Genomic DNA, 72089 nt, shown 5'->3' with positions numbered 1-72089 from the left:
CGTGGCCCCGGGGTCGACGGCGGGACGGGCGAGACCGAGGGACGGCGAGGAGGTGGGCGGCGGAGGAGCGGAGCGTGCGGGGTGGGCGGTGGAAAGAGAGAAGGGAGGAGAGGTAGGAAGGGGCAAGGTGACGGAGAGCCTCGAAGCCTAGAGTGAGGAGTTTTTGTTTTGTGCGGAGGTCGATAGGCAACCACTGGAGGTTTTTAAGAAGGGGAGTGACACGCCCAGAGCGCTTCTGCAGGAAGATGAGCCGGGCAGCGGAGTGAAGAATAGACTGGAGCGGGGAGAGAGAGGAGGAAGGGAGGTCGGAGAGCAGGCTGACACGGTAGTCTAGCCGGGATATTACGAGAGCCCGTAGCAGTAAGATAGCTGTTTGGGTGGAGAGGAAAGGGTGGATCTTGGCGATATTATAAAGGTGAGACTGGCAGGTTTTGGTAATGGATCGGATGTGTGGGGTGAACACATCCAATTATTATTATTATTGTTATTATTATGGGGGACAGGGGCGGTCCAACCTGATTAACTTGTATCTACCCCAGTTCTTAGAACAGTGATTGGCTCACTGTAAATGCTTAACAAGTACTATTATTATTATTATTATTATTTCCTCCGGGGTCATGCTGGCTGGCAGGCCCACAGAGAGAGAAATATCAGAGTATCCACTAGGCAGAACAAGGCAGGGATGATGGAAGACGCTTTCTGAGGAGAGTTGATTGGGATTGTCTCTCTTTATTGTTGAATCGTATCTTCCAAGCGCTTAGCACAGTGCTCGGCACACAGTAAGCGCTCAATAAATACGACTGAATGAATGAATGAATGAATGAAGTCTGCGGACGGAATGAGCCCAGTGGGCAGGCATCAAGTCTACCGACTCTACTGCCTTGTACTCTCCCACAGACTGAGTACAGTACTCCGCACCCAGTAAGTGCTCAATAAATACCTCTGATCTCTCGACTGATTGATTGAAGACCTCTGCGAAAGCAACTCCCATAAGGGGAGAGGGCTCTGGCTGGGCAGAGAGGGAAGAGAGCTGGAGGAAAGGTAGAGATCATGCTACGGTTGGCCGCAGCCCCCCTCCCTCTCGCCTCACATCTTGGGAGTGTGAGTGTGAGTGGCTGTTCCCAGCGGGGGTAAGGGAGGGGACAGCCCACAAAACCCCCAGACGGGAACCCAGGGACGTTTGCTCTATATTTCTTCCAGCCCTGTCCTCCCTTTCGACACAACCGGTGTCCCATTTCAGCAGATCCGTTCAAGATCGCTTGATTAGTTCTTAGTTTTCCCGCCCCTTTCCGCCGTCCTTTTTCTTGTACGGATAAATAATCAGCCGGCTACCTTGAATTGGCCTAGCGCAGTTCGTTTTCTGAAGCACACTGACCGACGTTGTTTTGTCCTCACGACATCCCGACGAGTGCTTGGCATTGGCTGTTCCAATCTCACGTTGTACGATATGCCCTTGGGAAGGAAATCTGGAGCCGTGCCCGTGTCAGGGGAACCACAGACAGGTGTGCATCTGGAGCGACAAGCTAGAGGCATTTTCTCGAGCGGTTAGGGGGAATCCCCGATCCTATCCGAATCGAATCAACCCCCTGACATCCGTTTCCCCGCATTACAGCTCAGACCCTTTTGAAAAAGACCGGTCCTTGGTGGATCCTCAGATGGGGTTACTCTCGCACCTGGAGTCTGAAATGTAGGCTCCTCGGCTTCATTCGAGGGGGTCCAAGCTCAGGAAAGAAGTCACGGCTGGACTGATTTCTAATCCTGGCTTGGCCACGTGTCTGCTGTGTGACCAAGTCACTTCACTTCTCTGGGCCTCAGTTACCTCATCGGTGAAACGGGATCAAGAATATGATCCCCATGTAGGAGGGGGACTGTGACTTGTATCTACCCCAGCGCTTAGAACAGTGCTTGGCACATAGTATGCGCTTAACGACTACCCTAATCATCGTTAATATTATTGCATGCATTCTTTTTCCGTAAACACTTGGCCTGGCCTTGACGGAGGCCTCCGATCCCGTTGGCTTCGGAGCTGGAGAGGTTTCTGACCTTCCTTTCCAGAGACAGGTGGTGAATACAGCAACCTTCAGTGTTAGACAGGAGAAAGGGAGCTTAGGTCTGCTCCCTTGTGAGAAATGAATGTCTTCTCTCTGTTGCTTTAGTTAAATCATTAGTACTTGTCGAGCGTCTTCTAGGTGCAGAACCCAGTATTAGCCACTTGAGAGATTACAGTAATCATTCATTCAGTAGTATTTACTGAGCGCTTACTATGTGCAGAGCACCGTACTAAGTGCTGGGAATGGACAATTCGGCAACAGATAGAGACCATCCCTACCCAGTGACGGGCTCACGGTCTATATGGGGGAGACGGGCAGCAAAACAAAACAGAACAAAACAGAACAAGACATCATCAAGATAAATAAAATCATGGAGATGTACACCTCATTAACAAAATAAATAGGGTAATAAATGATGTATACAAATGAGCACAGTGCTGAGGGGAGGGGAAGGGTGAGGAGTAGAGGGTGGAGGGGAGGGGGAGCAGAGGGAAAGGGGGGACTCAGTCTGGGAAGGCCTCCTGGAGGAGGTGAACTCTAAGTAGGGCTTTGAAGAAGGGAAGAGAATTAGTTTGGCGGAGGTGAGGAGGGAGGGGATTCCGGGACAGCGGTAGGACGTGGGCCAGGGGTCGATGGTGGGACAGTGAGGAGGTGAGCGGCAGAGGAGCAGAGCGTAAGGGGTGGGCAGTAGAAAGAGAGAAGGGAGGCGAGGTAGGAGGGGGTAAGGGGATGGAGAGCCTTGAAGCCCAGAGTGAGGAGTTTTCGTTTCGTGCGAAGGTTGATAGGCAACCACTGGAGGTTTTTGAGGCGGGGAGTGACATGCCCAGAGCATTTCTGTAGGAAGATGAGCCGGGCAGCGGAATGAAGAATAGACTGGAGTGGGGAGAGACAGGAGAGTTAAGAGTAGTAGTAATAGGACTTATTGAGCATTTATTGTTTGCAGAGCACTGTATTAAGCACTGACAGCGAATGCCCAGATGGGAATTAGACTTAGTAGGAAGACACAATCCCTGCCCTCCAGGACCATAACACTCTTGTCGTGGAGACAAAAATCAAAATAACTTATGAGCAAGGGGAAGCAACAGAGTTTAAAGAAAAGTACATAAGTGCTGCGAGGGGCCAGGGTATAGGACGAATAACGGTGATCTAGAGCATAGAACACAAGAATGGGAGTCAGAAGGACCTGGGTTCTATTCCCGGCTCCGACGCTTGTCTGCAGTGTGACCTTGGGCAAGTCATTTCACTTCTCTGTGCCTCAGTTACCTCATCTGTACAGTGGAATTAAGACTGTCAGCCTGATGTGGGTCAGGGACCGTGTTCAACCCGATTAGCTTGTGTCTACCCCTGCGCTTCGAACAGTGCTTGACACATGGTAAGCACTTTACAAATACCATCATTTGTCTTTATTTTTTTTAGGGCATGGGGTGCCTAAGGGATCACCAAGATCTGGAGGATTTTCTGATTTAGCAAAAGTATTTCAGCCTGCCTTAGGCAAGGACTAGTTGGATCCACCTTCCGTAGGGCAATAGGGCATAATGAGGGAATGCAATTCCCTTCAGCAGTGAGAATTTTGCTTGGCAGGCCTAGAGTAAAATGAGAATAGAATGACAGGGTTGAATGGACCGCGAAAGGTTCACCCGTATGTCGATACTAACCACAAATTTGAGTTCATTCTCCAAAGGCTTCTAATCTCAGCTTCTCCAGGATCTCTATGTTCTCATGGTGGCCTTGGTGATGGATCTTCGGTTGTCTTCTGGGTTCACGCATGCCCTTGTCCTTTCCGGCGAGGTGGTCCTTTGTGAAATGTGAGTCAACCCGCAGAACTGACCTAGTAAGCAGCAAAGGCCGGGTCTGACAGCCTGGGTTGGTTTGTGTTTCGGCAGGCAGGGTGTCTACTCTTCACTCTGCCCCAGCAGAGATGGAATTTTTTGAATTCTATTCTTTTCCTACATCTTCACACTTTGGAGAGTCGGCGGCAATCTTCTGCTTCTGAGGTAGCAATCCTCATTTTACCACAACCACCCAATGTTCCAGAGAGACGCATTCCACCGTTAACGGTTCCCCAAGAGCCGTGTCACGTGACCTCGATCTTTTTTCAAAACAATTTTCTGATGGATGGGCAGAAAATGTAGCGGATTTGTCACGAACGCACAAAGATATGTTCTCCGTCTATTCACAGCTAGGGCGGGCTCAGTTGAAATGTGAGCTCCTTCATTTGGCCTTAATGTAACCCTGATCTGGGAGGACAGTTTTTCCCTAGGGGCGGAAGATAATTTAATTTCCATGCATGTCAAGTCCTACAATTCTTCTGTGTGGAGGCTGCAGAGAAGTGTCAAATTCTGCAGAATCAGGTGTTCTGGTTTGGAGATGTGGAATACTTCCCTGAAGGGATGGAGTGGAGACCACCGAGCTGACTTCATTTTAAGGTCTTAAGGGACGGCTAAACTATAGTTTGCGAATTTAGGAAAACATTTTTCTGCCCTGTAAATGGTTCGTCTCCCATTTGCTTTTAACATTCGTGCTCGTGATAGCGTCGACCAGGGGAAATTCAGGTGGCCACAGTTAACGCGTCTAGATTTGTTATTCTATATTCTCTAGCTGATAGAAAGAGCTAAATAGATCGGTGTAGGAAATAGCAGCCTTCTTGTTCCCAGCGGAGTTCAGAGTCTGTTCTCTTTGAAAGAGCAGAAATTCGCTAGACGAGAGGCAATTTAGGAAGTAGGACTGTGTGCTCAAGATGGGGCTAAATTCCCAAGTTCACCTGCCTTTCCTTTCTCCTCTGCTTTTCTAAGTTAAATATTTACTCCAGTGGCCACAGAGTAATGTAAGAGCAAGGAGAGTCATTCATTCATTCATTCATTCATTCATTCATTCATTCATTCATTCATTCATTCATTCATTCCTTCCTTCCTTCCTTCCTTCCTTCATTCACTCAATAGTATTTATTGAGTGCTTACTATGTGCAGAGCACTGTACTAAGCGCTTGGAATGTACAAATCGGTAACAGAGACAGTCCCTGCCTTTTGACGGGCTTACAGTCTAATCGGGGGAGACGGACAGATAAGAACAATAGCGATAAATAGAATCAAGGGGATGAACATCTCATTAAAACAATAGCAAATAAATAGAATCAAGGCGATGTACATTTCATTAACAAAATAAATAGGGTAATGAAAATATAGACAGTTGAGTAATGTGATTTGACCCTTCCGGTTGTCTTGACCTTTCGGCCCAGCAGGCCAGAATAGGGTGATCTCAATGGCTTTTGGTATAGCAAGCCTCTCAGGGATTGCAAGGTCAGTAGCCAGACTGCTTGAAAAGTTTCCACCTGACTATGGAAATGCAGTGAAGGAATGGATGGTCAACGACACACGGATGTGAGAAATGCAAAGAGCAACTCCTGCTGAGAAAGGTTTTACAAGACTCCTACTGGCATGGCTTGAGGAGCGACTGCTTTTTGCTTTATGAGGTGAAGGAACTGAAATCCCAAGGCCCTGGTTCAGTACGGGCTATGGAAATGGTGTGGATGCAAACCCAGCAAATCCGGCCACTGAGCAAGGGATGTGACCATCAGGCAAGATGGCTGAGTGTCCCGTCGTCGAAGATGCTTTCACACTGGAGTGAGCACTGGCTCATTGGATCTCGTTTGAGAGCTCCTTTGGGAGGAAATGCTCCCTTTCAAACCCCCACAAAGCGACATCAAAAACCGGGTCTTCCAGAGGCATCTGGAGTAGCGTTAGGATGAAGTCGTTTGGTGTCCCAGTTTTAGTCAGGATAATGGCTTCCCAGATTGGAGTCAGATCCATTCAGTACACAGCGGGAGAAGAAACAGGAGAAAGATATTCCCAGATGTCTCAAACAAAGGAAGAGTTTCTCTTCGTCAAGTAAGTAGGGATTACTGACGACCCTCGATCTGTAAACAGGCACCAAAGCCACTCGAATCATGGAAAATTTCATATTGCATTCTGACCCTACAGTGAAATAATCACTCACTCAATCAATAGTATTTATTGGGTACCTGCTATGTACAGATTGTACTAGATGCTTAAAAGAAATAATAGAATTTGGCATCCTGATCTCTGTCCTCCAGGATAATAATAATGATAATGATGATGATATTTGTTAAGGGCTTACTATGTGCCAAGCATTGCTCTACACTCTGGGGAAGAAAAGCGGGTAGATACAAAGTAATCAGGTTAGACACAGTCCCTATCCCACCTGTGGCTCACAGTCTTAATCTCCATTTTACAGATGAGGAAATTTAGGCACAGAGAAGTTAATTGACTTCCCCAAGGTCACGCACCAGATAAGTGTGACTTGCCCAGGCTCTTTCCTCTAGGCCACACAGCTTGCAGTCTATCAAATCTCACCAAACACCATTTCCCCAAAGGTACAGTTTGAAGTTAGTGATAATAACAGTTACAGAATTGGTTAACTATTCCTGCATGTCAAGGTTTGTACTAAAAGGCAGGTAGAGTATTCAGTAGGGTAATCAGATCAAACACCGCTCCTAACTCACACAGGGCTGACAGGATAAGGGGTAAGTTAGCTATACTGGTACCTTTACAAATAGATAAACCTGCATGGGAGCTGCTTGATGATGGTTGTTGAAAAAATTCATTCTTACTTGGCGTATGGGTTTGTTTAAGTTGGGTGAAACGGGTCTGAGGCCACCGGTTTTCAGCGATTGCTGTTTGTGGGGCGGGGTGGGGAAAGATCCAATTTGGGATCTTTGCAACTCAGATATCTTGAGCTCAACCTAAGGGCCAATTTGAGGAAGAATACCACCTCTTAGCCCTGCCTCTCCCCCCCCCCCCCGGCTCTTTATTCCGACCCCTCATCGAAAGCAGCCCTGGCCAGGCCCAGAAATGGCGACCTGAGCCTGAATAATCCACCTGGGGCTATTGAACCTCAAGAGTTGGCTCTGACCTTCTGGTTCGAACACGGGCCCAGGGACCAGAGATTCTCCAGCACATGTCCCTGATGCTCCAACCCATTTGTCGAGCTTACAGTGCTTTCTGGAAACAGAATTAATCACTTGGTAATGACCGAGTCCTGAAATCAAGAGGATAATAATCTTGGGGCTACCGATCCTCCGGGGAGATTCCCTTTGAGCACGAGCTCTGGTCTTGTGGGAGTCACAGCCCTCCGTTCTGGTTTCTGTCATAAGCATGTGGCTTAGCGGACCACTGAACTGTTTTGGTGAAATGCAAGGCTACATGTCTGTCACATGGTTTCGAGTCACTAATCTGATTCTGCTGGTCAGGACTTGCAGTTATTCCCATATGTGGTGCTATTTAATCATGATTGTCCATTATGTAATAGAGGGTGTTTTAAAGCATGTGCAGAGGCCAAACGAGCAATTCTTAAACGAAAAAATTCCTGAATTGGTTACACTTTTGATGTGTAATTATTGTTTGACATCTTGGCCTAATTTCCATTTAAATGAGACTGTCAAATAAAAATATTTCAAATGTCAAGTTTCTTTTCTAGGCCATTTTTTTTTCTTGGTCATGGGCATGAAACAAATGAAAAGTCACTTTGTCTGGAGGGATGGTGGAAAGAGAGACTCTCCAACTGCACCTTGAAAGTAATTTTCAGAATTTCCATTTAATACTGTTGGTTTCACGTTATCGTTTCTTCAATTAATAAGGACTAAATTAATGAGACTATTCAAATTGAATATAGGATCTGTTTTGACAATAATAATATTTTTTAAATGCTTAGTAGGCAACAAGCATTTTACTTAGCCCTGGAGTAGAGACAAGATAATCGGGTCAGAAATAGTTCCAGTCCCACCTGGGGTTTATAGTCTAAGAGGGAAGGAGAATAGATATATAATCCCCTTTTTACAGATGTGGCCCAGAGAAGTTAAGTGACTTGCTCAAGGTCACTCGGCAGAAAACGGCAGAGTCAGGATTAGAAACCTGGTCCTCTGACTCCCAGGCCCGTGTTCTTTCCACTGGGCCACGCTGCTTCTCTGTCATCTAGAAAGCAAAATCGTGAATCCCCAAATTGACTTTTGGTTCATTTTTATTGACTATTTTCAATACCTTTTGTAAAGTATGTCTTATTTTTCTGATTTCAATAGTATGCCCCTACCAATTTCTTCGAAACTTTGAGCCCAGTAGATGGAAAGAATTCAGAAATATTGAGCAGTGCGGTACATGGATAAATCATTTTTTGGGGGGTTAGGGATTCACTTCCAATCCAAAGGTACACACAACCTGGAATAATTACATAGTTCAAAATTCAGATTTAGCTTGGCCATTTGGGTAACACTGGATTACGATTTGAATTTGGTTGGATCGATCATATTTAGTGAACACTTACTGCATGCAGAGCACTGTACCAAGCGGTTAAATCGCAGTGATTATCACATGAATAGAAAAAAAAATAGATGTGGGAAGATTACATTTAGGGCACTTGGGTAAACTTCAATAGCAACTACTTTGATTATTCAGGGTGCAAGCCACCTGTCTGAACAAACCCTTTTCTAGAGAAGCACAACTGGAGCTTTGATTAACTTGCCATAACTCTTTTGATTTCCCAAGCTATTGTCTTTGGGTCTGTTCTGGAATACTCTTCAGGCACAAGTAATGATCCAGTTCCACTTAACGGTCTTTGTTCACGAGACACTCGCCTAACCGCCGTGTGACTCACGTTTTCTTTTGTGAAAAGTGTTTGACATAAAACCTTGTGAAGTGTTCATCCAAAGACGTAGATTTTTACAATCACCATCTAGAGAGCCAGAGGCGATGCTAGCCATGTAGCAGGCCAGTTAGATGAAGTAACCGATCTGTTTCGCATCAAGTTTGGAGGTATCAGGATGTACAATCTTGTGTTTCTGCTGTAGTTTGATGAGGTTTAAACTCCCCACAGTCGTCATGCGTAAGTATTTTTATTATCTGTAGAGAATGATGGCAGATTTGCATGCCAATATTTCCAACCAACCATGCGCAAAGGAGATTCTTCCTGTTACCAAGAGCCTGAGAAGAGCATCTGTCTTTCTTCGAGCTTTATCCTGGGGAACCTACTCCCTTATCTTACTTTCCCACGTCCCTCTCCGTGGTCTCTATCAAATGATAGGTGTGGAAGTGGAGAGTTGCAGGATTTTTGAGGTAGGAAAAAAAAAGGACGGCACCAGTGATGTACAAGCCAAGGACAAGTGAATGTAGTGGTAAAGAACGAAGAAGGTGGAGGAGATAGTTGCCCATCCACCTTGGCAGCAAACAGAAACTCCTTTTCTTTGGCTTTCAAGCACTCGAGCAGGCCGCCCCCTCCTATCATAACCTCGCTGATTTCCTCCTCCATCCCAGCCCACACAGTTCACTCCTCTAACTCCAACCTATTCCCTGTACCTCAATTTCATCCATCTCACTGCCGTCCTCTCGCCCACATCTTGTCTCTGACCTGGAACGCCCTCCCCCTTCATATCTGACAGATCATCACTCTCCCTGCCCTTCTAAATCTTATTCAAAACACATTTCCTCCAAGAGGCCTTCCCTGTTGAAACACTCATTTCCTCCATCCCCTCTCCCTTTCACACCCTTGCTCTTGGATTTGCAGCTTTTATTCACCCCACCCTTAGTCCCATGCACTTATTCATTCATTCAATAGTATTTATTGAGCGGTTACTATGTGCAGAGCACTGTACTAAGCGCTTGGAATGGACAATTCGGCAACAGATAGAGACAATCCCTGCCCAATGACGGGCTCACAGTCTGAACGGGGGAGACAGCAAAGCAAAACAGAACAAAACAAAAACAAGACAACATCAACAAGATAAATAGAATCAAGGAGATATACACCTCAACAAAATAAATAGGGTAATAAATAATATATACAATAATAATGTTGGTATTTGTTAAGCACTTACTATGTGCCGAGCACTGTTCTAAGCACTGGGGCAGACACAGGGTAATCAGGTTGTCCCACGTGAGGCTCACAGTCTTAATCGCCATTTTACAAGTGAGCACAGTGTTGAGGGGAGGGGAAGGGGGAAGAGCAGATGCACATATGAGTGATCTATCTGTCAACTGGTCATATTTATTGAGTATTTACGGTGTGCAGAGCACTGTACTGAGCACTTGGGAGAGTACAGTTTAACAGAGTTGGTAATCACGTTCCCTGCTCAAAATGAGCTTATAGCTCAGCGTCTATTTCAGTGTATTTATTTTAATGCAGGGACTGTCTCTATCTGTTACCGATTTGTACATTCCAAGTGCTTATTACAGTGCTCTGCACATAGTAAGCGCTCAATAAATACTATTGAATGAATGAAAGTCCATTTCCTCTTCTAGACTGTAAGTTCCTGTATAGTACTCTGCACATGGAAAGCACTTAAAAAATACAGTTGACTGACTGAATGATGTATTTTATCCTAATTGTTCCCTATATTGATTCATGATGACGGTTGTGACAGAAACATTCGTTCATTGGACCAGGAGAAATGGGGAAAGACCCACTAAGTGGTTTAAATTGAAAGGGAAGAACAGCAGAATGGAAACTAGGGAACAGGAAGTTTCTAGATCCTCATCATTGTAGTGTTTTTTAAATGATTTTTTTAATAGCTTACTATGTGTCAAACTGTTCTAAGCTCTGGGGTTGGTACAAGTTAATTAAGTCACACACAGTCTCTGTTCCACATAGGCTTCATGGTCTAAGTAGGAGGGAGAAGAGGCATTTAATCACCATTTTAGAGTTGAGGAAACTGAGGCACAGAGAAGTTATCTGACTTACCCACCGCCATACTACAGGCAAGTGGCAGAGTCGGGATTAAAACCCAGATCTGCCGATTCCCATGTTCATTCCACTAGGCCATGCCAATTCCTTGTAGCCTTCAGTCGTAGAGTGAATTCCCCCTGGATTCACTCTACTTGCTGGGCAACGTTGTTTAAGAGAGGAAACGGACTGTTTCCTTGGTCTTCCCGGAATTCCTGCCTCCTGCCTTCAAACCGAAGGCCCACGGAGGATTCTGTTGAAGATGAGGTGTCTCTGACATTCTGTGCTCACTCCCTGGTCGTGGAATGGGATGTCTGATCTTCTCCCGAATCTCCTCCCTGAAGCCTCTTCCCGGCTTTGTCCCGCTCTGTCATCCGGAGACTCCCTGGCGGTTGATTGATGTTGAGGTTTTCCTTCTCATTTTGCCCAGTGACTTTTCCTTTAGATTGATAATCTTCCTCATCTGACATCTGTTTTGCCTCTCAGAGAAACCTATCCAAATGTAGCACTTTACAGTGTTTCTTTATTATCTTTATAGAACAACAGGGCATGGATGTGCAGTCATAATTCAAGAAGCTACTTCCAGAAGACGGAGAGACTTGCAGTGGGAAAACACTTAACTCTGGCGGAGGAGAAGAGTCTTCCATACATCATTTTAGTTTCCCAGGAAGTTAACAGTAAGGAGAAGAGTCTTTTGTATGAAAAGTTTCCTGGAGAGGCAGTGACACCCCATTCTAACCATAAATCCAGCAGAGATCAAAGGATTTCCAAGATGGTTTCCTCTGTCCCTCACTCCCAATCTCCAAGTTTCTTGAATTCTCATTGTCTCACTGGCATTTGGTGGTTGAAACCAGCAATATTTTTTTTTTTATGTGGCAGAGAGGAATTTTTCCCCCATTTTTATCTGAACGTGTAATTGAAAGGGCTAATTTAGATTCTTGTTGGGTATGGGTTCTATTGTACTCTCCCAAGCACTTAGTAAAGTGCTCTGAACACGGTAATTGCTGGATAAATACAACTGATTGATTGATTGGGTTGCAATCTGCACTCACCTCCCGGGGGCTTTGGAGTAAATTGCGAATAACTAGATCTCTGAAATACCGGCTGTTTCGAAACTTGGCATTGTGGAAACTGTCTATCTCTAATCCAGGGTGCTCACTCAAATGTGCAAAAGCTGAACTCCATCTGGGGAGAGAGCGAAGCAGGTGCCAGTCTGTAAAAGGATTGGGTGGGGTTGGATGAACTGTAGTTAAAGTGGTGGGAGGTTTGGCATTGTCTGGGGTTTGTTAAAGTGGATAAAATTACCCTTGAAGTATTGGCCTGACTGTATATATGCTTTGATATGTTTTGGCAGTCAACTTGTGGCTGCTATTTGCATGTTTCAGGAAACGCAAATGCTTTGGAGTTTTTCTTGACCGAGAGAGCCGAGGACAGAAAATTTTAGGATTTCAAATGGCCAGTGCCTCTTTTCTCCTGGTTTGCCTCTCAAACTGAAAAGCTCATCTCTTAGTTTTCTATAAAATTGCAAGATGATTGTATTATAAAATGTGGAAAAAAAAGTGCCCCCCAAAACACTGAAAATGTTCACATCACACACCTTCCTCACTGTTGCCACAACCAAATCTTACACAATAAGGTAAGAACGCCTTAAAAACTTGCAAGGGGGGAATTTCAGAGCTCCGGTGCCGAGATCTGGATCGCAATACAGTATTTCCAGAACACATTAGAAACCTCTTCCCTCTTCCCCAAAGAAGCAAATTTTTCTTCTCGCTTGCTTTCAAGGAGAAGTTCAATGGCCTGGAACATTCTTTTCCAACGAGGAAAATTCAGTGTTGGCTGTGAGTTCTCTTCAGGGGTCACGTAGTCTATCCCTTCGTCTTTGACCTTCATCCACCCTAGATTTCTTAAAAAGCCTTAGAGACGGTGGTGCTATAATTTCCCTAGACAGCACAGTCAAGGCTCTCTCTCTGTTCGCTCCTGCGGACGCCTGTAGAAGTATAGCTGTGTGCCAGCCTTCAGAAAATGTCTCGTATTTGCAGTGTGAAATTTCCGACTTGCTCCTACTTCTCTTTGTCCTCAGTCTGGGAGAGAAGGGGACAGTTCGCAGTGAGTAGGAAGAGGGTTTCTTCCAAGCGCCTCCTCTGTGATTAGATGAAAAAGAAAGGGATGACGCGAGGAGAGATGCAGGAGAGTGGCACAGTCAGCATAATTATAATGGTAATTGTTAAGCACTTACCATGTGACAAGCACCGCGGTAGAAAGAGCACGGACCTGAGCGTCAGGTGAACCGTGTTCTAACTCCAGCTCTGCCGCTTGCCTACGGTGTGATCTTGGATAAGTTACTTAACTTCTCTGGGCATACTAAACACTTTCCATGTGCCAGTCCATACTTTATTCTGCTGCCCAGATTTCTTTTAAAAAATACCATTCTCGAGTACTTCTTACAGGGGTGGTCCATCTGTCTCCCCAACGGGCATCAAATTATTATTATTAACCTGAGTACATTACCATTTTGTCTGGATCATGTTCCTGTGTTGCACAGCTGCAAGAACACGGGTTCGGTAGAGATGGGACCTGAGAATCACGATTTGGCTGCATCTTCTTCCATCTCCCAAGTATTATCGTGTTCTGCTGCTTCTGGAGCAGACGATGAGAGTCTTTTCAACTTCCACAATGGATGGTTGCTTAGCCACTCACGCTTTTATCCAGCCACAAACCTGGAAGAACCAGAGAACACTCAGTGGGAAGAGAGGGAAACTAATTCCTTTTATTTATATGGCAACAGGACAGTTTTCCCTCTCTCTCTCTCTCAGCTAGTGGTGAGAGGCCCAATTCTGTTCTAGTATATTTGTTGGCATCATTCCTCTCATTCCCTATGCCTCAGTCGTTGGCTTTCATTAAATCTCTGTTTGAGAGGCCCTGCAAAAAACTCCCATTATCTGTTTGGGAAGTTTGTTTGAGGGTCTGTTTCTCCTACTGGGCTCATGACCTAATTTCCCCTGTAGCTGGAATAGGCACATTTAAGGACAAATGTGCAAACACCTACACACTCCATCCTGTGTTCTCCTCTAAAGGTGGAAGCAAATCAGCTCTGAGCTCCAGCCCCGTATTTTCTCTCCTGAGAAGCTCCCAGGCTGAAGAAGAGAAAGACAAGGAGAAAAGAAATAACAACAGTACCACTGGGATTTGATAACATTTCTCTGTGCTCAGGGCTGAAATAATCCCAAGATCATTAGATCGGCTACAGTCTCTGCCCCATACAGGCTTCACAAGCCATCTCATCCCCATTTTGCATGTGAGGAAACTGAGGCCCAGAGATGTTTAAGTGACCTCTTAATAAACTCACGTGCTGCAGAAAAGTGATCTAGATTTCCCCACCAGCTGAGAACTGGAGTCCCTTTCTCTATTTCTCCTTTTCCCTATTTCCCTATTTTTTCTTCTCCACCCAATGCTGGGTACTTTCTGAAGTTAATGACTTTCACCGGGGGAACCTCAAACCGTTTCTTGCAGATGGCTGAACATATGGCTTATTTACTCCTAAAAAGGAATTACAAGAGAAAGCAGGGCGAATAAATGTCTCTCACGTTGTGCGAGGGTGTGCGTGTGATGTGTGGTTTCTGATTGTCCGTACTAGTGTTTGCCTCCACTTGTCTAGGGTGCAGAGATAAGTTGTGTATACATCCAACAATTAAGTGAATAATAAATACAAAGCACATATAGACTGTTGATTCCACATATAGAATGTTGATTCTCTGAAATCTTTTAAATGAGAATCTTCTGAGTCCTATAGGGTTGTTTTTTTTGACATTTAAATATTTTTCTCTTTTCTGTTATTTTCACGTTCATCAATCCAGATTGGGTAGCAGAAAATTCAGAAACAAAGGGATAGAGAGACAAAACCAGATCTGGAATGATGGAGAGACACTGAGAGCTACCTTTTGGAGTCACTGACTTCCTTGGAACACAGTTGAAGCATCAGGACCCAGTGGTTAAAGCCCAGACCTGGGAGTCACAGGACCTGAGTTCTAACCCCAGCTCTGCCACGTATCGGCTGCGTGACCTTGGGTAAGTCACTTAATTTCTCCGCTCCTCAGTTACCTTATCTGTAAAACGAGGATTAACATTGTGAATCCCACGGGAGACACGGACCGTGTCCAAACTGACTAGCTTGTATCTATCCACCCCTGTGTTTAGTATGTTGCCTGGCACAGATTAAGCACGTAATAAATACAAATACATAAATAAATAAATAACAGTTGGAAGGATATGAGCTTGAGGGCAGAAAGACCTGGACAACTTTCCTGTTTCTCCGTGGTTGGTGTTTGAAGGAAGAAGAGGAATCTCAGAGGGAAGAGAGAGAGAATCTCAGAGTTGCTTCTCCGAGAAGGTCTTTGCCCTTCTTCACCAACTCTCTTCTCGGGCCAGGAGTTTCCCTCTTTTCCCATCCCCGAATCTTGGGTAAGATAAGGCTTCTCTTGCCCTTCTCTTCTCTTGGGTGGGTCAAGAACTATTTCTTTCCTCCAGCAGCTCGGACGAGGCATCTCGTTTCTCTGAAAGTGGCAGATTTCCACATCTTCCCTACTCGGGACCCTATCGTCTTTGCCACGTTCCACTTTTGCAAGGCAAAGCCATGACTGGAACCCGTGAGCTGTGTCTGACCTCTGTGTGAACAGTGCTCCTCCAGGACTATGCTCTTGGCTAGGTTCACTCTGCTTCCATTCAGGCGGAGAAAATCCCCAGTCCAGATTGGGACAGGCTCCACGGAGGGCCCAGTTTGGATTCACACTGCATTTTCCAAACCTCCCTGAATTCACAAGGAGAGGGAGTAGGAGAAAGCTTGCTGACTTTTGGCCCTCTTTTCGTTGTTTAATGCTTAAGAGGGTGCATGAGATCTCTTATGACGTAAGTTATGATAAAGCCGAGGGCTGGAACGATTAATGGAGAACATTTCCTGCAAATCAAACGACTTGGTTCCCACCCCAGACTCCTTTCGCTGGCTTCTCGCTCTTCCCGCCCTATCCTTGCGACGGGCTTTCTCGGTTTTGCTTTTCACACCTCCCCTCCTCTCCGGAAGCAAAGCCTCCACTTCCTCCTCACCCCCGCCTGATGGCCGGTGGCTCGTCCACACTCCGCTTCTCCGGTTGGCTTCACCTGCCTCAGAAGGCTGGAGCAGAGCCTCCTGCTCCATGGGATATTTTGAAGTGTGTTTCTTTTTGGATTTTTTTCCACGGGGTACTTTCCAATAGACAGGCGGTAACGATCCGTGACCACAGTCAGACAGCCCAGACAGCGGCTCACCGCGTTCTTGCAGTTGAAGAAGGAACTGTTGACCTTTGTCTCCGATCTTTTCCTTCACTGCTCATGCCTCCGAACTCCATTTTAAAAGAGAAATTAACGATTGCTGCATTTGGCAAGGTTTAATGCCCTTTCCTAAGGGACTTATTATCTGAAGCAGTAAGAGCTACTTGGATTTTCCCCAGAGTCCTCGGGAAAATTGCTTGAAACAGGAAGGCCACCTGTGGATTTGCAAATGACTAGTATTTACATATTATTTGCATTCCCCAAGATAGGATGCACCTTCTACCGGGCCGAGACTTTCAACTGTCTCTCATCATCGACCCAGTTTCCCTACACCAAGCCCGTCCGAGAGAGAGAAGGGAAAATAATGGCGGTATTTATTAAGCACCTACTAGGTGTCAAGAATTGTACTGGGTTCCACCGGGGAGATTCAAGATGAGCAGATTTATTTATTCGATCGTATTTATTGAGCGCTTACTGCGTGCAGAGCACTGTACAAAGCACTTGGAAAGTACAAGTCGGCAACAGATAGAGGAAATCCCTACCCAACAACGGGCTCACAGTCTAGAACGGAACACAGTCCCTGTCCCAGAGAAGCGGCGTGGTTCAGTGGAAAGAGCCCGGGCTTGGGAGTCAGAGGTCATGGGTTCGAACCCCGACTCTGCCACTTGTCAGCTGTGTGACTGTGGGAAAGTCCCTTAACTTCTCTGTGCCTCAGTTCCCTCATCTGTAAAATGGGGATTAAGACTGTGAGCCTCATGCGGGACAACCTGATTGTCCTTTACTATCCCAGCGCTTAGAACAGTGCTCTGCACATAGTAAGCGCTTAACAAATACCAACATTATTATTATTATTATCTCGCAGTCCAACAGGAGGAAAAACATGCATCTGATGCCTATTTATATAGATGATGAAACCGAGGCACAGAGAAGTTGAATGACTCGCCCGTGGTCCCAGAGCAGGTCAGTGGCAGATCAGGATTAAAATCCAGGCCTCCTGACTCTTCGGCGCAGGAAGATCTCCGGAGTCGGGGAAGGGAAAAAGGGGCAGACGGGAGATCTGCCAACAATCTCTGCCGCTCCCGCTGGGAGAAACAGCCCTATAGGGTGAGACAGCAGCTTTGGAGAAGTTGGACATCAGGACAGTCCAGAGTTGCATGTGTCCACTTCTGTATACACACACACCCAGACACACACACCCTGTTGCCACACTCTATCAACTGGCCGTTGACAGTTATACAACATAGAACTGTGTGTAAAACGTAAGGGGAGAGTCCAAAACCGGCACTTGGAGACGGGCTACACATTCAGTCGAACGCAAATCGTCCGGTACCACCCTCCGCTTCGTAAAACCCAACGCCAAACGGAGAAAGCGATCTGACATTCATCAGATTTTGTTGTTACTCCAGCCGGCGGTTCTCCAGGCAGCCATATCCTGAGAACTTGTTTGTGACACTTTCTGGCTCCGTCTCCCCAAGCAGCCTCCATGAAAAAGCGTTTAAATGTTTACAGGGCTGAGGGCCGGTCATCATAAGCCGTGGACTTTTGATCCAAAGGAACACTTTGATTCTGACAGCTTGCATGCCGTATTCCAAATGGATTCGTTGCAGATGTTGCGATTCTGTTTATGACATAATGTCTCTCCACAATAGTAAGATAACTGAAAGTGACCATCAATAAGAGGTGGAAGAGTGAAATCTGCTTGTGGATTGTGATTTCATGAGAGCAGTAAGTCAAGCATCACATGTTGCAGAGACAGAGCCAAATAACACACATTTAGCCATACAACGTCTTATTTTGCTATTCCAGGAGGGCCTGTATGCAGATGTTACTGGGGCATTTATAATGCAAAAACTCTTCTTAAAAAAACCCCCTAAATTGAAGCCGGACCGTGGAGACTTATGAAGTTCAAGTTCTTTGTGGCACAGTTTCCTCCAGCAATTTTTATAAACACTTCCTAAACGTTTTATGAACTATGAAAACAGTTGGGGAAACTCTGCAGCCATATAAAGGTCACACACTAAATACGTCGTTGGAAAACTTACAGTAGGGAACGGAACGGACTTCATTTCCTGAAAAATGCCTCAGACCTGTGGCAGCCCTCTGCCCCCAAATCCCTCTTCTACAACAGGAATGTTTCAACGTTCCTCTTGTCATTTGCGACAAGGAAGCTTTCCTCATCCACGGCCCCCTTTAGCTGTTTCTTTTCATTTGGGTGACGAAACGTAGTTTAACTGCTAATGATTTGCCCTCCTCCTTCTCTAAGTATTTTGGATCTGGTCCAAGCTTATGAGCACGTATTTTAGAGCAAAATTCTTGAATGGGTCGCCACTTGTTGAGGGTCCTGACTTGCGTTTGCAATCACCAGCGCTGCCTCCTTAGCATTAGGAATAAAGGTTAAATCACTCTTCTTCCTCACTATGAGCAGCAGTGTGGTCTAGTGGGAACAGCACAGCCCCCGGGGCCAGAAGACCTAGGTTCTAATCCCATCTCCGCCACATATCTGATGGGCGACTTTGGGCAAGTCACCTAACTTCTCCGGGCCTCGGTTCCCTCATCTGCAAAATGGGGATTGAATACTTGTTCATCTTCCTAATCAGACTGTGAGCCCCATGTGGGTCCTGATTATCTTGTATCTACCCTTTGCTTAATTCCTAGTAAGCCCTTAGTAAATACTCCAATTATTATCGTTATCCTGAGGATGCCTGGCTAGCTCTGCCTTTCATTTTCAGTGTGAATTCCTCTGCTCGAACCAATGCAAACCTTCAGCTGAGTACAAAAGACCTTGCCCAGTGCAGTAAGCATCCATACCACTTTCCTAAATCAATCAATCAGTGGTATTTATTGAGTGTTTACTGTGGGAAGAGAGAGCATTGTACTAACCGCTTGGGGGAATACAATAGTGTTGGTAATCGTGATTTCTGCCCTCGAGGAGTTTAGGGATACGTTTCCTCTCCACAGTTAAATTCACTGATTCATCTTCATAACCTTGGAACCTTTCTAAGAAATGCATGTACACGTTCGGTTCCTAATTGGCTTGCTTCATCTATCTCTGTTAGGTTGATTCGTGCCTTTTTAGGGTGGAAATGATTCCTGTGCAAAATTCAATTAAGCTGCAAACCCCTAATGGGAAAGGTATGTGCCCGATCTGTTAATCTTGTACCTATTCTCAGCATTGAACACAGTGCTTGATGCACAGTAAGTCCTTAATACCACAATTATTGTTATTATTTTTAAATCTGCATCTAAACGCAACTAAACAATCATTTTCTACCCCTCCTCTTCAAAAGTTCCAGATTTTTTAAAATAGTATTTGTTAAGTGCTTATTATGTGCCAAGCACTGTCCTAAGTGCTGGGGTAGATACAAACTGATCAAGTTGACCACTTGGGACTCAGAGTATTAACACCCATTTTATGGATGAGTTAACAGAGGCACAGAGGAGCTAAATGACTTGCCCAAGCTCACGTAGGGGACAAGTGGTGGAATTGGGATCAGAACCCAGATCCTTCCGACTCCCAGGCCCGTGCTTTATCCACTAGACCGTTTTGCTTCTATAGTTCGATAATTAGATGGTTTTCTGTTCTGGTCAGAGAACCAAAGAAGTAATCATGTGAATTCTTATTCTACCAGGAGGGGAGATGAGCACAGGTTATCTAAATCTGCTTTATTTGTTAGTCTAAACTATTTAATTTTTATCCTTCATTGATTATCATCCTGGTTGTCTCACTATACAAATTTTTAAAACACTACCTCTACTACTAATACTAATAATAACAATTCTTGGGTTATTTATTAAGCACTTATCATGTGCCAAGTAATATCCTCAACACTGGGGTAAATTCAAGATAACCAGAATGTAGATTATCATTCAATAAATATTCAGAGTCATTTTTTCAAACAGCTTAAGAAACTGTTGTCCACTGCTCTTATCTTTGTCTGTGCCATTCTTTCTAAGCTTTAATTAGATCCTATTTTTCTTTTCTTTGCAGTTAAAGACTTCATCTGTATTCATTAATTCACTTATTTGCACTCATCAAGCCATTTCTATATACAGAGCAGTGCGCTAAGTATTTGGGAGCATATAATAAAAGGAAAGACATGGTTCCCTTTCTCAAACAGCTTCCAATATAATAGAGGATCTCCGGATGGCAAATTAAATGGCAAAGACCTTTAGGGTCATTATTTGTCCTAAGTACCAATACTGTAGTCTTTAAATTCATATTTCTTCAGTGTCACAAGGATTTATAATGAAAAGGAATAGCACTCTAGGCTTCTCCATTTCCCTAGACGAGGGGAGGAAATTGAATTGGCAGAAAAAGATTTAAAGCATCAATTCCCCAGGGATTAGCTATGTCAGTTCTTCGGTTTACATTCTATCCTCCACAGTCCCCAAGCTACAGCCTAAGATTACCACCATGAAACTTCCTTAGAGCTCTTTCATGGAAGTTTTGAATACAGGAATGGAAAGTCTTGGCACACAGCCAGTCTGCTCTCTCAGTTCTCTGCCCGTATTTCACTCATTCATTACAACGGGAAAGGTTTGTTCAAGATATACTGACAAGAATGCTTGAGGGCTCCTACAGGGGAAGTGGTACATCGATCCCAAGATGGTTTACAGAAATGTAACTTGATCCTAGATAGTGCCAGAACATTCTTTTACACGATACACCTGTCTGAGAGCCGCCATTTCCTTACAGCTGTATTATCACTGGACCCTAAGAAAACTTTAGATACATTTTTGTGAACTACAGAGGATCAGTTTTTGGCCGGAGGTTTTCCTTTCTTTTATTTACTTATTTATTGTCATTGTACCAGTTTTTATACATTTCTTTCAGATCCCTTCCCAAGTACCTTGACAGTCGATATACTCGTTGGGGTACAGATGATATGGGTTTGTTTTGTTAGGGTGGCAGAAATTGTCCCTTTGACACAGAGAGAGTTTCCAGGTTAGTCTGGTGAGAGACCACTGGCTGGTCCAGAGACACCTAATGATCTCCTCAGTAAAAGCCCATATTTCAGCTCCTCATTTTCCTGACCTGCTGAGGACATTTTTTTGAATCAGGATAAACATGGCCAAAGGTTAAGACTCGTTCTTTAGGAATATAAGAATCATTTTGGAACGTGGATGCGTCATCTTCAAGATAATGATGATACTAATAATGGTACTTGTTAAGCACTTTCTCTGTGCCGAGCACTGTTCTAAGCACTGGGGTAGCTACCCCTTAATCAGCTTGGACGCAATCCTTGTCCCACATGGTGCTCACCCTCTTAATCCCCATTTTACAGATGAGGTCACTGAGGCCCAGAGAAATTAAGTGATTTGATCGAAATCACCCAGCGTGGCTCAGTGGAAAGAGGCTGGGCTTCGGGGTCAGAGGTCTTGGTTCGACTCCCGGCTCTGCCACTTGTCAGCCGTGTGATTGTGGGCAAGTCACTTAACTTCTCTGTGCCTCAGTTACCTCATCTGTAAAAGGGGGATTAACTATGAGCCTCACGTGGGACAACCTGATTGCCCTGTATCTACCCCAGCACTTAGAACAGTGCTCTGCACATAATAAGCACTTAACAAATACCAACATTATTATTATTGTTATGTGGCGGAGCTGGGATTAGAACCCAGGTCCTTCTGACTTCCAGGCCCGTGCTCTAGCCGCTAAGCCACACGCCTTCTGCCACCCGGCTTAAGCAAAATTACTTCAGTTTGGTGCTTCCGAGGATAATTGAAATATAGGTAGCTAAGATATATAATAAACCATTTTCTGGAAAGTGAAAGAATTGAAAGAAGTCACCAAGTATATGGAAGAAGAAAACCATGAAGAAAGTGGATTTGTCTACTTATTCTCTTCTTTGGGAATCTGTAGTGGGCTCTTTCCCTCTTTCTCCTTTCTCCTCTCCCTCTCTTTCCCCACGTCTGTCTTGGGAAAGTGGGGTTGAAGGAGACTCATATTGTTTGGTTAGGATGTTTTATATTGAATATTTAAGAAAGTTCCGGCAATAGGCAGGAAATGCCAGAGGAAAGATCTGAGAGCCCAGAACAACAGCTGAAACTGACTGGCAAATACTCTATCACAATAAACCTGTTATTTGTTGAAGCCTAAAATTTGCCTTGGCCGATTTAATTGTGTCTAGCATTATATCAGGGTTGAGATCGATAGAAATTGTACATTGGTGAGTGAAGACAGACTTTTATTTAGTCATGGAACAGTCAATACCCCCTCCCCTCTCTAATTCAAAACTGGAAATGAATGCTACTCAGGAAAGGAAACATTTTATCGAATGATTTCCCCATTTCTCGTGAGCAAGTGAACTGAGCCTAAATGGTCCTCAAATTGCTGCCGCTGTCCTAGACAGAGGAAGGGAACAAGCTGTGATGTGGTTCAATAATTTTTTTCTATTAAAACCTGAATACAGTAACTAAACCTGTTCTCCCAGAGATTTCAGGACTTTGTTTGATAGCCAGTACAATGGTTCAAAAATGCACAATTTAAGTAAGAAATCATGAGGAAGATGGATTTTTGGAAACTTACAGGGCTTAGATTCTATTTCAAAGCCGCACGGTTGGAACTCACAGATCCCTTCTTTAGAGAACCAATTGTGATTGGATTTAAGAAATATGATCATTCATGAAAAAAATCATTGAATTGGATTCAACAAAACCATGAAAATATGTTAAGCAGCTGAAGTTAATTCATTACACATGCAGTTGCAGGGGAACAACAATAGGCAAGATTATCATGGCAGAGGTTAACAAGCTAGAATTTGGTTGAGGTAGATCAAAAAAGAAAGCATGAAGCGGAGTTTTGTTAGATGTAAATCCCATTTCAATCAATCAATTATTTACTGATCAATAAAATCTTTTTTGCCTGACCTAATTATTAAAGGTATAGTATCACAGCACAAGACAGAAGGGAAGATTGGAAGATATAAGCCGCCTTTCCTTTGAAAGGAATCGAGAAGAGAAATGGATTTTGAAACAGCAACTTTAGAGAGAGCAGAATGATGTAATTAATTCCAAATAAAGAAGGTGAGTGTGGAGAAATGGAGAATGTAAGAAACTATGATCTACACAAATGGACTTGGTCCAGATGGTTCCTGGCAGTCTACCCAGGATGTATCTGGGAGGTTCAGAAGTGGTATATCTCTGATGTGGATGCTGAGAACATAAAGAGGAAAAAGGAGCAAATAGTTATTTAAACAATCTACATAACATGCCTAGAGAAACCCACTTAAGCTCGTGGACGTTAGAGCTTCCCCCAGTACGGTTATCTGGGAAGTAATTCCTCGTCGGAGATCTTACATGTATTCTCCCAACTTCCAAAATGCTCCCACTTCCGAATCCTTCTTTTTCTCCAATTCGTGAGAAAACCGACTCTCTTTACGTCTGTTCTAACTCCATCTACTGATGGAATATCTAAAATAAACACCCAAGATGTTGAAAGACGAGCTGAACTGAATCCCTCCTGAACTTTGAGAGAGAACCCGAGCTATAGAGTGGAGAACTCCCTCTGAGATGAAACTTCATCCCAGCTGCTGCTCCCGGTGCTGCTCTCTTCGCAGGGAGTGTGGGGAAGAAATCGATCTCAGTAGATGACTATCTCATGAGAGAATGTCAGAAAGATGAGCAGTTAGGGTCGTGAGGGAGGACTTCGGAGACCCCGTGTTCCGTGTTTCAAGCGTAGACGCAACATTTATTTTGTATTTGTGATGTTCGTCTCTGTGACCTTTATTCGTTAAAGCCTTCCCAACTAGAAGGAATATCCACTCCAGAGTAAATCTGATTAAAGCCCCATGAAATCGATTCCGCAGGTGAGCTTTCAGTAAAATGCCTACCGGGGAAGGCATATGCTGATAGGCTAGTCTGTGGAATTTCCTTCCCTTTTGTCCTGCTTAACGTCTGCTAACTCAATATCCTGGCTGTTGGATTTTAGGTAATAGTAATAATAATAAAGATCCCCCTTTTAGGGTCGCACCTGGAGAGTTTCCAGTATTATACCAGTCTCAGCTATGGGAGGGAGAGTGAATCAGAGGCCTACCCATTCCATTCCTAGCTTGGCCAGTGGCTAGCGAGTGGAAGGCCATCGGCTACAAGTCAAAACTCCCCTGTGCTGGGCAGCGGCGACATGGGAGAGAGTCGAGGGCGGAGACTCAAGTTTACTTCATGGAAGGAGGCAGTGATAAACCACTTTTGGATTTTTACCAAGAAAACTCTATGGATACACTACCAGAACGACTGCAGATGGGTGTGGGGATGTGGGAGAGATGTGTCCATGGCATCTCTATGGGTTGGAGATGACTCGATGGCATGACAAGATAATGATGGTAATGGTTAAGCACTAAGTAGGTGCCAGGTCCTGTACTAAGCGCTGGGGTGGATCGGGCTGGACACATGTGGGGCTTCCAGTCTCAATCACCGGACCTGCCTTTGATAGGTAGTTTAACGGTTGGCAACAGAAGAGCCTGACTATTTCCAAGGTGACATGATTGAACTTTACCAGGGATCTCACCGGCAGCTGTTACGGGCATAGCACAACTGCCGATCTTATGCTTTTCATTGAAAAATGAAGCAGAGAAAGAGTGCTGCCTTGTGGCTAGAGCATCGGCCTGGGAGTCAGAAGGATCCGGGTTCTATTCCTGACAAAACCATTTCAAAAAATAGCTTAAAATGTCAGAATATCCCATTTTGGGTGGACCAGGTCCTTTTGTGAGATATTTGTCCCTTTGCCCCCCAGAATTTTGGAAAGTCACAGAAAATAATCCTCAGCTTCACCTCACTGAGGAATTTATCCTCTGTTAGTCTTTTTTTGTTTGCTTTTCAGTTGTGTTTGAAAATGGAAGATTGAAGTCCTACCATATTCTGGAATGCAGTCAAAATAGTACAGTGACTATTACAGGCGATCGCCCTTCTTGTGACTGCACCGACAATTTCCAGTTGCTTTAGCGGACCTTAACCAGAGCAAACTCGGCAGTAGAAACGATAGACCGGTGGTAGCAAAGGATAGACTCATAAAAATGAGGATTTCCTCTCTTTTCCACGTTAGAGTGTTTCTGACCGTCTCGTGGTACTTGCATCATGGTACGAGCAGTGGGAAATACAGAAGGACATTTATAATGATAATAATCATAATATTGATAATGGTATTTGTTAAGCGCTTCCTGTACTAAGCGCTGGGATGCATACAAGCAAATTGGGTTGGACACAGTCTCGATTCCTGTTTTACAGATGAGGTAACTGAGGCACAGAGGAGCAAAGTGACTTGCCCCAGGTCGCACAGCAGACAAGTGCTGGAGCCGGGATTAGAAGCCGTGACTTTCTGACTTCCACGTCCGTGCTCTATCCGCTTTGCCATGTCTTATCCCTCTAAACGGTGAGCTCAGTGTGGCTAAGGAATATGTCTGCCAACTCTGTGGTATTGTACTCTCCCAATCGGTACGGTGCTCAGTCAGTCAATCAATTCTATTTATCATGTCTCAATCATATCGAGAAGCAGCATGGCGTAATGGGAGTCAGAAGGTCATGGGTTCTAATCCCGCTCTGGCACTTGTCTGCTGTGGGACCTTGAGCAAGTCATTTCACTTCTCTGTGACTCAGTTACCTCATCTGTAAAATGGGGATTGAGGCTGTAAGCCTCACGTGCGAGAGGGAATGTGTCCAACCTGATTTGCTTGTATCCACCCCAGCACTTAGTACGGTGCCTGCCACGTAGAAGTAATTTAGGTCCAGAGAAGTTAAGCGACTTGCCCAAGGTCGTACAGCAGACAAGTGAAGGAGCCGGGATTAGAACCCAGGTCCTTCTGACTCCCAGGCCCGTGTTCTAGCCAGTAGACCAAGCTGCTTCTCTTGATGGATATGATCCCTGCCCTTGAGAAGCCACGCTATATCTGACAGTTTCCTAAAGGATTTGCTAGTCTTCTTGTTCCATTTTTCTGACTTTTATGTCAACTGTTGTATCATACTATGACTACTGCCTATGTAACACACTTTTTTGGCAGCATTTAGCCCTTTGTTACTGTGAAAGCATTTTAGCTGTGTTTGTGCTCTAGCACTCTTCATTTAGTTTAGCAGGGAGGGAAGTGAGGATACGTAGCAGAGAGAGAGCTGACTGAGTGCCTTAAAGCCGTAGGTGTGGAAATGCTGCTTAATTTATAGGTGGATGGGCAATTATTGTGGAGGCATTAATGCTCATAATAATAATAATAATGTTGGTATTTGTTACGCGCTTACTATGTGCAGAGCACAGTTCTAAGTGCTGGGGTAGATACAGGGTCATCACGTTGTCCGACGTGAGGCTCACAGTCTTAATCCCCATTTGACAGATGAGGTAACTGAGGCCCAGAGAAGTGAAGTGACTCGCCCACAGTCACACAGGTGACAAGTGGCAGATCTGGGATTCGAACCCAAGTCCTCTGACTCCCAAGCCCGGGCTCTTTCCACTAAGCCACGCTGCTTCTCTGCTCATATTTCTTGGAGGACTTTCTCACTTGGCAACATGGCAAGTTTACCTCGGCTGAAACATTTCTCACTCTATCCCTTTCCTTGTCCCCTTTTATAGTTGAAATATTCTAAAACAGGGAGATTAAAAGTCCATTTTAACAGCTGTTGGTTCTCTGTATAGTTAGGATATTTGTTCAGAGAAGATGCCCGTAGTGGTGAAGTTCATTTATGGGTATGTTGTGAGAGAAAGGGCCACTATTTGACAGTCTCCTAAAGGATTTACTGGCCTTATTGTTTCTGTTTTCTACTTCCATGTTTGTTATATCATTGGCAGTATGCTGCCCAATTTACAGAATTATTTGACAGTATTTAGCTCGGTGTTTAGGATCGTCTGGACAAGGAGACATACAAAAGCGCATCTGAGGTCAGTGAGTGTTAAAGTACCGAAGTGATAGTTGGGAGGATGTAACGTACGGAGAGGAAAGGTTAATTGGGTAAAGAATCCCAGAGAACGTTGAATTTCAGAAGTCCCTTGAAGATAGACAGATCTGAGGTTGAGGAATTTGAAATGGGAGAGAGTTCCAGGCAGGAGAAAGGACATAATAATAATAATAATAATGATGTTGGTATTTGTTAAGCATTTACTATGTGCCAAGCACTCTTTTAAGCACTGGGGGAGGTATAAGGTAATCAGGTTGTCCCACATAGGGCTCACAGTCTTCACCCCCATTTTACAGATGAGGTAACTGAGGCACAGACAAGTTTACCCAAGGTCACACAGGTGACAAGCGGCGGAGCCGGGATTCGAGCCCATGACCTCTGACTCCCAAGCCCGGGCTCTTTCCACTGAGCCACGCTGCTTCTCATGAGGCAGAGGTCAGAGGCAGGAAGGGAGGAAACAAAGCACAGGGTGAAGGTGAGCTTTTGAGGAATTGAGAGTTCGAGAGTGCACGTAATTAATGTAAATTCTTGGCCTCTCAGCATAGGGTATATTTTTGCAGAATGCTTTGAAAATTGCATCTATACATGCGCACACCTACAATGTTCAATTCAAAATACTTTGTTATGGGTACTTATTTACAGTGCTGGTTGACCTTGTAACTATGTTATTCGACATCATGGTTTTTAATATATTTCTATTATTTGGCCATTTTATTGGATTCTGGTAATGCATCAACATATTTTCAAATTAACAAATTCATAATGATAATAATTATTATTACATTTTTATAGCTTGTACTGATCCTATTTAGAAGCTCCATTTTCTGGAGGCCGAGTAGAAAGACTGGCCTCCTTTGAACTCAAGGATGGTGACGAATCCAGGTCCAGCTTGAGAGAGTCTGATCACTTTCCTCCAGGCTGATGGGCTTTCGGTTGTATTTACTGAGCACTTTACTACGGCGAAGCGCTGTACTAAGCGCTCAAGAGAGTACAATAGAACAACAAACAGACACATTCCTGCCCACAGTGAGCTCACAGTCTAGAGGGGGACATAGACAGTAATATAAAGAAATAATAAATAAATAATGTTGGTATTTGTAAAGCGCTTACTATGTGCAGGGCACTGTTCTAAGCGCGGGGGGAGATACAGGGTGATCAGGTTGTCCCACGTGGGGCTCACAGTTTTAATCCCCATTTTACAGATGAGGGAACTGAGGCACAGCTGACAAGTGGCAGAGCGGGGATTCGAACCCATGACCTCTGCCTCCAAAACCCGTGCTCTTTCCACCGAGCCACGTACAGATATATATAGGTATATATATATATACGTACAGATGGGAGGGAGGATGAATGAAGGAGCAAGAAAGAGTGGGAGAAGAGGACAGGAGGGCTTAGTCAGGGAAATCTTCTTGGAGGAGTTGGACCTTCAGTGGTTTCTAACTTCTTGCTCCCCCATTCCACGGGAGACAGATTTAGGATTTGGGGGAGGTGTCCAGGGGAAGTTCGCCCAACAGACTCAGAAACAGATTGTTCCCTGTAAGATTCTTCGGTGAACAAGCATTGCTGTTTTCCCAAATTCTACCAAGTGCTTAGTACAGTGCTACGCACCCAGTAGAGGCTCAGGGAATATCTCTGATGAATGGATTGCCTCACTGGAGCGGAGGGGTTCTTGGTGGCATTGTCCGACCAAGTGCGATGCTTAATTTTTAATGCTCTAGAAGCGTGGCCCTGTGGAAAGAGCAAGGGCCTGGGAGTCGGAGGACCTGGGTTCTAATTTCGTATTCACCTCCTGTCTGCTTGGTGACCTGGGGCAAGTCCCTTAACTTCTCTGTGCCTTCTTTACCGCATATGGAAAATGGGGATTAAGACTGAGCCTCATGTGGGACAGGGACTGTGTCCAACCTGAATAGCTTAGATCTAGCTCAGGTCTCCTGCCTGGCACATAGTGAGCACTTGACAAATACTATTAAAAATTGCTCTCCTTGCTTCTGAGGCCTCCTCCTATCTCTGAATTCACCTCTCCTGTTATCCTGAAATGTGTTGTTCCAGCAACTGACCGTGAAATACGGCTGCAGGAGGGGATTCCCGATCTCCCGCTCCCTGCCAGAGCCCTGACTACCTACATTTCTCCTGTCTGCCACAGCTGCGGGCTATGAAAGTGCACATTCACATTCAATTCCTCAATACTTTAACATCATTTTTCAATGGGTTCATGGGTTCGAATCCCGACTCTGCCACTTGTCAGCTGTGTGACTGTGGGCAAGTCACTTCACTTCTCTGTGCCTCAGTTCCCTCATCTGTAAAATGGGGATTAACTGTGAGTCTCACGTGAGACAACCTGATTACGTTATATCTACCCCAGTGCTTAGAACAGTGCTCTGCACATAGTAAACGCTTAACAAATACCATTATTATTATTATTATTATTATCTCTGAGGTCATAGGTTCTAATCCCAGCTCTGCCACTTGTCAGCTGTGTGACTTTGGACAAGTTACTTCACTTCTCTGTGCCTCAGTTACCTCATCTGTAAAATGGGGATTAACACTGGGAGCCCCACATGGGACAACCTGATTATCTTGTATCTACCCCGGCACTTAGAACAGTGTTTGGCACATAGTAAATGCTTAAGAAACACCATCATTATTATTATTATTATTATTATTATTATCTCCTTATTCACTGACCTCTCACTCTCTTTTCTCTACCCACTCCAATCCAAACTCTACTCTGCTGCATGAATCGTTTATCAACAAAAACATTTAGTTCATGTCCTCCTACTCCTCAGGAACCTTCAATGGTTGCTCATCCTCCTCCACATCAAACAAAAACTCCCGACCAGTGGCTTTAAAACACTCAATCAGCTCACCCCATCCTTCCTCACCTCACTAATCTCCTACAACAGCCCAGCTTCATACTCTGCTCCTCTAGTGCAAGCCGAGCAGCGTGGCTCAGTGGAAAGAGCCCGGGTTTGGGAGTCAGAGGTCGTGGCTTCGAATCCCGGCTCTGCCGCTTGTCAGCGGGGTGACTGTGGGCAAGTCACTTCACTTCTCTGGGCCTCAGTTACCTCGTCTGTAAAATGGGGATAAAGGGTGTGAGCCTCACGTGGGACAACCTGATTACCCTGTAAATCTATCCCAGCGCTTAGAACAGTGCTCTACACATAGTAAGCGCTTAATAAATACCAACATTATTATTATTATTTTTCAATGTGATCCAATCTTGTCTGTCTTGACGCTGACCCCTTTCCCACATCCCCCAAGGCTCGAACTCCCTCTCCCTCCATAAACTCCAGACCACCACTCTCTCCACCTACAAAGCTTTACTAAGGTCACTGTGCTCCGCACACACAGTAAGCGCTCAATAAATACGATCGAATGAGTCTCCTCCAAGAAGTCTTCCCTGATTAAGCTCTCTTTTCCCCAACTGGTTCTCCCTTCTGGGTCCACTATGCCCTGCCATCTGTGACCTCTGGACATTTGATATGCATCTCACCCCCAACCCCACAGCACCCATGTACATATATTTAAATTATACATTTTAAATTATTTATTCAATCAATGTCCGTCTCCCCTTCTGAGCTCGTTACGGGCAGGGAACGTTCTGCTGATTCCCCTGCGTCGTACTCTCCCAAGCAGTTGGTACAGTGCTCTGCCCATATTAAGCGCTCAATAAACACCACTGATTAAGATTGATTAGCGAGCTTACAGTCTACAATCCTGAGCAAAGTAAGTGCTCAGTGTATACCACTGATGATGATGACGATTTCTTATGTTGCATGCTAATCAATCAGGGAAAATCATTGACCGGAATACTTTGAATGTCACAGGAACTGGTTTCAGAAAAACCCTTCCATCCTTTGAGGTTTTAACTGAAATTCACCTTTAAATAAGAGGAATGGCTTTGGACGACACTGATTATATTTAATATTTATGGAAGGATCAGAGTGTCCGTGGCCCATCAGACCCTGACATCTGTCTTAAATCCTGTTGCCATCATTCATGATGCGTATCATGACAGGCATACACAACTCCTGGGATGGATGCAGGTCACGTAATTATAATGACAGTCTGGTGATCCTTTCACTCCATGACTTCAGCAAAAGTTGCTTTGTTCACGCTGATGAGAATCCCGCAGCATTCCTAGTCTTGCTCTTCAAGTGCTGTCGGTGAACTGTTAAAAATCCGTTAAATTCTCTATAAGAATTGGAGGCCTATTGATGGATGAAGCACTTGATCTTCGCGATGAATGGTCCAAGATCAGAGAGTCTGGTGCTTCCCACAGTGGGCCATAATGCCAACTCAAATTTCCATCTTGCAACCTTTTGACTCCAGTGGGGGCCAGCTAGACTGCGTCCTCCCGGAGTGTTTCAGATTCTATTATTCAGCACTTGCAATGAGAAAACTCTGAACGTTAACTCAATTCAGGATCTATAATTCACACACTTATCTACCTGGACAAATTGGAAATGATATTTTAGTCTTTTATTCTTATTGGTTACAGGTGGGAGTTGCCTTTTCGACCTTCATATACTGTACATCATCCTGAAGGCCCATTATAAGAAATCTTTCCAAGAATTTCTTCTGTGATCGTTATTTCCTCGGCCTGTCTTTTTTTTCTTTTGTGGTATCAGAAACATTCTCCTGATGTTAAGTACAATTTCCCTGGGCTGTGACACTTCCCACATAAATCACAGGTTTTGACCGCCTGCATTAAATTCCGTGTCAATCTTGGTATTTTATAACTGAAAATAATTATTCTCGATACTACAAAAGATGTCCATTCTGATTTGAGAGAAAGAGGTGTCAGAATATTAAGCTCCCTTATTTAGGGATCTAGATTAATCAGAAACAACTTCCCCTACACCTTGCACTTCTTTTCACATCTCCAATTTATCATTCCCCTAAGGCTTTTCCAAGTAACCTAGGTAGACATTTTACAACAAAATCAGCAGTGAGGAACATAATGAGAAATATTCATTAGGTGAACAAATAGCATCTCAACCAAATGATCAGAAAATCATTCCAAAAACCGTGGCTAATTGGAATAGCTTATGTTTCAGAATCAGTGGACCTGGCTGAGTGCTAATCCCAGCTCTGCCACTTGCCTGCTGGGTGACTTTAGGCAGGTTGCTAAACTTCTCTGTGCCTCAGTTTCCTCATATGCAAAATGGGAATTATGTACTTATTCTTCCTTCTCTTTAGAACGTGAGCCCCTACGGGACAGAAACTCTGTCTGATCAGATTGAATTGGTTCTCCCATGGTGCTTAGCCCAGTGTCTGGCACACACGGGCTTCTCCTCCCTCTCCCATCCGCTAGCTATAGGGTCCCTGAGGGTTCAGTTCTTGGGCCCCATCTATTCTCCACTTACACTCACTTCCTTAAGGAACTCATTCACTCCCATGGCTTCAACTCTCATCTCTATGTGGATGACACCCAAATCTATATCTCCTCCTCTGTTCTTTCTCCCTTCCTCCAGGCTTGCATCTCCTCCTGAAAGCAGGCTCCCTCCCTCCAGGCTTGCATCCCCTCCTGCTTTCAGGACATCTCTACTTGGATGTCCTCCCACCACCTTAATGTCCAGACAGAGCTCCTTATCTTCCCTTCCAAATCCTATCCTCTCCCAAACTTTCCCATGACTGTAAATGGCACAACCATCCTTCCCATTCACAAGCCCGTAACCTTGGTGTCATCCTTGACTCTGCTCTCTCATTCACCCCACTTATCCAATCCATTACCAAATCCTGTCCGTCTCACCTTCACATTATCACCAAGATCTGCTCTTTCCTCTTCATCCAAACCACTTCCACGTTAGTACAATCACTTATCCTGTCCTGACTGGGTTACTGCCTCAGCCTCCTTTCGGACCCCCCAACCTCCTGCGTCTCCCTACTTCAGTCCATACTTCACTTCGCTGCCTGGATCGTCTTTCTTCAGAAACGTTCTTGGCATGTCTCCTTCCTCTTCAAGAATCTCCAGTGGTTGCCTATCAACCTCCGGGTCAAACAAAAACTCCTCACTCTTGGCTTCAAGCCCTCCATCATCTTGCCCCCTCCTCCCTCACCTCCCTTCTCTCCTTCTACATCCCGCCCACACACTCTGCTCCTCTGGTGCCGCTAACCTCCTCACTGTGCCTCGTTCTTAACCTGTCTCACCTTCGACCCCTGGCCCACGTCCTACCTCTGTCCTGGAATGCCCTTCCTCCTCAAATTTGCCAAACGATCACTCTTCCCCGCTTCAAAGCCCTACTGAAGGCTCACCTCCTCCCAGAGGCCTTCCCAGACTAAGCCCCTTCTTCCTCACCTCCCCCTCACTTCCGCATCACCATGACTTGCTCCCTTTGCTCTTCCCCCCTGCCCTTCAGCATTTACGCATATATATATATATCTATAATTCTATTCATTTATATCGATACCTATTTTCTTGTTTTGATGTCTGTCTTCCCCCGCTAGACTGTAAGTCCATTGTCTCTCCTTATTGCTGTATTGTACTTTCCAAGCGTTCAGTATAGTGTTCTGCACACAGTGAGCACTCAGAAAATACGACTGAATGAAGTGTTTACCAACTACTAAAAATTATTATTATAAACTGATCTATACATAAGTGCCAAAAATGACTATTGAGGTGGGATGACCCGATGAAGGGGAAAGTAGTTGGAGAAAGCCCCCTTGAAGGGGTGGACTTTCAGTAGGCCTTAAAGATGGGGAATGTGTGGTCTGGAGGATTTGAAGAGGGTGGGTATTCAGGAGGGATATAGCCCTTCTCTCTTGGAGCCCTCGGTCTTTCGTATTTCATTAGTAATAATAATAATAATAATGTTGGTATTTGTTAAGCGCTTACTATGTGCAGAGCACTGTTCTAAGTGCTGGGGTAGATACAGGGTAATCAGGGTGCCCCACGTGAGGCTCAGTTAATCCCCATTTGACAGATGAGGTGACTGAGGCACAGAGAAGTAAAGTGACTTGCCCACAGTCACCCAGTTGACAAGTGGCAGAGCCAGGATTCGAACCCATGACCTCTGACTCCCAAGCCCGGGCTCTTTCCACTGAGCCAGACTGCTTCTCTAATAATGTTGGTATTTGTTAAGTGCTTACTATGTGCAGAACACCGTTCTAAGTGCTGGGGTCGATACAGGGTAATCAGGTTGTCCCACATGAGGCTCCCCATTATCCAGATGAGGTAACTGAGGCACAGAGAAGTGAAGTGACTTGCCCACAGTCACACAGCTGACAAGTGGCTGAGCCGGGTTTCGAACCCACCCGTGACCTCTGTCTCCCAAACCCGGGCTCTTTCCACTGAGCCACGTACTAAAGAAGACCGTAAGCCCGTCAAACGGCAGGGACCGTCTCTATCTGTTGCCGACTTGTTCATTCCAAGCGCTTAGTACAGCGCTCTGCACATAGTAAGCGCTCAATAAATACTATTGAATGAATGAATGAAGTGCTTGCTTGAGTTTCCCTCATAGAGTGCCCCTAGACCGCAGAGAAGATCATTGTTTTGGGAAGAGAGCTGGTTAATAAAGACCATAGCTTCCTAGTTGAGATGGTGCATGAAAACTAGTGCCGAGGAGCTCGGAACGTCAGGGTGTAACTTCTCTAAACAGCTCCGGAAAGCATTGATAGGAATTGTTCCCTCTGGTTTCCATTCTTTCGGTTCCATCTGCTTTAAGGCCCTTGATTTTTCTCTCTTCCCCTGAAACGTCTCCCAACAAAGTTGCAAGTGAACCTTTTTTTCTGTCTTGTCTAATGTTGTTGAGACATTGCCGACCCACAGCGACCACGTGGACACATCTGTCCCAGAACACCCCACTCTCCATCTGCAATCGTTCTGGAAATGCATCCGTAGAGTTTTCTTGGTTAAAAATACAGCAGTGGTTTACCATGGCCTGCTTCCACTCAGTAAATTTGAGTCTAACCCTCCGAATCTCTCCCACGTCTCTGTTGCCCAACCCAGGTGTGTTTTGATTTGTAGCAGATTGCCTTCCTCTCGCTAGTCACTGCCCAAGCTAGGAATGGAATGGGTAGGCCTCCGCTTGACTCTCCCTCCAGTAGCTGAAACTGGTAGAGCACTGGAAACTCTCCAAGAGCGATCTCGGGAGGGGCAAACGATCTTCTACTTTCCAGTATACTACTGACAGGCTCTCAAAGCGTGGCGTGGGCAGGAAACACGTCTCCCGAATCTGTTGAATCGTACTCTCCCGAATGCTTAGTACATTGCTCTGCACCCCTCAAACACTCCTAATATTCATGATATTATCTTCATGGTCAGAATGATTAATAGCTTTATTAAAAACGCGTCTCGTCCAAGGGGCCTCCGTTTCTCTTCTCCCACTCTCTTCTGCATTGCCCTTACGTGAGGATTGACAGTCTTTATTCAACCCTCCCTCGGCCCCATAGCACGTACGTACATATCTGTGATTTAATCTGTTTATTCATATTTATGTCGACCTTCCCCTCTGGACTATAAACTCACTGTGGGTGGTGAACCTGTCTACCAATTCTGTTATACTGTACTTTCCAAAGCATTTAGTACAACGCTCGGCACACAGCAAGTGCTCAAAAATACGACTGATTGAACAACACTGTTGATCGATTAATTAAAGAGTTCTGTATTCTACAGTTTCCCAACAAGGAATTACCATCTCCCCTTGGCCCCTTTTCCCTATCACCGTAAACCCACTCGGAGGCAGTTCGGTTTCTTTCATTCTCGACACCGGTCTCCCCCTGAGACATTCTCCAGAAGTGCTTGCCCAGATTCCCACCTTGAAGGGGCTGATTTTGGCCTTTGTTGGTCATGTATGAATTTTCTCTCACTCTCTCAGTATTTGCTTGGTTCTACTTTATCGCTCTTATCTCTGCTTTTATGACAGTCAAGAATAGCCAGAGAGGCCCAAAACCAGGTTTCAAAGGGGGCAGTAATTCCTTGTATGATGTGTCTGAAAGTGGCATTCGGAGAGGGAAAACAGATTCAGCAAAAGGCACAGCCCTTGTAATTAGTTAATTAGAAAAGAACCCTATTCTTTTCCTCTGGATACCTCATTAGAGGCTAAAATTCTCCATGGAGTTAGAGTTTTGATGGTGGTTTCAGTGATTTTTCCCTCTTCTGCAATTGCAAGCCTTAGACATCAGGCAACGCTGAGGGAACTATTTAATACAAGTTTCAATACCTTTTTAAAACTACGTTTTAACCCTTGGACTAGAGATGATCTGTGTTAGGTGTCCCTAGTGCTTTATAATGGACTGGTAGTCAGATAGAGGGAATGAGAACTGGTGGCAAATTATATTCTAATACTGTCTTTAATTATATATGTCTAATTGTTACTTATTTAAAATTTCAAATATTTACTTGAAATAGAGCATCGGATTCCTTTTTAAATTGTTCTTCTCACATTCCGTACACTTTAATTTCCCTTTTTCTTTTCTTTCTAATTGTAGTGCCTTCGCAATGCTAAATAATTGAACAGTTCCCAAAACCTCTTCCTCTTCCATTGGAGGAATGTAATATGTTTCCCAAGTGAAATATCCTAAAGCCACCTCAGCACTTCTGCGGTATCTGAGCTTTCCAATACTCAAACCCTCCTTTCTCCATCCCCACCAAGCCACCTTCCTGATTACTAATAATGTTGGTATTTGTTAAACGTTTACTATGTGCAGAGCCCTGTTCTAAATGCCGGGGTAGATACAGGGGAATCGGGTTGTCCCACGGGAGGCTCGCAGTCTTAATCCCCATTTTACAGATGAGGGAACTGAAGCCCAGAGAAATGAAGTGACTTGCCCACAGTCACGCAGCTGACAAGTGACAGAGACGGGATTGGAACCCTTGAGCTCTGACTCCCAAGCCCGGGCTCCTTCCACTGAGCCGTGCTGCTTCTCCCCGACTAGATTATATTCTCCCTGAGGGCAGAGAGAGTTTAGGGCGGTGCTCTGTACTATACTATATTATACAATATACTATCAGTCACTTTACCCCCTCCTACCTCATCTGGCTAATCACCTACTACAACGCAGTCCACACACTTTGCTCCTCTAATGCCAACCTTCTCCCTGTGCCTCCATCTCGTCTATCTCACTGCCGACCTCCCGTCCGTATCCCGCCTCTGGCCTGGAATGCCCTCCCGTCTCGTATCGGACAGTCATTCTTTCCTTCTCCAAAACCTTATTGAAGGCGCACCTCCTCCAAGAGGCCTTCCCTGACTAAGCCCTCTTCTCCTCTTCTCCCGTTCCCTCCTGCGTCACCCTGACTGGCTCCCTCTATTCAGACTCCCTTCCCGGCCCCCCCCCGGCACTAATGTACCCAGCTGTCATTTATTTATTTATATTCATGTCTGTCTCCCCTTCTAAACCGTAAGCTCGTCGTGGGTAGGGAATGTATCTGGTTATATTGTACTCTCCCAAGTATGGTCCTCTTCACGCAATAAGCGCTCAATAAGTGCAAGTGGCTGATTGGTGAGTGCTCAGTAGATGCTCTGGCTTGATTCAGACGCATGAGTTTGCAATGTTTCAAGCTATGAATGTTAGCGCCTCTCTAGTCTATAGAGAAGCAGCGTGGCTCAGTGGAAAGAGCACGGGCTTTGGAGTCAGAGGTCCTGGGTTCGAATCCCGGCTCGGCCACTTGTCAGCCGTGTGACTTTGGGCAAATCACTTAACTTCTCGGTGCCTCAGTTACCTCATCTGTAAAATGGGGATTAAGACCGTGAGCCCCACGTGGGACAACCTGATTCCCCTGTGTCTACCCCAGCGCTTAGGACAGTGCTCGGCACGTAGTAAGCGCTTAACAAATACCAACATTATTGTTATTATTATTACTCTATAAGCTCCTCAAGAGCCAGGATCATATCTAGCGGCTCCCTTGTACCCTTTCAAGTGCACAGTACAGTGTTCTGCACTTTGTAAGTGCTCAATGAATACCATTGACTGACTCAGTTGTAACAAGGAAAGAAAACAAAAAGAAATGACATATAAAGTTTGTTCCAGTAAATAATGTTAATGGAAAATTCACAAGTATGTTTTTTATAACTTCTGGTAAAGTGCTCCGCTGAAACTACGAACCCCATGCGGGGCAGGGACTGTATCCGACCTGATTAACCTGTATCTGTCCCAGAGCTTAGAACAATCCTTCACACATAATAAGCACAGAAGAAAAAGAAGAAGGAGGAGAAGGAGAAGAAGAAATATAAGGTTTGAGAAAAGGCAACACTGGGAAATTCTTCCACACTGCATGCAGTGTGGAAGCAGCAGCGTGGCTCAGTGGAAAGAGCCTGGGCTTCGGAGTCAGAGGTCATGGGTTCGACTCCCGGCTCTGCCACTTATCAGCTGTGTGACTGTGGGCGAGTCACTTCACTTCTCTGGGCCTCAGTTACCTCGTCTGTAAAATGGGGATTAACTGTGAGCCTCACATGGGACAACCTGATTATCCTGTATCTACCCCGGCGCTGAGAACAGTGCTCTGCACATAGTAAGCGCTTAACAAATACCGACATTATTATGCATAACCTAAATGATGAGTGTGAACTTCCATGATGATTTTTGCCTGAAGTCTCTGACCCAGTCTTTAAGAAAAGCAGGATGGCAAGTAGACAGAGCATGCACCTGGGAGTCAGAAGGTCATGGGTTCTAATCCCACTCTACCACTTGTCTGCTGTGTGATCTTGGGCAAGTCACTTCACTTCTCTGGGTTTCGGTTACCTCATCGGTAAAGCGGCAATTGAGACTGTGAGGCCCATGTGGGACAGGGACTGTGCCCAACCCGATTTCCATGTATCCACCACAGAGCTTAGTACAGTGACTGGCATGTAGTTTGCACCTAACAAATACCACAATTATTATTATTATTATCATGTAAGTACTAGTGGGAAGGGGTGTGAGGCTAAGAATGAGCAGACCTGAATTTTACTCCCATCTCTACCCCTGCCCCCGTGCGTGAACGTGGAAAATTCTGCGTCCTCTCTGGATGTCATTTTCCACATCTGTAAAATGGAGGTCATATATCTGTGAGGGACTGTGTCTAATCAAATTACGTTGTTTCTACCCCAGTGGTTGGCACATAGTGATCACTTAACACATTCCATCATTATCTATCATCATCATTATTACTGTCCTCTTCATTTTACAGAGGGATAATCTGAGCCAGTGAAAAACTGGACCAGTGAGAAGTCAAAAACATTTTATGACCCGAAACTAGAAAGATACTGAAATCTCATCGGGAGATCTGCTGTTCCATTGCCAGGTCTAACAAAGTCTGGTCTTGTTGGGAGTCATTCAGTCAACTCTTCACATTCTTAGCCTAGTGGATGCTCAGAGCTTGACTAGTTGAATCTTTTTCTGCTCCTCTAAAAACGGTGTGAAGCAGCGATCAGCGTTGTGATTTTTTAGGGCCTACATAGACATTTGGATTTGCTTAGAGATCCTTTCTGACAACTGAGGCGTCCTCTTCGTTGTGCTCCCCTGTTACCAGGCAGGAGGTTGATCTCGATCCTTCTGAAGGCTATTCTGTTTTTTTAAGAGAAGTTTCCCCTCCTGGCGTGTATTTTTGGCCCTCTTCCTCCTGGAGTCACTTCATTTTGAATTGTGAAACTTGGTTTGATGGTATGAACGCCTTTAAGGAGTTTGGACCGATCACTTTGAAATACCGAAACATTTGCCTAATTGACTTATTTTACCCTGGTAGTGCCAAGAACCACAAAGGACTCTGAGCTGACGAAAACACACATCTGCCTCACTTGAGAACAAGTCGTCCCTCTGGACGGGACACTTCCTCCTTCTGGGCCAACCTATGGCATCGCCTTTGATTTCTTTCCAGGGGTGGCATGATGGTTCAGATTCCAGCTGGCAGTGGGCTGAATCTGAAAGCCACCATGTTAATAAATGAGTCATCATAGACCTAAAAGAGATACAATCAACTGCCTGAATTCACTCCAAGGGGAATCGGAATGTTCTTTGAAGTTAGCGCTGGTGCTTTTACGGTATTAACCGGGAGCCCCTTGCCAACTTGGCTTCCAGAGGATATTCTGGATTTCGTCTCCGTGCCTGATAATCACATTCACAGGTTGTACCTTGAATAAGAGCTGCGGGTCTCGAAATCCTGGGACCGGTTTCCCAAAAATCTGAATTTGAATTTTTCTGACTTTTCCCTTGAATTTCTTTAGATTTAAGTCCGTTAGATAGCTGAGTGAGAAACGGGAGAAGAATGGAAGTCTGTGGCTGGTGTCTTGTTGGGACATTTGAATGCAGGCTTTATTCTTCCTCGGTGGTATTTTGACCAGACCGTAACGGAATATATTGGGATCCCTACTTAATTCGGGAGCTTTCTGCCTATGGTGTTGGCTTCGACTTGTCTGTTTGGCTTATCTTATTTGTCTGATTCGTTCTGATGCTCTGACTACTTGAACTTTCTTGATTTTGCATTTCTTTGGCAGGTCATTAACGTAGGCAGTTCAACTCTTCCATGGATAGTTCACTCCCCTAATGCCAACCTACTCGTTGTAGCTTGATTTCATCCATTTCTTCCCTGACTCCTTGCCCACAGCCTCCCACTGGCTTGGCTCTCCCTTCCCCTTCCTATCGTCAAAGCTATCCTAAAATCACATCTCCTCCAAGAGGCCTTCCCAGACTAAGCTATCGTTTCTCCTACTCCCTCACCCTTCTACATCTTCTGTACGCTTGGATCTGCGCCCTTTAAGCTCTCGATGGTCACCTCACACTCAGCCCCTATCCCAAGGTGAACTCGGATATCCATCATCTCCAGGTCAAGTGTTATCGCGTGACGGCCCAAGCCGGCAAAGCGGAACCGAAATCGCTAGATTGACAGTCCAGGCTGGGAAGACAGAAGGTGTCCCTCGCCCCCGTGCCATTCAAATTAGGTATGGAAGAGGGGGGAGGGCAGAGATTGGACAATTTGGAGCTGGAAGCTGCAACGCCATGGAGGCACAGGTAATAAATACCCGTGGCTTCTGACTTTCTGTGTAGTGGATTGAGAATCGCAGCGGCCGGCTGCGTGCCGCCTCTGTCCAGAGCGTGGGACGCCCACTCTGCTCATACCACGTGGGGAGCCGTGGGATGGGTGAGTGCCCACTGACGAGTTGCCAAAATGTCCATTCCAAGCTCTTAGTACAGTGCTCTGCACATAGTAAGCGCTCAGTAATTACTACTGAATGAATGAATGTATTCCTCCCGAGTGAGAAGCGTTCGTGGGTTGGGCCTCGCCATGTGTGTCAAGGCCTAAGTGGGAAGCGTCCGTGCCGGGGGGAGTTTGGAGTTTGGTAGTAATGCGTACATGTATTCCTCCCTGAAGGGAATTTCAATTCTCCACGTCCAAGTAATTAAATAAACATATTCCTCCCAAAAGGGAAGTTTAGCTCGCCGTGTCCAAAAAAATTAAATAATTACATCCTTCCCAAAAGGGGAGTTCAATTCAACTCACGGAATAAATTTGGCATAAACTCAGCCTTTCTGTCACCAATCTCTCTCTCTCTTGCCACGCCGATTCCTGAATGAGCCCGACCCCGGGCGACGGGTGACAGCCCCACAGCTCCTATGTACATAGCCTTAACCCCTGCCATTTCCTCTGCCTGTAATTTATTTCAATATCTGACCCCCCGCCTAGTCTGTAAGCTCCTCGTCGGCGGGGATCACGCCTACCAACTCTATCATATTGTGCTCTCCCAAGACCTTACTACAGTGCTGTGCTAACAGTAAGCACTCAGTAAATATTGATTGATTGATTGATTGATTGATTACCTTTCCCTTTCTCTTTGCCTACGCGGTTGGGGGTGAGGGTTAGGGGAGTGGGGGGAGACAGCAGTCCCACAGAAAGTCTGGGCCAGGTGATTTTTGGGCCAAAAAGCCAAGGGGGAGGAATTAGATTTCATCACTCAATTGTTCTAGACTGTAAACTCACTGTGGGCAAGGAATAATAATAATAATAATAATAATAATGATATTTGTTAAGAGCTTACTATGTGCCGGGCACTGTACTAAGCTCTGGGGTGGATACAAGCAAATCAGGGTGAACACAGTCCCTGTCCCACATGTGGCTCACAGTCTCAATCCCCATTTTCCAGATGAGGTCACTGAGGCACTGGGAGGTGAAGCGGTAATAATAATGATAATGTTGGTATTTGTTAAGCGCTTACTATGTGCAGAGCACTGTTCTAAGTGCTGGAGTAGATACAGGGTCATCAGGTTGTCCCACGTGAGGCTCACAGTTAATCCCCATTTCACAGATGAGGTCACTGAGGCACAGAGAAGTTAAGTGACTTGCCCACAGTCACACAGCTGACAAGTGGCTGAGCCGGGATTCGAACCCATGACCTCTGACTCTCAAGCCCGGGCTCTTTCCATTGAGCCACGTCGCTTCTCTAATAATGTTGGTATTTGTTGAGAGTTTACTATGTGCAGAGCACTGTTCTAAGCACTGGGGGAGATACAGGGGAATCAGGTTGTCCCACGTGAGGCTCACAGTCTTCATCCCCGAATTACCCAAGGTCACACAGCAGGCAAGTGGAGGAGCGGGGATTAGAACCCATGATCCTCTGACTCCCAGGCCCAGTCTCTATCCACTATGCCGTGCTGCTGTCATATCGTACTCTCCCAAGCGCTTAGTACAGTGGTCCCTACACAGTAAGCGCTCAATAAATGCAACAGACTAAACACACACAAAGGAAAGGACTGGGCTACCTATCGTAAACACCACGAGCAAATCTCGAAACAGATTTCCATTTACTTTTACCTGATTCGGTCTGATTTCTGGGCCAATTCATCCACACGAAATGATTTTTGGCGTGTATCAGTGAAGACTCACCTAGTCTGGTATTGATGGATCATTTTTGAAGTGTGCCCAGTAGCCAACGACTTCCATGGAGTTACTCTCCCTTGAGTCCTTGAAATGTTGGCAAAAAGGGTGATTAAGTATTACATTTAAAAAGGCTTTCAAAAAGGTCACTTATGGCTCAGGATGAACAACTAGGTTTAAGAGAGACCCATGTGAAATCCAGATGCGTGAAGCGAGAGCTGTTTTAAATAGCGTATTTGGCCCTTTGGACTCAGAAATCCATTAATGATATTTACGGAGAAGCAGCGTGGCTCAGTGGAAAGAGTCCGGGCTTGGGAGTCCGAGGTCATGGGTTCGAATCCCGGCTCTGCCACTTGTCAGCTGTGTGACTGTGGGCGAGTCGCTTAACTTCTCTGTGCCTCAGTTCCCTCATCTGGAAAATGGGGATTAACCGTGAGCCTCACGTGGGACAACCTGATTATCCTGTAATCACCCCAGCCCTAAGAGCAGTGCTCTGCACATAGTAAGCGCTTAACGAATACCAACATTATTGAGCACTCACTCTCTGCGGAGCACTGTACTTAGCTCTTGGGAGAGCACATTACCGAGCTGGTAGACACGTCCCCTGACAAGGAGCTTAATACATGTGCTAAGTGCAAATGGACGTGGACTTGTATTTTTATGTTATAACTCGGTTGTGAGGCTCTTATAACATCGGATCGCGTTAGCAGATTTTAAGGAAACTATCTTAATGTGGAATTGGAAACATATATCCTTCTTCCAAGAAACACGAATGCTAGAAACAGCTTGGCGAGGACCTCGAAAAGAGACGGGTTTTAAACATCTTCACGTGCCACACTAGAAAATATTCCAGGCAGAAACTTCTCAGCAGGGTGCGCTTCTATTATCAGGGGCTCCACTGGAGATTCACAGTTTCATCTCCCAAACCACTTCGATTTCCTTAGAGACGTGTCGGATCGGAATTTGCCTTCGAATGAGTTATTGGGCTTGCCGGGTAAAACAGACATCGAGACACTGGCCAGTGCTTAGCGTGGAAACCGACCACGCAGATTCAATATCCGAATCTCAAATTCAAGGTCCGTACCCGGGAAGGTTTTCATTTTATTTTGGCCCAGTCATCTGCGATTTGTCTGGGAAGATTAGAGGGAAGAGAGAGTGTCAAGGGAAGGAGGAGTAGGAATGAGAGATTTATACTAAAAAGGGAACTTCCCTAGCCCCGGGGAGAGCCTTTCTGCCACCTGAGCCGTTTGGAAGGAGACGGAGAGGGGCAGGGGTCATCCAGACAGGCTGTCTTTGACTCCAGCCACAGATTTCCCAGAGGAAGAGCCATCTGTCTTTTTAACAAGATGCCGAAGGTAACCGTGGAATTCGGAGGCACCGGTGAGAGCCCGGGGGGAAGCGCTCGGGGGTTTCATGGGGAGACCACGTGCGGTGGAGCGGAGTGTCCCTCGTTTAAGAGAGCTGGGGAAGGAAAACACGAGCGAACCGGTGGGCCGAGTGAATGCCAGAGAGTGCTGGACTGTTGGGGTGGCACTTAATGAAAAGAATTATGATATCTACTGAGCACTTACTACGTCCCAGGCACTGTATTAAGTGCCGGGATGGGTACGCAGTTGGACGCAGACCTTGTCCCGTGTGAGGTCAAAGTGTCGATCCCCAGCGTACAGATGAGGTAACTGAGGCACAGAGAAGTGAAGTGACTTGACCAAGGTCACACAGCAGACATTCGGTGGAGCCGGAGTTAGAACCCAGGTCCTTCTGACTCCCAGGCCTCACCGCTTCTTGAGAGGCTGGTCAGCTACTGGCCTTGTTCGCTAGAGGTCTTCGCTCCAGTCATGCTTCACAACTCTCAGTCCATTTGATTTTTATTTTATAATCGCTATAAGGCTTAGGAGAAGTAGCTTGGCCAAGTGGATGAAACACAGGCCTGGGAGGCAGAAGGATCTGGGTTCTAATCTCTGCCCCTCGTCTGCTGTGTTACCTTGGGTAAGTCACTTCGCCTCTCTGTGCCTCAATTACCTCATCTGTAAAATGGGGATTAATACGGTGAGCCCCATGCCGGATATGGGCTGTGTCCAAACTGCTTGGCACATAGTAAGTGCTTTACAAATCTCAGGAAAAAAAAATTTAAAACGTCTCACATAGAAAACCAGTGCCCTTCTCACCATCCAGGGAATCAATCTAGCAATCAGTGGTATTTATTGAATGCCTATGGTGTGCAGAGCACTGTACTAAATGCTGGAGAGTAATAATAATGTTGGTATTTGTTAAGCGCTTACTCTGTGCAGAGCACTGTTCTAAGCGCTGGGGTAGATACAGGGTAATCAGGTGGTCCCACGCGAGGCTCACAGTCTTCATCCCCATTTTACAGATGGGGTAACTGAGGCCCCGAGGAGTGAAGCGACTCGCCCACAGTCACACAGCTGACAAGTGGCAGAGCCGGGAGTCGAACCCGTGACCTCTGACTCCGAAGCCCGGGCTATACAATAGAGTTGCTAGACAAGATCCCTGCCCACAAGGAACTTTGGGAACCTTTTCATTTGCAGAAGCTCTCAATTCAAAACCACCTCAGTCCCTGGCTCAGGGACACTAGAAAATTTGAAAAGCTCAAATAATCACAAAGAGTCTCTCAGGGAAAAGGTTTGAGGGTTTTTGGTAATAATTCGGTAATGATTTTGGTAATAATTTGGTGAGAAGCAGCGTGGCTCAGTGGAAAGAGCCCGGGCTTGGGAGTCAGAGGTCATGGGTTCGAATCCGGGCTCTGTCACCTGTCAGCTGTGTGACTGTGGGCATGTCACTTCACTTCTCGGTGCCTCAGTTACCTCATCTGTAAAATGGGGATGAAGACTGTGAGCCCCACGTGGGACAACCTGATTACCCTGTATCTAACCCAGCGCTTAGAACAGTGCTCTGCACGTAGTAAGCGCTTAACAAATACAAATACCAACACTATAATTATAATTACGGTATGCGTGAAGTGCTTAATATGTGCTAGGCACTGGACTGAGCTCTGGGGCGGACGCAAGTACACCGGATTGGACACGGGCCCTGCCCCACGTGGGGCTCACAGTTTCAATCTCCATTTTACAGATGAGGTAACTGAGGCACAGAGAAGTTAAATGACTTGTCCAAAGTACCACAGCAGACAAATGGCACAGCAGGAATTTGAACCCATGACCTGCTGATTCCCAGGCCTGGGTTCTATCCACTATGCCATGAGCATGCACCAGTTCCACCACTTAGGTGTCCTTGCCCAAAGCTTTCCGGTTCCTCTGGGAGAAATTGTAAGGAGAAGGTGCGAGTTGTTTTTTTTTTATCATTCCAATATGTTGGTATTTGTTAAACACTTACTATGTGCAGAACACTGTTCTAAGCGCTGGGATAGATACAGGGTAATCAGGTTGTCCCACGTGAGGCTCACAGTCTTAATCCCCATTTTACAGATGAGGGAACTGAGGCACAGAGAAGCGAAGTGACTTGCCCACAGTCACCCAGCTGATAAGTGGCAGATCCGGGAGTCGAACCCATAACCTCTGACTTCCAAGCCCGTGCTCGTTCCACTGAGCCACGCTGCTTCTTGGGACTTGTAAGGAGAAGGTGAGAGGTTGTTGTTTTTTTTTTTTCGTTCCGGTGTGCATTATCCCTTGGTTAAGGTCTGTGGTGGGTTAAGAACTTGGGAGGACTGTGGTGGGTTGCCATTTGCAGAAAGTGTTTTTGGTTGGCTAACAAATTAGTCTGGGCCTCCTGTCAAATGTACCAGTCCTGAGGAGAAGGGATCGAACTGTAGTTGAGAAGCAGTGTGGCCTAGTTGATGGAGCATGGGACTTGGAGTCAGCAGGACCTGAGTTCTAATCCTGACTCTGCCACTTGTCTGTTGTGTGACCTTGGATAAATCACTTCACTTCTCTGTACCTCAGTTACCTCATCTGTAAAATGGGGAGTAAGAGTGTGAGCCCCATGTGGGGCGGGGGCTGGGTCCAACCTGATTAAGTCGTATCTACCTCAGTGCTTGGAATAGTGTTAGACATGTAGTAAGCGCTCAACGAATTCCATTATTATTATGAGTTGAAACAATCCAAAAATGGCAACCGCTCACTCTGCCAGTCATAGGATGCAATCTGACACAGACCTGGGGAACGTGGGCCACTGGGGTGGGGAGAGGCCAAAGCAATCCCCGGTTCTGGGGGACCCTGTCTCCCCTATCTCGGACCACTGCTGGCCCAAGGATTTATTTTTGGCATCTTTTTCAATAAAAAGAGAACAAACGCAAGACTTTCAGATCCTCTGCCCACCCCATGAGGAGTCGGATCTCACTCCATGGGGCGCGAACCCTCTTGACGAGATGTGACAGAACTGTTTGGGTTCATTCATTCATTCATTCAGTTGTATTTATTGAGCGCTTACCGGGTGCCGAACGCTCACCGTGTGCCGCGCGCCGTACTAAGCGCTTGGAAAGTAGAATTCAGCAACGGATAGAGGCAATCCCTGCCCCCAACGGGCTCACAGTCTAGAAGGGGGGAGGCAGACATCAAGAGAAGTAGACAGGCATCAATAGTTTCCATTTAAATAAGTAGAATTATAGGTATATACACACATCAGAACAAGTAAAACTGGTGCCCTTCTTTCCTGCTCTGAGGAGAGGGAGAGTCGATCGGTCAATCCATTGTATTTATTGACTGATTACTCGGTGCCGAGCACTGTATTAAGCACTTGGGAGAGCAATAGTAATAATCACTGTGGTATTTGTTAAGCGCTGACTTTGTGCCAGGCAACATACTAAGCGCTGGGGTGGATACAAGCAAATCAGGTCGGACACAGTCCCTGTCCCATGTGGGCTCGCAGACTCGATCCCCATTTTACAGATGAGGTAACTGAGGCCCGGAGAAGTGAAGTTTTTGCCCAAGGGCACACAGCAGACGAGTGGCAGAGCCGGGATTAGAACCCATGACCTTCTGACTCCCAGGCCCATGCTCTATCCACTAGGCCACACTGCACAATACAGCAGAGTTGGAGGACACGTTTCCCGCTCACAATGAAGAAAAGAGCCGAAGAGTGGGAAGATGGGCCTCCGCTTACCTGCTGGAGAGGCCTCTCTGTCCCCCGGTCCAGGATTGTTTCCCACAATCCTGAGGGCAGCCGCAATGGCAGCTTTCTGGGACCCGCGGCTCAGACTGGGAAAATGAGTCAGGACAGCAGAGGAAAGCACACTTTCCTGTTTCCCCACTTTGGCCACCGCTCCAGAGTCTGGTAAAAGACGCCAGGACAGCTGAGGAAAACACACTTTCCTGCTTCCTTACTCTGGCCACCGGTCCGGAGCCCGGGAAAACGAGCCAGGACAGTGGAGGAAAATGCACTTTCCTACTTCCCTCCCTCTGGCCACCACTCTGGAACCTGGGAAAATGAGCCAGGACGGTAGAGGAAAACACACTCTCCCGGCTTTCTCCTCTCCGGAGCCTAGGAAGATGAGCCAGGACAGTGAAGACTTGGATGGGCAACCCCTGGAGGGCCTTGAGACGTAGCGGGGCCTGGACTGAACATTTATATTTATATCTGCCTCTAAACTGTAAGCTCCTTGGAGGCAGGGAATGTGTCTACCGTCTCTGTTACGTTGGACTTTCCCAAGCGCTTAGTTTAGTGCTCTGCCCCCCCAATAAGCGCTGAGGCAACACCTCTGACTGACTGATCGATTGATTCCCCAGAACCACCCCCCCCCCCCCCGACTGGAAGATTGGACGACCTAGTGATTCGAACTACGAGATGGATCGATGAGGAGACATGGACGAATGGCCATTTGTCCTATCATCTTGGAGGATTTCCCCTGAAGAACGTTTAACAGAGCATAACGCGCCAACCGGTCGTGGAATCGTTCGCTACCCTCGTGCCGACACCTGGTGGGAGTGCAGGAAAATAGTTATCCACAGGCTGAATGAAGTTGGACGAGTGAGAAGTAGCTCGGCCTTGTAGAAAAACCACGGGTTTGAGTATCAGAAGACCCGGAGTCTAATCTCATCTCCTCCACTTGCCTGCTGTGTGACCCTGAACAAGACATTTCACTTCTCCGGGCCTCGGTTTCCTCGTCTGTACGTGGAGAAAAAAATCCCCGTTCTTCCTCCCTCTTAGACGGTGAATGATCCATCCAAACATGGTGTACGTTGAGTGCTTAATGTGTGCAGTACTCTGTACTAAGTGCTTGGGGAGACCAGTGCGACAGTTTGTGAGATACATTCCTCACGGGCAGGGAATGTATCTCCCAAACTCTGTCGCGTAGTTTGTGAGATAGATACACTCCCTACCCGTAAGGAGCTTATAATCTGTAACGGGAGACAGATATTAATATAAATAAATGTTACATATGTATACACAAGTGCTGCGAGCAGAAAACACGTTCTAACGGGTTATTGCTCTCTTATATTGTCCTCTCCCAAGATCTTAGCACAGTGCCCCGCACGCAGTTAAGCGCTCGGTAAATACGATCGACCGATCGAATGTCAACTTCATAGGCAACCCAGGAGGGCTTCAGAGGGAACGGCCTCTTGGCGATGCGATTTTAATAAGGTTTTGAAGGCGGGGAGAGAAGCGGTCTGTCGGTTATGGAGGTGGGAAGGAGTTCCATTCTGGAGGAAGGAGGGGGGGAGGGCAAGAGGCCGGTGAGGCCGGTGACGCGGGAAGCAAGGAGAGAAGTGAAGTATGTGGACTGGGTTATAGTAGGAAATCATCAAGGCAAAGGGGAAGGGGGAGAGTTGATCGAATAATTTAATAATGGTAATAATAATGATGGCGTCTGTTAAGCGTCCTATGTTCCCAGCACTGTTGATGATGATGGTATTTGTTAAGCGCTTATTATGTGCCAAGCACCATTCTAAGCGCTGGGGGGGATACAAGGTAATCAGGTTGTCCCACGTGGGGCTCACGGTCTCAATCCCCATTTTACAGATGAGGGAACTGAGGCACAGAGAAGTTACGTGACTTGCCCAAAGTCAAACCTCTGACAAGAGGTGGAGCCAGGATTAGAACCCATGACCTTAAAGGCTGGGGCAAATACAAGGTAATCAAGTCGTCCCATGTGGGGGTCCCAGTCTTAAACCCCATTTTCCAGATGAGGGAACTGAGGCACAGAGAAGTTCCGTGACTTGCTCGAAGTCACACAGCAGATGAACGGCAGAGCCGGGATTGGAACCCACGACCTCTGACTCCCAACCCCGGGCTCTTTCCACTAAGCCACGCTGCTTCCCTACAGTAAGGGGTTTCTGTCCGATGCAGAGGTGGATGGGCAAACCAGTGGAGGTTCTTGAGGAGTGGAGAAATGTCAACTGGGTCTCATTGGCTTGTGTCGTATCTGTCCCAGTGCTCAGCTCATAGTAAGCACTTAAATACCCCAAATATCATTCCTGTAGCTCAGACACCCTTTCTCTCTGGGGACAGTAGCTTCCGTAGCCCCACGTTGGCTTTTATTACCACTCCTTGGAGACGTGTAGCATAGAAAGCACCCCAACATCAGCTCATTACAGTCCTTTATTCCCATTTCCTCCCGGGAGGTCCCAGCACATACCTGCCTGTCTGGACGTCGAACGCATGTGTTGCCTGTAAATCTGGTTTTTTTTTTACTGCTTTTCCCATTTCCGCCGTGCCTCCTCCAGCTGGTGACTCCGGGGCAAATCCTCCATGGCTCTCCATTGGTTGCTGGGCGTGGAAAGAGCCCGGGCTTTGGAGTCAGGGGTCAAGGGTTCGAATCCCGGCTCTGCCACTTGTCAGCTGTGTGACTGTGGGCGAGTCACTTCACTTCTCTGTGCCTCAGTTACCTCATCTGTAAAATGGGGATTAAGACTGTGAGCCCCACGTGGGGCGACCTGATTCCCCCGTGTCTACCCCGGCGCTCAGAACAGTGCTCTGCATATAGTAAGCGCTTAACAAATACCAACATTATTATTATTACATCCGGTCAGTGGTCCCTGGCCTTTCCAGACTAAGCCCCCCCACCCCTTTCCTCTTCTCCCACTCCCTTCTGCGTCTCCTTGACTTGCTCCCTTGATTCATCCTCCCTCCCAACCCCACAGAACCTCATGTACTTTTCTGTCATTTATTCATATTACTATCTGTCTCCCTGTCCCGACTGTAAGCTCACTGTGGGCAGGGAATGTGTCTGTTTATTGTTATAATGTACTCTCCCAAGCACTCAGTACAGTGCTCTGCACACAGTAAGCGCTCAATAAATAGGACTGTCTGACTGACTGAGGCACTGGGGGAGGGGCGGGCTAAACTCCACACAACACTCAGCTTCAGAATTCATAGGGAAGGAGAGAGAGGGGTGAAGGGGGCTGAATTAGGGTTCCAATCTCTGAGGAGATGGGGTAAGGGGATGCCGGCCCCGTGCCAGTGGTGAGTGTGCCGACTCTTTCCAACGTCACAGACCAGGAAAACTGGAACTGCCCTCCATTTCCTCCTCCTCCTCCTGCCTCCTCTGCTCCCTCCATCTTGGATGTCAGAGGGACCGAGTCCTCTCCCCTCTCCCTGGGAAAGCTACCCGCCCCTATCCCGAGAAACCTAAAACTTCCCGCCACACACTCTCAGCCGGGGTCCCGAGCTCTGTCTTGGAGTGTGACCAGCCCAGTCCGGGCAAAATTTTCATAGCCATCCCCGACATTGGGCAGAGTAAAACTCTCTGCCTGGGAAATGTTGTTTTGTGAACTGTACGTATGGATTTACACCTCTCTGAATCAATCACTCAATCAAATTTATTGAGTCCTTATTTATTGTACGCTGAATGCCATACTAAGTACCTGGGAGAGCATAATATAATAATAATAAAAATGTTGGTATTTGTTAAGCACTTACTTTGTGCAGAGCACTGTTCTAAGTGCTGGGGTAGATACAGGGTAATCAGGCTGTCCCACGTGAGGCTCACAGTTAATCCCCATTTTACAGATGAGGTAACTGAGGCACAGAGAAGTGAAGTGACTTGCCCACAGTCACACAGCTGACAAGTGGCAGAGCCGGGAGTCGAATCCGTGACCTCCGACTCCGAAGCTCAGATTATTGCTATTGTTCTCGTCTGTCCGTCTCCCCCGATTAGACCGAAAGCCCGTCAAAGGGCAGGGACCGTCTCTATCTGTTACCGATTTGTACATTCCGAGCGCTTAGTACAGTGCTCTGCACATAGTAAGCGCTCAATAAGTACTATTGAATGAATGAATGCAAGCCCAGGCTCTTTCCACTGAGCCACGCTGCACAGAATCAATAGAAATGTTCCCTGCCCACAGTGAGTTTCCAATTTCCCGGGAGGCCCTGATTTACATTGCCCCGTGTATTCCTGTTCTAGAAATTATACTCCTCGCTCCGCCTTATATCAGATGCTCAGTAAAGTGCTCTGCGATTGTAAGTGCTCAATAAATGCCACTGATGGACTGAACACAACAAACCAAATACAGAAGCAAATATTCTCAAGGGAAAAAGCTTGCTCATTGGCCGGTAATGGCAGATGGTGAAGAGAGCTGGGAAGGCTTTTAAAAAACCAGTCTGTTCCTTCTGGCCGGCATCACCCGAGGATTGTGATGACACAATCAGCATTTATAAAGCTGTATAGAACTCTTGCCCAAAATAGAAATAAAAGTGGGTGGAGTTACGGGTTTTTGGCTCTCCCACTAGTTTTGATTTTCAGCCCTCTGCCCTTCCTTGGGAAAGGAGTTTTCAGAGTTGCCAAGAGGGTTCTCCTTTCCATTAAACCTGCCGTCTCTCACCCAGGGAGCTCCAACTATCTCGAAGGCATTGGTTAGGGCACTGGCACTGGAAAAGTTCAGAATGTCTTTGGGGGGAGTCTTGTACGTTGAGCTAGAGAAATCTCTTTCAGAATGGCACTGGGTCTTAATTTCATTGTTTTGCCAGCAGGTCCGCCTTTAGAGAGGAAGAGCTGAGAAGGCGATTCTCATCGTATCAGCCTCTTGGATCATTTTTAATCTTGACACGGGGCAAGAGTCAAAGATCCGAACGTAGAAAACCTGGCTCCGTGACATCAAAACAGGATGCGAAAAGCATGGAAAAAAGAGTTACCCCGGTAAACGCCGGAGGTATTTGCATCCTGTGGACTTGGGGAGTCGCCCCAGTATGATAGGTTGAAATTCAGAAATGGAGAATTTAGGCTGAGACCCTGGAACAGTTTCTTACAGATATCATCTTTGAGTCTGAAAAGGAAGTGGTAGAAGTCTCGTTCTTTGGGTCATTAAAATTGTGACTCGACAAAGCCCGGGGAAACTGTTTGCCTGGAAGCAGGCTTGCACCGTGAGTCCAGAGGTAGGACGGGCTAGATTTGATCTGATAGGTCTCATCTAATTTCTATGACTCTGACGAGTCTTATCTCAAAGGTTTCATCAGAATCGGCTTTTGTGAATGCCCCAGTGTTTACAGACCTGAAGGAAACAATTACGTGGAAATTTTGAATATTTTACAAGAAGAGTTATTAAGAAGGCTGAGCTTCAAACTTGGTCCAATTTATCCTGTATCCGGAGGCTTAACCAAAACTATTATTCCATAAAAGAATGGAGGAAATTGAGAACAGGGGATTGCAGAATGTTAACAAAACATCGTTTGTGTACGTACAATATTTATATTGCCAAATGCCAGTAGAAATTCCTTTGGTATTTTATTTTTGCCTAATTAACTGTGTCAGGAGTTCTGAAATAATTAGGAACAAAAAGGCAGGGAAAGGAAAGCCTTACCTAATGCCTCTTTCTATGCTAAATACTTCCAGGTTGTGCTTCCACGATCGCTGAAATTTGAGCAGGGCGGACACCAGGTATGGTTCACTAACAGTTCCACGGCGATTTCTTAACGGTACTGGAAGTTTGATGTTGCGAACTGCTTTCCTAAATCAGAGAAGTTCCTGGTGTGTCTTATCAATCAATCTATCGATGGTATTCGTTGAGCACTTACTGCGTGCCCAGCACTGTAGTAAATGCTTAGAAGAGTACAGTACAGGAAAGTGGGCAGACACGTGCTCTTCCTTCTAGACTGAAACCCCTCTGGACTGTAAACTTGTTATGGGCAGGCAATGTGCCTGTTTACTGTTATACTGTCCTCTCCCAAGAGCTTAGTACAGTGCTTTGCACGCAGTAAATGCTCAATCAATACGATCGATTCATTCATTCAATCGTATTTATTGAGCGCTTACTATGCGCAGAGCACTGTACTAAGCGCTTGGAATGGACAAATCGGTAACAGAGACAGTCCCTGCCCTTTGACGGGCTTACAAGTTGTCTTATGTTTGAAGTCTGGAGGCTTTTTCTAACCATCCGTGAGAGTCCATGAAGAAACTTGTTTTTATTCTTTCTGCTCTCACCTCTGGCTCTTTCCTAAGCAAGTGCGGTTTCCTGACTCGTACGGGATCGTACAGAAGACTAGGACTTATTCTCAGCTGTCAACGTTCAGAAGGCACTTAGGGAAAATGCTTCCGTTACATAAACAATTAATACTAAATTTGGCCAGGCAACTTCGATCCGCTGTTAAGAATGGTATTTAATTTGCTCTTCTCAACAGCCGTGACTTGTGTATCAAGCTCTCCAAGTGTTTTCTTTGTATTTGTTCTTGGGTGCGGACCGGCGGTGGATGAAAGAATTCGGCATCGGAGATCACGGTCCCATTTCCAGAACGAGGAGAAGTTGTGACTTGCTGGAACTAGAGAGGGAATTGCCTCCTAGAACTTGATTTCATTGAGTTTGAGTCTCTAGAAAAGAATCCTCACTGTGTGACGTAGCGTTTAACCGTTCTTCCTCCTTGGGTACATGAATAAGCCAGAAGTTCAAGAATTCAGGCTGTGGAATCCTGCGGGCAATCTTCCTGCCCCTCCGTACAAGCCGTTAAATCAAGGGTATTTGTTAAGCGCTTACTAGGTGCAGAGCACTGTTCTAAGCGCTGGGGTAGATACAGGGCAATCAGATTGTCCCACGTGAGGCTCACAGTCTCAATCCCCATTTTACAGATGAGGTCACTGAGGCCCAGAGAAGTGAAGTGACTCGCCCACAGTCACACAGCTGACAAGTGGCGGAGCCGGGATTCGAACCCATGACCGCTGCCTCCCAAGCCCGGCCTCTTTCCAATGAGCCACGCTGCTTCCCGAAGTGATATGGTTGAGTCATCTAATGAAATCCCATTATGCCATTCTTTTAAAAGATCGATCTTTGCTATCTTCCTAAGAGAATAAGCAAAGGTTCTATCCACTGAGGTGATTAGCACAATGATGGAATTAAAAAGGGGTACAGTCAGTTAGTGTCAAAGCTGAAAGGTGTTGAAACCAAAGATGACCCTGCAATTATTAATCCACATCATTTCTGACAGGATAAAAACCTTTAAACAGTAGCATTTAAGACTTAATTTCACAGAAATATATGAAGCTTTCTTGCCTGCTGATGCAGTTGAAACGCTGCTTGGTATTATTGTTCGGTGGTTCTCCGAGGTATTGAAAGCCCCTCTACGAGGACTCTTTCACAAAAGTCCTCCCTAAGCATCAGGAATCTATTACTTTCAGTCCCAAAGACCAACTTTTCGCAGCACGTCGATTCAAAGGAGGCACATCTCCTCTCCCCGATCTGGCCCAGTGGAAAGAGCCCGGGCTTGGGAGTCAGAGTTCAGAGTTCAGAGTTAAAACCTTTGGTTATTATCTTAGGAAGGTAGCAAAGATCAATCTTCTAAAAGAACGGCATAATGGGATTTCATTAGATGACTCAACCATATCACTTAGGGAAGCAGCGTGGCTCATTGGAAAGAGCCCGGCCTTGGGAGGCGGCGGTCATGGGTTCGAAACCCGGCTCTGCCACTTGACAGCTGTGTGACTGTGGGCAAGTCACGCAAAGTCAGCTGTGTGACTTTGGGCACGTCACTTAACTTCTCTGTGCCTCAGCTACCTCATCTGTAAAATGGGGATCAAAACTGTGAGCCCCACGTGGGATAACCTGCTCACCTTGTATCCCCCAGCGCTTTTCCTTGCGAAAAGAGTGCAGTTACGCAAGAGAGTCTCTCTCAAAGGCACTCACGCTCAGAGATACAGCCTTGCTATTGGCAGCGTCATCTTCAAACAGGACAACAGCTCTCCTGATAGGTGCCTAGGGAAGGGGGCCGGGTTTCCCCCAGAGAATTATTTGGCGATGGAGTAGCTTTCTGAGAGTTAGCTGCCACAGGATTACAGTTTCCAAAGCAAAGGTGAGCGCTTCAGGCCGGGCGGTCCTGTGTTTGATAGGCCTGTCCCCTGTCTGGAATGATTTCGACACTTGGGCCTGTATTTGGGTCACTTTTATGTCTGGTATTTGAATTTTCGCCGCCAAGCCTGGCCTGCTAGAACTCATACAAGGTGTGATGTGGGCTGGAGGTGGGTGGAGTTTAGGGAGGAGGCTTGGGAAGCATGAGGATCTTAAAGAATCACAATAACAATGATAATAATAACTCTGGTAGTTGGTAAGTGTTTACTATGTGCCAAACACTGTGCTAAGTGCTGAGACTGACAGAAGAATAGCAGATCAGAAACAGTCCCTGTAACACATTTTTTTAGTAGATAACATTTTGTTAAGTAAATAAATAATAGTATTTATGTGCCAAGCACTGTTCTAAACGCTGGGGTAGAAACAAGGTAATCAGGTTGTCCCACTTGGGGTTCACAGTCTTCATCCCCATTTCACAGATGAGGGAACTGAGGCACTGAGAAGTTAAGTGACTTGTTCAAGCTCGTAGCAGGCGAGTGGCAGAGCCAGGATTAGAAGCTAAGTCCTCTAATGCCTAACACTGTACTAAGCACTGGGGTAGATGCAAGATAATCAGGTTGGACACAGTCCCTGTCCCCTGTGGGACCCACAGTCTAAGGGGAAGGGAAAACAGGAGTGAAATCTCTATTTTACAGATGAGGAAACTGAGGCACTGAGAAGTTAAGCGACTTGTTCAAGCTCATAGCAGGCACGTGGCAGAGCCAGGTTTAGAAGCCAAGTCCTCTAATGCTTAACACTGTACTAAGCACTGGGGTAGATGCAAGATAATCAGGTTGGACACAGTCCCTGTCCCCTGTGGGACCCACAGTCTAAGGGGAAGGGAAAACAGGAGTGAAATCTCTATTTTACAGATGAAGAAACTGAGGCACTGAGAAGTTAAGCGACTTGTTCAAGCTCATAGCAGGCACGTGGCAGAACCAGGATTAGAAGCCAAGTCCTCTAATGCGTAACACTGTGGGGTAGATGCAAGATAATCAGATTGGACACAGACCCTGTCCCCTGTGGGACCCACCGTCTAAGAGGAAGGGAAAACCGGAGTTAAATCTCCATTTTACAGATGAGGAAACTGAGGCACTGAGAAGTTAAGTGACTTGTTCAAGCTCACAGCAGGCAAGTGGCAGAGCCAGGATTAGAAGCCAAGTCCTCTAACTCCTAGGCCTCTGTTCTTTCCACTAGGCCACGTGGCTCATTCTTTTAGAAGGGAAAACCATCATTTTGCCCTCCCGAACAAGAAACACAAGGACCCTGAGCTAGGCTATTGCCAGTAAGGATCGTGCGGAGCTGGGTTGTGAACATCTGAGCAGGGCAAAGCTAGCAAGGGGAATGTTGGAGACCTTTAAAATTGAACCCCAAATCAGACATTGAATAATGACCCGAAAACCAACATCTTAACCCGGGAGCTCTGAAGATAGCATCGTGTTCATGTCTCCGATTAGCAGGGTGCCTACGTATGGAACTAATTAAGCGAGATCCTAAAATTAAATCCCAATTTTGTTTGTTTATTTCTCTTCGAGGGGTGGTCTTTAAAGTCCAGCTCCCACGGCAGGTCTCTTTTAGGAGGGGTTTCGGGAGTGACCGGATCTGTGGTGAAATGGGACCATCATCGACAACGTCAGCGTATTCATAATTTAAAAATATCAACATGCCTAATAATGAAATGGACTCCACGGCCTTCTCCGGAGCTATAAACAGCCCCACATCTCGGACACGCTCCGAGCTGTTTAGAGACAGGAGCGGTGCCAGAACGAAAAGCTTAAATGGGTGTCTTTCTGTCTGAACTGCCAACGCTGATCACCAGGACACTCTTGCTTCAGTTCACATAAGGTTGGCACAGTTAGGTTAAAACTCTAGTTCAAAACAAGCAACAGGGACTTCTTTGTTCAGTTTTGGTCGTGCTGTAATCTGATCGAAGTTTGAATGGATTTAGCTCTTCGGGCTCTCCTGTGCTTGCAAACGTTCCGAGCTGACACTCGGAGGTTTACGGTAACCAAAAGGATGAAGGGATGAGACCGCTATAATTAAATCATTTAATATTTCGAATTGTCGACGACGCCTTTAGTGTGGATGGATGTTTGCCTGGTTTTATCCTGGACAGTCCAGTGCTCATCTGGTCGGCTCCTGGCGGGTACAGATATGGGTCCCGAGGCTTTAACACCTGGAATGCTAATTTTCTTTTAAGCGCAGATGACGGGCAGCCACGAATCCCTTCACTATTGACCCTGGGATCCAGCTACATGGAAAGGAAGCTGCCCCGTCCCTCAGGACACCAGGGCTCCCATCAGCTCCCGCTCCAGCCCGGAGAAGGCCTGGACAGGGAGGTCTCCGCCTAAGGAATGTCTTGAGCAGTTCACCGCTGTTTCTGGAACTGTTGGTCTAATCCGTGAGGAGTCTGAAATCCTTTGGTGTTTGTGTTGTTTTTGTCTTCGGTAGTTTTGTTCACCTTTCTTGCGATGTCTGTTATCGACCTCCCCCCGTGACGCCTTTCTTCCTCGGTCTTAGACTGTGAGTCACTGCGGGGAGAGGGCCGGGGACCATGTTTATACCTCATCTGGGCATTTCTTTCCCAGCGCTTAGTACAGCGCTCCGTACTAAATAAACACTAATACGGAGGGGCCTGTCACCAAGTTCCAAGGTTCAGAAATGGTGCTTAAGGTCACCCGGAGCTGGGAGGGAACTACAACCCTTCTGGTGTAAGAAGTAGGGGGTGAATCAGGCGTTTCCTCAGAGAAACACCTTGGGTTCAAGTGAGCTTGGGTGGATGTCTTCAGAATGAGGTATAATGATACCATTATGTTATTGTTCCAGACCCCCAGTAGGGAAGCGAGGGATGACCATTCCCCAGAGTTTTCCCTTCTGAAAGGGGCATCTACCAAAATCCTGCAGAGCGGGTGAGGGAAGCAAGAACGATGTCTTTGGCTGCTCCCAGGTGACCCCAGGCTAGATTTCTTGCAGAGAAGTTGGAGCGTGGGCCTGGGAGTAAGAAGGTCGTGGCTTCTTATCCTGGTTCCACTGCTTGTCTTCTTTGTACCCTTGGGCAAGTCACTTCACTTCGCCGTGCCTCAGTTCCCTCATCTGTAAAATGAACACAATGAAAGCTATGAACACAATGTGGGACGGGGACTGTGTCCAACCCAATTTATTTGTATTCTCCCCAGTGCCTACTAAGAAGAATAATAATAATGATGATGGTATTTGTTAGGCGCTTACTATGTACCAAGCACTGCTCTAAGCGCTGGGGTAGATGCAAGGTAATCAGCTTGTCCCACATGGGGCTCACAGTCTCAATCCCCATTTTATAGATGAGGTAACTGAGGCACAGAGAAGTTAAGGGATTCGCCCAAAGTCGAGCAGCTGAGAAGTGGTGGAACTGGGATTAGAACCCACAACCTCTGACTCCCAAGCCTGGGCTTTTTCCACTGAGCCACACTGCTTCTCTAGTAAGCATAAGAAGTGCTTAACAAATATTATTATCATTAAGTTGAGAAAAGCAGTCTTAATTTAGCTCAGTCGAACAATCATTCACATTTACTGAGCACTTACTGTGGTCAGGGCACTGTACTACTAAGCGCTTGAGAGAGTACAACACAACAGCACACACATTCCCTGCCCACAACAAGCTTAAAGTCTAGAGAGGAATACAGATTTTCATCTAAATAAATTAAGGACAGGGACACAAGTGTTGGGGTGCTGGGAGTTTCCATTTTGCCTGTTCTGCACCCTCAATAATAATAATAATAATGATAATAATGATAATTATGGTATTTGTTAAGCTCATAGTATGTGCCAGGCACTGTTCTTTGTGCTGGGATGGATACCAGCAAATCGAGTTGGATACAGTCCCTGTCCGACGTGGGGCTCACAGTCTCAGCCCCCATTTTATAGATGAGGTAACTGAGGCCCAGAGAAGTGACATAATAATAATAATAATGTTGGTATTTGTTAAGCGCTTACTATGTGCCGAGCACCGTTCTAAGCGCTGGGGTAGACATAGGGGAATCAGGTTGTCCCACGTGGGGCTCACAGTCTTCATCCCCAATTTACAGATGAGGGAACTGAGGCACAGAGAAGTTAAGTGACTCGCCCACAGTCACACAGCCGACAAGTGGCAGAGCTGGGATTCGAACTCATGAGCCCTGACTCCAAAGCCCGTGCTCTTTCCACTCAGCCACGACATGACTTGCCCAAGGTCACACAGCAGTTAAGGGGTGGAGCTAGGCTCAGAACCCATGACCTTCTGACTCCCAGGCCCAAGCTCTACCCACTACACCATGCTGCTTCTCACTACAGGAGAAGCGAGCTCCTCAACCTGGAGGAAAGGAGGGAACCGGGAATGCTGAAAAACTCCAATTAACGCCCTTCATTTGTTCCAGGGAAATGGAGGGTTAAGCTAGAAAGTGCTAAAGGAAATATCATTTCCCACACATCATCAATCGATCCATGGTATTCACTGGGCTCAGAACACTTCACAGGGCACCCGGGAGGGCAAGATACAGCAGAGCCGACAACCACGTTCCCTGCCCGCAACAAACTTACATTCTAGAGGGAGCTTACGATCTCCCAAATCAAACAAAACAATAATTTAAATAATAGCTCATCGATGTGAGCAGGGAACGCCTCCACCAACTCTGTCATATCTCACCCCCCGCCACCAAATGCTCAGCATAATGCTTTGCACATAGCAAGCACTCAACAAATACCATTATTGATTATTGGTAGAGTTAATACTATTAATTTACAAGTCCAAATATATACCAATAACATAGTGTCCTGAGCTTAATTTGAGTATTAACGTGTATATAGACTACAAATATTAACTGTCCTCACCGGCATTAAAATTCTATAGGTCTAGCATACAAACCCCCTAAAAGGAGAGAGCTGCAGTGGGAAAAAAAGGGGGAAAAATGTTAAATAAGAAAATGGGAATGGAGTTATGGAAAAGGAGGTGGGGTGAGAGGATATGGGGAAAAGAAGACAATAAAAGTGCTATCTTGAAAGAATGATGAGGCATGTTAAGCTTCACAGGCTTGGCTTAGAACACATCATTCAAGGTAGTGATGATGGCCCTTCTGGGGTTCGGAAATCGTTAGGTAATAGTAATTCTGGCAATTGTGAAGCACATACTATGTGTCAAGCACTGGGGCAGATAGAACATAATCAGGTCTGGCACAGTTTGTGTCCCATATGGGTCGCCCACAATGAGCTTACTGTCTAGAGGGGGCTTACAGTTTAGAATTCCCATTTTACAGATGAGGAAACGAAGGTCCAGCAGAGTGACTTGACCTAGGTCACAGGGCAGTCAACTGGCAGTCAGGATTAGAACCCAGATTCTCTGACTCCCAGGTCCAGGATCTTTCCACTGGGCCGCGTGGGGATCCATTGTCTTTAACAGACATTCAGAAAATTTAGAAGGATTATTTTTCTGGCATAAAGAACATCATCCCCACGGCTCCCTTTGTTGACACATATTGACAACTTAAATGGCTTCTTTAGAACTCAGGCCTTCAAATCAGGATGTCATATCTTGACCCTGAGGAGGTGAGAATTCTGATATTTTAGAAAGGTTTGTGTCACCCTCAATTCATCAATTCACATTTCTTTGAAACTGGTGAAGCTGGGGTCCTAACCCATTACATCAGAATATTTTGATCTTGGAAATCACCCCAGAGAAGTTCCTTCTGATATCACTGGAGGACGGGGTAGGGGGAAAATCTGGTGCGGTGAACAATGGCTCAGGAGCTGGGCAGCAGGAGAATGTGATGCATTAAATACTCAAAAACTCAAGGGGATGTATGGGGATAAGGGGAGGGGATGGCTGGGGGGAATGGAAGAATGCATGGGGCGGGGGGGAGAATGGGATTCTGGAATGGGAGGGGATTTTAGAAGGGGAGAGGAAATGGTGGGAGACTTCTTGGCCATGCCATCAGACAACTTAGAGCAACCAAACAATAAAATAAACCCACATGCTCTGGAATGCTATTTAACAGGGCATTCCAACTCTCGCTCTAACTTACGTTCCCTCACTACACCACACACACACACACACACACACACACACTTTTAATAGTCCAGTGAGGGAAACAAGTCTTAGGAAGTAGGGGGAAGAACAAAGATGTAACAAGACATAGTACAGATATTATTAATATTATTTATTGTATTCATTAAGCCCTTACTATGTGTCAAGGACGGTTGTAAGTGCTGGGGTCGATCGAAATTAATCAGATGGGACGCAGTCCCTATCCCGCATGGAGCACGCTATCTAAGGGGAGCAGACATGGATTCCCCATTTTACAGATGAGGTAACGGAGGCACAGAGAAGCGAAGTGACTTGCCCAAGATCACACAGCAGGCAGTGCATTCATTCATTCATTCGTATTTATTGAGCACTTACTATGTGCAGAGCACTGTACTGAGTGCTTGGAATGTACAAGTCGGCAACAGATAGAGACAGTCCCTGCCCTTTGACGGGCTTACAGTCTAATCGGGGGAGACAGGCAGACGAGAACGATGGCAATAAATAGAGTCAAGGGGAAGAACGTCTCATAAAAACAATGGCGACTAAATAGAATCAGGGTGATGTACATCTCATTAAACAAAATAAACAAAATAAATAGTGATAAAGATATATACAGTCAGTTGGTGGAGTTGGGATTAGAATCCAGGTCCTCCGACTCCCAGGCCCATGCTCTTTCCCTTAGGCCATGCTGCTTTTATATGCCAGCAGAATAACCGGAGGAAAATTATTCCCGTCAGAATGTGAGCCCCATGTGGGATGGTGACCGTTATCTGTTCTATCTTACCATCTAGGCCAACCCTTGACACAGAGTAAGCACTTCAGAAATACCATTGTAAAACAAATGTATAAATAAACGGACATACGGGTACATAAGTGTTGAAAATAGGAATAAAATACATAAATAACGGGGGTGACCGTAGGACCGGCATGACGAGGGGGTTGTGAAAGGAAGATGTTTTGTGATTCTGGGAGCTGAAGTGTAGCCCATCTCTGATGTGGTTTCTTCCCCAGACGGGCCACAACGTACACGAACAGTGTGCGCTAATCCAGCGCTTAGAACAGTGCTCTGCACACTGTAAGCGCTTAACACATACCTACAAACAGGCCCGCGCTGTGGAGTGACCATTCCCTAATTTCTTAACCACAGCTTATTCTAGCCGAAGCACCTAGCGAAAACAAACACTGTGGCAGAACTGTGTTCATGAAGTAATCGGACCGGAAACAGTCCCTGCCCGTACAGGGCTCATCGACAGGATCATGTCTAACCGGGAATTCTCTCCCCTTTAGATTCTTTAATAATGTTGGTGTTTGTTAAGCGCTTACTCTGTGCAGAGCACTGTTCTAAGCGCTGGGGTAGATACAGCGTCATCAGGTTGTCCCACGTGAGGCTCACAGTCTTCATCGTCATTTTACAGATGAGGTAACTGAGGCACAGAGAAGTGAAGTGACTTGCCCACAGTCACACAGCTGCCAAGTGGCAGAGCCGGGATTCGAACCCTTGACCCCTGACTCCCAAGCCCATGCTCTTTCCACTTTATTGTTGTACTATTCCCAAGCTCTTAGTTCAGTGCTCAGCACGCAGTAAGAGCTCTATAAATACGACCCGATAAATGAATTAACGATTAGGGGCTGTGATTACGTCGATCACTCGGTTCAGAGTTAAACAATCTCTGGGTGCTCAGTAAATGGTTGCCGACTGACGTTCTGAGAGGTGGGGACGGGATGAGCGTAACAGGATGCGATTCGGGTTACGGTGCTAGGGCAGATATACCGCTAATTTGTCGATAACCCCATCAGGATCCCGGAGTCAAAAATAGCCACTGAAGACCAGTCACAGACACCCCCCCTACACACACACAAACACACACACATATGTTTCCCTTCAGGCAGAGCAACGCTTTTCCCCCCCTTAGACCGAAGACCTCCAGGGACTCTGCCGTTCATCCACCCTCGGAGTAATTATACCCAGAAGTGTGGTAATCCGCAGTGGAAACAGAAGCATCCTGTCCAAGTTCAAGTTGTTCTTTAACCTTGGAAAGCCCCACCCAGATTGGTGCAATAGAAATACCCGCCACGCTTAGTCATTTTCCCAGCTTTGAAGAGCGACGTGCAGATTGAATCTATACTGAGGACTTCGCACCGTCGATAATTTATTGGCGGAGAGCGCCAAGCAGGAGTGAAGGCGCGGGAGGAAAGGTGTTCCGCCCATTATGCATTGAGTACTTATCGAACGCCTACGGCGTATTGGGCGGTAGGATCGGTAAAGGGGTTAAAGATCAGGATGGGGATCTGCTCCACAATTTAAGAGTAATATTCATTATTATTATAATTATGGTATACAAGGAAATCAGGTTGGATGCAGTCCCCGTCCCATGTGGGGCTCACAGTCACAATTCCCATTTTACAGATGAGGTATCTGAGGCACACGACTTGCCCAAGGTCACACAGCAGAGAAGCAGCGTGACTTAGTGGAAAGAGCACGGAGTCAGAGGTGGTGGGTTCTAATCCCAGCTCTTCCACTTCTCAGCTGGGTGACTTTGGGCAAGTCACTCAACTTCTCTGTGCCCCACTTACCTCAACGGGAAAATGGGGATTGAGACTGTGAGCCCCACCTGGGACGACCTGAGAACCTTGTATCTCCCCCAGTGCTTAGCAGTGCTTGGCACATAGTAAGCGCTTAACAAATCTCATCATTATTATTAGTGGGATTAAGGGGGAGAGCCGGGATTAGAACCAACGACCTTCTGGCTCCCAGGCCCGTTCTCTATCCGCTATGCCACGCTGCTTCTCAATTTAGGGCTTGGCCAGCCCGTGGGACGTGGAATGGGAGGATGCCAATGAGCGCTTAACGAATCCCGTCGTTATTATCTTTCCTCCTTTGGCTCTGACAACTGCATCCTCTAGGCTAAGAAATACCTCAACCGGTTTTCCAACCTGGCTGAGCCGCGAGTAGGGGACGCGTCGGAATTCTGCAGCGGTTCCATTTGGAAAATGACAGCGACCTCTGTCTTTGCCAGATGTGGTTACGGTCTGCTGGGTATTTCACAACATCTGCAAGACAAAGATTTCATTTGAAAGAGTGGATTCAGGGCATGGATATATATTAATAACCAGATATCCTGCTTCCCAAAGAATTATCCTTCAATGCCCAGGAAAGGCAGAGAGTCGATTTTGCAATGCGCTCTCTGAGTTTAAGTTACAGGAGAATGAGTCCAGAGGGACCACAGCATTAGAATGTCACAGCTCTTGAAATTCAGCTGTCTAGGTTAATAAACGTCAATTTGTCACAAGCACCACGGAGCCTCTAAGTACATAGAAACCCACTAAAGAAGTAAAGCATCTACACCTCTAATACCAATAGAAGGCCACCAAGCTGTCATCTCTAGACTGTCTGTAGATCTCGTTAAGTCGCTAGGTCAGAGCTGGACCACCGGTTTCTCCTTCTCTGAGGGAGGGAGAGAGAAAAAAGGGGAGAAAGATACGTATGTGGGAATATTGAGTGAATGGAGGAAGAGGAGAAGAAGGGAGCTATTGTGCAGGATGGGAAAACCCCTGTGACTGATTCCTGCTCCTCTGGCCCGAACGTGAGTCAAAATGGTACTTGGCCAGTCTCAGCAGCCGGTTGGATTCCATTTGAGCGATTCAAGGACTCATCTGGTTCCTCTCAGCCCAATTTCCCTTGTCTCCCCCAAAGAATTCCCTGGCAGTGTGTTGCGGTGATTCATGGGAACCTGCCATCGATCCCCCGCATGCCACCGTTTCCTCTGATACAATCAGCGGGCCCCTCCGTCCACCTCTCGGTGATATATTGGCAGTGGCATCTTTAAGAGTTCTTCGCTCAGGATCGGGCAGATTGAAATGGCCGGCAGGAGCGTTGTGAAGGGAAAGGATGCGTGTCTTGGATCTCTGGGATGTGACAATTGACCCAACAGTGAAAATCTTTCCTCCCCTCCGTCTTGAGACGAGCTGGAGAGAAGAGGAGAAAGAACAAAGTGAGGTGAACTCCTTTCCCAAAACTTGCCGCTTCTATGGGTTTTTTTAATGGTATCTGTTAAGCGCTTACTCTGTACTCTGCACTTCTAACACCGTGAGAAGCAGCTCGGCCTAGTGGCGAGAGCACTGGTTTGGAAGTCAGACGTCACGGGTTCTGATTCTGGCTCGGCCACTTGTCAGCTGTGTGACTTTGGGCAAGTCACTTCACCTCTCTGTGCCTCAGTTAGTTACCTCATCTGTAAAATGGGGTTTAAGACTGGGAGCCCCGTGTGGGACAACCTGATAACATTGTATCTACCCCAGTGCTTAAAACAGTCCCTGGCACATAGTTAGCACTTAAAAAATGCCATCGTCATCATTATTATTATTCCAGGCACTGTACTAAGCACTGGCAAGTAAATTGGGTTGGACGCAATCCCCGTCCCACGTAGGGCTCACAGTCTTAATCCCTATTTTGCAAATAAGGTAACTGAGGCAACAGAGAAGTTAAGTGACTTGCCCAAGGTCACACTGCAGAAAAGTGGCAGAGCTGGGATTAGAACCCAAGTCCTTCTGACTCCCAGGCCCATGCTCTATCCACTAAGCCACTCTGTTTCTCTTTCATGACAAAATCCTGTAATTAGCTATTTCTTGTCCATCCCAGCATTGGGAATCTATTTTGTTCACACACAGCTGTTTCCTTTTCTACTTTTCCTTTGACCCAGATCTTCTGGACAAGGCGGAGAATCCCTGGGGTGCCAAAAATACAATTCGGAATGACAGAGATGGCTTAGACCAGCACAGGAACATTCTTCTGGTGGTTTGCTTCGGTCGATCCACTACCCACAGCCAGATAGCGAGACCAGGCACGACAGTGAAATCCGGTGCACATTTGTCCGAGTAAATTGAGAAGACAGTTGGCGGGGATCGGCCCAGAAAGCAAGGAGGCTTTTGCTTGGGGGATTCCATCTCTGGGGAGCCTCTTTTATCGTCCTGAAGGGACTATCAGTTTAGATCATGGCGCCTTTCTGAAAAACGCTCTCTGATCACAGCAGAGAAGCAGCGCGGCCCAATGGAGAGAGCCTAGGCCTGGGTGGCAGAGGACCTGGATTCTAATCCTGCCTCTGTCACTTACCTGTTGTGAGCGCTTGGGTAAGTTACTTTAATTCTAGACGCCTCATTTTCCTCATCGGTAAAATGGGGGTGGGACATGAGTTCTCCTTCCTCCTTACACTGTGAGTCCACGTGAGGCAGCCTCCTCTTCAACGTGATCAACTTATATCTGCTCCAGTCATTATATGGTGCTTGGCACATAGTAAGCACTTAAATTCCAGAATTTTTGTTATCATCATCATCATCATCATTTCTGTGGGGCTCTTCCTTGCCCAGTTCAATCTGATGACGTGTCATTTGGTCAATGCAGTCTACAGCTCCGGAAACGGTAACGGCCCTCAGGTCTCTTGAGCCACTATATCACCCTAACCCACTGAGAGTCCCTTATCTCCAGGTGGCTATTTAGCCTGCTCTTTTATTCCCCAGAGGAGCTACAAAATACCTAAGCATCTGTAAGAGCTAAGAGTTGGAGGTGGGATCAAAAGAGATCCTGGGGGGCCGTAATCAATCCGACAAGCATTGGTACTTATTGAGCACTTACTGTGTGCTGAGCACAGTACTAAAAGCTTGACAGAGCACAATATAGCAGAAATGGTAGATAGGCTCCCCGCCCAAGAGGAGCTTACCATCTAGAGGGGAAGACAGACGTTAAAATAAATTGTGGATATGTACATAAATGCTGTGGAATGATAAAGCGGACAGATCCAAGTGCATATGTGATGTAGGAAGGAGAGAGGAAGAGGGGGAAATGAGGACTTAGATTCATCCTCTTGGACTGTAAGCTCTTTCCCTAGACTGTAAGCTCTTTATGGGCAGGAAACATATCTGCTAATTCTACCGTATTGCTCTCTCCCAAGCGCTTAGAATAGTGCTATGCACGTGTTCAGTATATATGATTGATTGATTGATTGATTGATTGGAAGGCCTGACCCCTGGGTTTCAGTCCAGGACTATAGCAGTTAGGTTCTTCTAGTGTTCCTGGGACTAAACTGGATTCAGCACCAGCGATTGAAGTCAAATATGCGAGTACTGCTGGTTCCATGGGTTTAATAATAATAATAATAATAATGATGATGTTGGTATTTGTTAAGCACTGAAGACTATGTGCAGAGCACTGTTCGAAGCGCTGGGGGAGATACAGGGTAATCAGGTTGTCCCACGTGAGCCTCACAGTTAATCCCCATTTTACAGATGAGGTAACTGAGGCCCAGAGAAGTTAAGTGACTTGCCCACAGTCACACAGCTGACAAGTGGCAGAGCCGGGAGTCGAACCCGTGATCCCTGACTCCGAAGCCCAGGCTCTCTCCACTGAGCCACGCTGCTGTGGTAATCTCTGTTGTGGTGCTGGGATACCACCAACTCATACTTCTCAGCCCTAGAAGACAAGTTCAGGGAAGTTCCTCCTTCTCATCTCTCTTGCAACTGACCTCTGGCTCCTCATTCTCCTCTCTCTTGCAGCAGAGCCCTGGCTCACACCCTCCCTCATGACTGGAATTCCCTGCCCGCTTCACATCCGGCCATCACTGCCCATCTTCAAAGCCATTCTGAAATGGCTTCTACTCCAGAGACCTTCCCCGATTAATCTCTCACCTCACCACGCTATTTCTCCCACTCCTCCCATTTCGTGACATCTAAGCACGTGGGTACTCACTGAACCACTGCGACACATCTGCGTGTCTTTATAGTTTCTTACGCCCTTCTCTCTGTAATTGATTTTAGCGTCTGTCTCCCCCACTAGATTTTAAGATCCTTGAGGGCAGGGTTCATGTCGATTAATTTAATTGTACCCTTTCAAGTGCTTAGTACAATGCTCTGAACACACCCTAATAAGTACCACCGATTGATTTATCCCCTCTCAGGGTGGCACCTGGAGAGTTTCCAGTAATCTACCAGTCGCGGCTATGGGAGGTAGAGTCAAGCAGAGGCCTGTCCATTCCATTCATAGCTTGGGCAGTGGATAGCTAATGGAAAGCCATCTGCTACAAGTCAAAACTCACCCATCCTGGGCAGCAGCGGCATGAGAGAGAGTCGACGGCGGAGACTCGAGTTTACTGCACCGAAGAAGATGATGGTAAACCACTTGCGTATTTTTACCAAGAAAACTCTGTGGATACTTTATCAGAACGATTGCGGATGGAGAGCGGGTCATTCTAGGAGAGATATGTCCGTGGTGTCGCTACGGGTCGGAAACAGCTCGACGGCGTGAGACAAGACAAGATTGATTTATCCTCCCCAGTGGGGTCACGTGGAATAGCAGAAAAATTTTCTGAGGAAAGTCTGGGCAACACGGGATACACAAAGATTTCAACAAAGCATAAACCCTGAAAGGAAAGACCTTGATCCTTTCCATCTAGTCTGTAAACTCCCAGTGGGCAGGGATGATTTCTACCTTCTCAACTGTATTTTTCTCTCCCAAGCACTTAGCACAGTGCTCAGCACACGGTAAATGCACGGTCAGAGTGATTGATTGAATAAATACCATTGATTGATCTTGGTCCTATTATCCTATGTGAATATGACTTCCTTGCTAAAAGTTTAGGACAGAGCATCAAGGTTTTCAGGTTTTATTCCTCAGAGTTGGAGTGATGTCTCCTAGTCGACTAGTTTGGGCCTATGGCCCTGTTTTTAAAGTTACAAGTGTCAGTAAATATGCCATTTTGGGCCTCAATTTAGGCTGATGGATGGGGGTCTCTGAAGAATTCTGGATATAACAGTAGAGACCTCAGCCCTATCTTTTGGAAAAAAAATAATCTCTACCAGGTGCTAGCAAATAGATTTTAAAAGATGAACAGATGTGCCATCAGGTAGAATTAACGTCTTTTTAACAACTAAAGCATCATTTATCCCTTCAATTTTCTTCTGAACGAACCTTCAAAAAGTACAGGAGGTGGTTCATCCCTTTGTAGATCAAACTAAACATTGCCATTTTGCAAATCAATCAGTGTTATTTTTGGAGCACCGCTGTATGCGGAAGACTGGACTAAGTGTTAGGGAAAGTACGATAAATAGTGTTCTTTGACACAATCCCTGCCACAAAGATCCTACAGTCTAAAGGGGCCCTTTAGTTCTATCCCCGCAGGTCAAGAAATTTTGTGTGGAAAGTTTGAAATCTGATTTCCTCTCGTACAATACGAGACCAAGGCGGGGTTTTCAGTCTCTAGCCTTTCCACCGTATATCACAGCCAGTGCTTTATTTCAAATGTGAAAATGGACTCTTCTTGGTTTCTTGACTTGCTTCTAGCTGTGTAGCTCTGACCCTTAAGCTCTAGATTTTTCTCCCTTACTCTGAAAGACACCGCAGTTGGCTCAGGTTCCTTGTAAGTGAAAGGGAATTTGAAACTGTCATTGTTTGGACTTAGTTTGTGAAGGACAATTCTATTGGGTAGATTCCTCGGTTTTACTTTTTCAGTCTTCATGGATTTGCCAAAGTACCTTAGTAAAAGAAAATCTGAAAAACAGCATGGTCTAGTGGATAGAGCACAGGCTTGGAAGTCAGAGCACCTGAGTTCTAATCCCTCCTCCTCTGTTGGTCTGCTGTGTGACCTTAGGCAAGTCACTTAACTTCTCCGTGCCTCAGTTACCTCATTTGTAAAATGGGGGCTAAGACTGGAGTCCCGTGTGGGACAGGGACTGTGTCCAACCTAAGTTGGACAGTGCCTGGTATAGAATAAGTGCCTAACAAATACCATAAACAAAATTATCTTCTGACTTCTGACTGCCCGGGTCAGAAACAGTCTGGGCCAGTTATTGATGCTTGAGTTTGATTTTGGCCATCTTCACATGTTGCCGTCAATTATTTTCCCTGCCCTCTGTACAGAGGTTTTCTTCAGCTGCCAACCTAGACCGTCGCTTTGGGTTTTTTATTTAATTTTACTTTTGGTTTAAAGAGACCACAACAACGGATAAAAGACGTTAAAGTGGCGTTTGTGCAAGTAAGCGGAGAAAAATTTGACTCACGTAGTGGTGCTATTCACGATCCTGGTAGAGGAGAACAGACTGTTACTATTTAAAGGTTATTAAGTGCCCGCGGCTTGCTAAGTGCTGTACTGAACATATAAAACACAATTCCTTCTCTCACCTACTAACTGCATCAAGGAGACAGTTTGGGGGTAATAAAAGGACTCTATCTGCTTCTCATTCATCATGAGGTAATTCAGGCTGTTTGAGCGATGTCTAGCTTTCTGGAAATAGTAAAATTTGAGAGGAAATAGAAGAGAAAAGATGGGTTAACAAACCCGCTACCTTTGCCAAACACTTGGATGCGTGGGGTTCATCGCCAATATTGAAATCTGTGGCGATGGTCGTTGGTAAGTAAATTCTACTCTCCGGCCATGTGTGTGATCCACCAGTAGTGGATGAAGTGCTGGGGAAATGGCAATGGAGAAGAGAGTTACGTTTCTTTGCGTGCTCCCATTCTCTCCACGGTGGCTTTTCACTGAATGTTGGACTCACTTTTCCCGAGGTCAACCTCTCTTGGATGTTGCCAGGGACTCTTCTGGAGATTGAGTGCAGAAGAGGATTTGCAATGCAAAAATCAAAACAAAGCAATGCAGAGATGAGAGAGTTCACGTAACTTTGCTGGATTCCACTCTTGCACATTTGGTTTCTTTCTCCAGAGGCCGCATTAGGTGTGACATTTAACGAACTCCTTGACATGGGAATTGGAAGAGTAAAAGAGCATTCTGTCTCTTTTAATTTTCAGATTAATAAACACCATCTCCCTTTCCCATTCTGGTTTCCTAAAATATGAGTCTGCAAAAAGAGCCGTTCTTCTAGTTTCTGTAATTCCTTATTTTAGCTGCATCTAAGAAGGGCCTTTCATGAGGTGCCAATCTGGAGGTGATGGGGGAAAAAATGAATTCAGTGGTGGCTACCCAAGAATTAGTGATCATTCCACGTGACCTGAGAAGGGAGTACCGTTTCTGTGGTAAGAGTTGTGTATGTAGGTCACAGGCAGAGTTTAGAGGGGTTGTTTCTACTTGTGGAAATAAAGAAGAGTGTAAGGGTAGAGTATC

At 46.1% G+C, this 72089-nt stretch overlaps 1 long non-coding RNA gene and 1 other non-coding gene across 2 annotated transcripts; one reads left to right on the top strand and one right to left on the bottom strand.

Annotated features, from left to right (window-relative positions):
* Positions 1 to 34909: 34909 nt before the first annotated feature.
* Positions 34910 to 35047, bottom strand: LOC114815793. Its single transcript, XR_003763595.1, has one exon. It is a non-coding gene; the product is annotated as a small nucleolar RNA SNORA7 (small nucleolar RNA).
* A 17296-nt stretch (positions 35048 to 52343) lies between these two features.
* On the top strand, positions 52344 to 58371 carry LOC114815645. The gene is made up of 3 exons (XR_003763441.2): positions 52344 to 53019; positions 53477 to 53521; positions 58156 to 58371. It is a non-coding gene; the product is annotated as an uncharacterized LOC114815645 (long non-coding RNA).
* The last annotated feature ends 13718 nt before the right edge of the window (positions 58372 to 72089 follow it).

The sequence above is a fragment of the Ornithorhynchus anatinus genome, chromosome 12, assembly GCF_004115215.2.
Source record: "Ornithorhynchus anatinus isolate Pmale09 chromosome 12, mOrnAna1.pri.v4, whole genome shotgun sequence".
Taxonomy (NCBI): Eukaryota; Metazoa; Chordata; class Mammalia; order Monotremata; family Ornithorhynchidae; genus Ornithorhynchus; species Ornithorhynchus anatinus.
This window is presented reverse-complemented; position numbering and strand designations above follow the sequence as displayed.